Source organism: Pagrus major, chromosome 9, assembly GCF_040436345.1.
Source record: "Pagrus major chromosome 9, Pma_NU_1.0".
Classification (NCBI taxonomy): Eukaryota; Metazoa; Chordata; class Actinopteri; order Spariformes; family Sparidae; genus Pagrus; species Pagrus major.
In genome coordinates, this window is record NC_133223.1 from 594,906 (window position 1) to 666,994 (window position 72,089).

General features: G+C 39.2%; 1 protein-coding gene and 3 long non-coding RNA genes across 5 annotated transcripts in view; 3 read left to right on the plus strand and 1 right to left on the minus strand.

Moving 5' to 3' along the window:
- Positions 1-4,816: 4,816 nt before the first annotated feature.
- Positions 4,817-51,603, plus strand: itgb2 (integrin, beta 2). Of its 2 annotated transcripts, none has more exons than XM_073474098.1 (16): positions 4,817-4,844; positions 9,522-9,573; positions 12,353-12,450; positions 21,456-21,657; positions 21,876-22,046; positions 23,187-23,428; positions 26,537-26,695; positions 26,967-27,062; positions 27,172-27,261; positions 27,424-27,561; positions 28,776-28,966; positions 32,091-32,323; positions 38,348-38,567; positions 38,703-38,917; positions 48,697-48,863; positions 50,893-51,603. In XM_073474098.1, exons 2-16 carry the CDS (start codon positions 9,525-9,527, stop codon positions 50,956-50,958), a joined length of 2,337 nt encoding a protein of 778 aa, XP_073330199.1. In that variant the 5' UTR covers positions 4,817-4,844; positions 9,522-9,524; the 3' UTR covers positions 50,959-51,603. The 2 variants fall into 2 exon arrangements, with proteins under 2 accessions (XP_073330199.1, XP_073330200.1); XM_073474099.1 differs by lacking the exon at positions 4,817-4,844 and adding an exon at positions 4,852-4,937.
- LOC141002715 (uncharacterized) lies at positions 16,741-55,531 on the minus strand. The gene is made up of 4 exons (XR_012179646.1): positions 55,422-55,531; positions 28,297-28,404; positions 20,571-20,651; positions 16,741-17,003 (listed from the first exon to the last, which is right to left on the minus strand). It is a non-coding gene; the product is annotated as an uncharacterized lncRNA (long non-coding RNA).
- LOC141002714 (uncharacterized) lies at positions 32,332-36,654 on the plus strand. The gene is made up of 2 exons (XR_012179645.1): positions 32,332-35,329; positions 36,266-36,654. It is a non-coding gene; the product is annotated as an uncharacterized lncRNA (long non-coding RNA).
- Positions 55,532-70,285: 14,754 nt separating the features above from the next.
- LOC141002728 (uncharacterized) overlaps positions 70,286-72,089 on the plus strand; it is a 5,272-nt gene continuing 3,468 nt past the window's right edge. Inside the window, exon 1 of the long non-coding RNA XR_012179647.1 lies at positions 70,286-70,491. This is a non-coding gene — a long non-coding RNA (uncharacterized lncRNA). The remainder of the gene's footprint in view (positions 70,492-72,089) is intronic.

A 72,089-nucleotide genomic window follows, 5' to 3' on the forward strand; every position in this document is an offset into this window, starting at 1 on the left:
TTGTCGGGTGTGTAAGAGGAGGGGGAGTACAGGACACTGGTAGACAACTTTGTTGAGTGGTCCGAACAGAATCACCTGAGGCTGAATGTCAATAGGACCAGAGAGATGGTGACTGACTTCAGGAGGAAGAAGATGCCTTCACAGCCACTGCGGATCAGGGGGGAGGTGGTGGAAGAGGTGGATGACTACAAGTACCTGGGAGTGGTGATTGACAACAGACTGGACTGGAAAACTAATACCGAGGCTGTGTACAAGAAGGGGATGAGCAGACTCTATTTCCTGAGGAAGCTGAGAGCCTTCAACGTGTGCAGCAAGATGTTGGAGATCTTCTACCAGTCTGTTGTTGCCGGAGCAATTTTCTTTGCTGCTGTGTGTTGGGGCAGCAGCATCAGAGCCAGCGACACTAACAGACTTGATAAAATCATCAAGAAGGCTGGCTCCGTACTTGGTCTCAGGTTGGACTCTTTTTAGACTGTGGTGGAGAGGAGAACGCTGAAGAAACTTTTATCCATCATGGACAATGATCAGCACCCTCTCCACCACACAGTAGACAGACAGCAGAGTACCTTCTCTCACAGGCTGCTTCAGCTCCGCTGTCGAAGGGACAGATACAGGAAATCTTTCCTGCCACATGCCATCACACTGTATAATAACAGCTAAAACTCTGGTCATAACATACAGTCTCTACGCACTTTATATGTTTTTACACAGTTCTGCACCTCATCTGTTCACTGCACCTTATATTTTATTTTGCACTACAATTAATACTGCTTGTGTATACATCAACACTGCTCATTTATACATTTTTATACATATTTTTTGTATATATACATTTTTTATATTACATTTTATATCGCTATGTTAATATGTCTAGGTTGTTCTTTTTATTTTTACATTTTATATTGCTATGTTAATATGTCTAGGTTGTTCTTTTTATTTCACTGTGTTGTCATTTGTCATTCGTCTCTGTGTGTAATGCTGCTGCTACACCTTAATTTCACAGCTTGGGGTCAATAAAGTATATCTATTCTATTCTATTCTATTTTAGCAGCATTACACTAATGTGTTTTCCCCTCTACCCTGACAAACAAATCTCATATAGCACCATATTGAGACCTGCCCAGAAGTGACAGTGCATTGGGTTACCTGAACACAAAAGTGGTTCAGGAAAAATTTAAAGCTATACTCAAGATGGGAGTAATAGAAGAGTCCAACAGTGCATGGTAAAGCCCCATCCTTCATGCGGAAGAGGGATGTGTCTATTCAGTTCTGCGTGGACCATCGAAAGATGAATGACATTTTCACAGTCTGATGCAGTCTCATATATAAATATGAGAGAGCTCCTGGATTGGTTAGCGACTGCTTGTTAATTTACTGCACTGGATTTGATCAAGGGCTACCATCAGATTCCCTTGTATAAATTCATTATGCTTCATTTCGGGTTTTTCCATGCCCCAGCCGCTTTCTAACATCTTATGGACCATTCCATTATGTTTTAGTGCAATTTTAGTTTTAATTCTAAATTTCAAGAATATTTGATGATTATCAGGATAATATCGTGAATCACAATTATGTTGGACAGGATAATCATGACAAAAATTTTATATTTCCTATTGTAGATGCATTTTTGATGAATGATTGCAGTAAATGCTGAACTCACTGAACAATGCAATTCCAGTGACCACCTTACTTCAAAATAAAAGTCAACTCGCATTTTGCCAGTCCAGTACTTTTATTGTGAAGCTGCAGCAGAAGGAAATGTTCAGTTTGCATTGGCATTAAATTGTCACAGCACTGGACAGGTAGTGAGCATCTTTTCTTCTGAAAAGCTCAGTCTATCAGTTACCCCAGTGTTGTCACAAGCTTATTAGTCGGTGGGATAACTATCAACCCTTGCATTAGAATCTGGAATATGTTCCTGTCTTAGTGAAACACATTATACTGCATTCCTGATATTCCCACTGTGTCCTAGTCAGCGCTCTGAGCTCATCCATTTTATTTGCTAGGCAACTCAAATTCACCATGAAAATGAAGAGAATAAATGGTTTACGTTTCCTCCTTACTCTCCATTTGGGAGCAGCATCCCCAGTGCCTCCTTTTCAACTCATCTGGGGTCTAGCTGTATTGTAGGTTTTAAGAGTGCAGTCGCCTGGCCCCAGAGGTAAACAATACCCCAATACCCAGTGCCATAGTGACTCGGCACAACAAAAGATAAAATCGCCAGAAGTCTCACAGCATCCTTGATAAAGTGAAATATCCTTCAGTTTACAATGTTTTGACAGGAAAACGCCCAATTAAAACAGGTGAGGATACAAGAAGAAAACATATGACACAATTGTCACATCTCAACTTCTGGCTAGAAGTGTAATGTGCAATATATTTTTAACATCGTGATGTGTGGCCTATTCTATACAAAAACCCTTGCTGTTCTCTTGAAAGAATGTCCTGCCATGTAGGTGGAGTCTCTTCATCAAGATAGTGAACAAGAAACTGTCAACCTCAGACCAGCGCTGCCTCTTCCTGTTTCTGGTAAGCTTCTTTTATTGTTTTAATAGTAATTTATTTTTGGTAAAGTAAATAGAATAAAAGAAAACATACTGAAACTTTGTAGTGGCAACTGTGCTTAAAAGTAAAGTCCACCGATGTGCAAATGTTTATTTTTTTGTGTGTGGTGATTAAACACATATTTAAAGTAGGCAGGATATTTTACAGTTTAATAATAAACATTATTGTCCAAATTTGACATCAGCTCATATTGGATAACATATAGTATATCGATACTGATATATCTTTGATAGGCCAATATTGGCAGGTAATATCGGCCAATATATATAAATCGGCTCTACTACAAAGCATCAAAGACATGAAGATAGCTGCTCAGGCAGAAGATAATTCATCACTACGAGCGACTACCTTTCAGAGATGTGGACTCGAGTCATTGTGACATGGACTCAAGTGACTTGCATCTTGACTTGGCAGAAAATAAATAAGTGGACTTGGACGTCGAAGTTTAAGACTCGTGACTTGATTTGACTCGAGACATGACCTAAAAGACTTGTTTGTGTTAATTTTATGTTTTCAGTTTAAGTATTAAATATAAAATTAAAAGTATGTTGACAATGTTCACATTAAAAGTGTCTCTTACTCACTAAGCTAGCGCATACTGGGAATGGCATTGTCATCATGATTGGATGACTACCCTGTCAATCAAGCTCCTCGCTCCCACTCTAGACGACACACACCGGTACTAACCATGTCATGGTAGCTTGGGGGATAAGGGGGATAAATAACGCTCCAAAATTAGGCTAAGTTGTGGTGAGGGAAAAACTGGCATGGCCAAAAAATAAAGCAGATGAGCAGATGATGTGCATGGCCATCATCTTAAGATCTGAATGAACCCCTTTACAAAAAGGCTGAATTTATGCTAATCCATGTAGTTTTGTTTGCAGTATAACGGTGATATTTTCACCTATTCTAAAAATTGTGTATTTTCATATTTCTGCATATGGGGTCACTAAACAGCCTTGTAATGGATAAAATGGGTATGACTGGAAAGATGAGACTCTTGTGGATACAATGAACCCAAATATATGCATGTGTGATGATGTTAGTCTCCATAGTAGCCATTTCATTGTAGTGACACCACTTTCTGAATTTTGACCTCTCTGTATACAATTACCTATTGTGACCTCTAGGATAATCAGAGCCTCATGAAACTTTACAACCACAAACTACAGACCTGGGTATTCAGAGGATGTATGGTTTTCCTGGTATATTGACAGTAAGGGTTTCTGAGCAATTTCCAGAATAAAATAAAAAGTTATTTGCTTTTTGTTTGATTACATTTATTTCACTGAATATCAGTAATAGAAATTAAATTCATTGTCATACTTGAACAGGTTAGATAAATTGACCAGTTAAAAAGTGACTTAAGGACTCGACTTGACCAAGAAAAAAATACTTTGGATTTACTTAAGACTTGGACCAATGATGAGTCACATGTCTGCTACCTTTACATACAAGGTGTCATATGATCTGTTAAAGCTGATTAAATTTAGTCATGTAATCATCTGAAAATGATTACATGACTGATGTTCAACACGGAAGTCACATGATGACAACTGAGCCAGCTCCATTTGCTGAAGAAGTGTGGTTGAATGCTTCCAAAAGCTTTTGAATTTATTTTTGAGCTTTAAGGATTTTTAATGTTTTACAAATTATCTATAAGGTCCTGGGTATGCATCTCCATTGGGCCGGGCAGGGCCTGTCCGTGTGGAGTTTGCGTGTTCTTCCCCAAAACATGAATACAGGGTTGTTTTTCCAGTCAGTGCCCTTGACACCGGCCAAGACCTGGAGTTGGTCCCCTGTGCCCATTACTTCCTAGGTTAAATGCAGAGTACCAGTTGTACATTAAAAAGCATATAAAGATTCCTCTAATTGAAAACCTTGAGTAATTAATGATTCAAGCTGAGTGGCATTTATGGACAGCCTCTGTCAATGTCTCATTGTTAGAAATTATCTTCTATTATTTTATATGTTGAAAAACTTAAATGTTGTTGCTTTAAAATTTCAGGTAAGGAATGAAGTCACAGGAAAGTCAAGTCTGTGAGCAAGTCTGTGCAGCACAAGTCTCACATCTCCACTTCTGGCTAGACGTGTAATGTGCAATTAATTTTTAACATCATGATGTGTGGCCTGTTTCTTTGACACAACCCTTGCTGTTCTCTTGAACACACCCTGTGGTTGCTTCAGACTTCCTGTCATGTAGGTGGAGTCTCTTTATCCAGATAGGGTTCAACAAAAAACTGTCAACCACAGACTAGAGCTGCATCTTCCTGTTACTGGTAAGCTTCTTTTATCTTCATCTTTGTCTTCATCCAGGGTTGAGTCGCGCTGGTGTTCATTTATTGTTTTATTAATACTTTATTTTTGATAAGGTAAGTAGTTAATAGTTTTTAACTCTTTCAACCCTCTTAACTTTTATTTTTTGTTGTTTTTACATGAATGTGTTTAAAAAGATGTCTGACAAAGGACACAATAAACTGTACTTGACATAATCAACAATTTGTGAAGAACCATAATTTATTTCATAGTCATATAAAGTACAAAAAGTCAGACTACTATAATTTGAAAAAATGTCTACATAGTCACACCACTTGTTTGTGGCAGTCTTGTAATTCATATTGAGCCAAATGAGGAAGTCAAGCTTCTTGTTTTCTGGGAGGAAGTTGACTGAACTAACTGAAGTTGACTGACACATATTTTGCAAAAACGAACCAAGAATTGCATTTCAATTTGGTTTCTGAACCCAGAACAGTTTAATTACTTTGTATTAATTCAATTTACGTACATACATACATACATACAAACATAACTTAATCAACAAGCATTACTCATGTTTATCTATATCGCAAGCAGGATTATCTATGGTGGAGTTTGTGTAGGTTCAATCTAAATATATCTAATATCTAAATTGTCTGACATGTTTTATACATTTAGTCACCTGCATTAACGAAGCACTCAAATGGTAATCAGACAGCAGAAACAGCAGAATGTCTCCTTTCAGAGTGTTGCCTTTTTTTTAATTTAAGGTATAGTGTTAGTGGTACATTATTCATATTGCTCTAACTTTTGGATTTTATGTGGAAGAATGTATTTGTAGATTTGTAAGTTACATAGTTTCATATTAATGTGTCTTTTCATTTAGTTCAGCACTGTAGCTACATTTTATGTGCCAATGGTGTCTGAAAATGTATCATTCATATTCATAGTCAAGAGAGCTTTATTATGGATATTGTCTCCAGATTGTTTCTTGTGAATTGTACAAAAACTGTGCATTGTATTCATTGCTGGACAAAGTAACTGAACTAAATGAAACTGTAGACAGGCTGCTTCACATATGTGCTGACTCAAATCTCTGGTCATTTCTGAGGTCATAGTCGACAGGGTTAGGGTTATTGGACTAAATTTTGGACTGTAAAGGATTAAGTACTATTCACAATAATCCAGCAAATCCTACCTCAACATCTGTCCATCTAAAATCTAATTTAAAAATGTATTTTTGGCTAGTATTATATACTGTACTTTGTGAAGTCTGCTTATCATTTTAACCAAAAGAAATAGCAGTGGAACCTTACAAAAAGAATAACTTTTTCAGCCTGAGTCAAAAAGAGGAAATGTAATGATGATACAACACTTCACTGTAAGTTTTTCGATACCATAAAAGGAACAAGACTTCCTTTTACGGTAGCGAATAGCATTGACAGAAAAAGCAACATAAGGCCCTGTGTCTACGAAACCTTGTATTCATATCAGATATGTACACTTGACAGCTGATGGATTTCATATCCACAGAGTGACAGTTATTCTCAAATGTAGTCCCACTAATTTCACGATGCTCCAAGGTCCTTTGACATTTTAACATCAAATGTTATTTAACTGCAGTAGTGTTAGGTAAGGTAACCCTAACAATATCCCCCTAACCCTAATCCCCTAATCCTAAAGTTTTTGCTTTTTTTATTAAATCAGTGTATTTATTGTCAGTTGTCAGTGTGCACCCATTTTAATTCATATTATAAATTTTAAATTTTAAACAACTCATAACCAACTATTCTAGCAAATTTTCCAGTCATAGTTCTGCTGGTTAGCATTCTAAAATTTATGACTGAGCCGTTTATACCTATCAGTACTCTGTCCAAATGTATCTAAGTAATGATCACTTTCTTGGTCAAGACAAGTTATGGAAGCAACTTGTGCATGAAAAGACAACATTTTCTTGAGTTGTGTCTACCCCTAAATGGAGTAGCCAGCCAGTGGCAAAAAGTGAAAAAAGTAGCCAGCTAGGCACATTCTAATGCTACTATTCCATCATTTCCACTGATGTATGTATTAGTAGTTAGTGTATTAGTTTTGAATAAAATGATTTATTAAACAAACCTATGCCAGTAATAACTTTAAAATACCTGAGCATGTCAATCATTTGACACAAATCATGTGAATCCGCTAAATTAACACTTTTAAACATCTGCAGGGCTTGACACAAAAGCTTGCCAGGGCAAATGTACTCTGTGCTTGGACAAGTGAAATGTCTCATGCATGAGTATGGAGGACTAAAACTGCCAAAATAAATAAATAATAAGTTAAAATATCAATTTATGTTAAATTCAAATAATTCATTCATTCATGCTTACATTTACACATTCGTGCTTACACTTGCAATTTTCATTTAAAATTTTGGTGCATTTTATGGCATATTAAATTATTTATTGAGCTTTATATATTTTACTCTAGCTCGGATCCTCAGAACTGTCTCACCACCCTCATGCATGAGGCATTTCACTTGAACAGACACACAGTTTATTTGCCCAGCATTAGTGCCCATTTTGCCCATTGATAAAATAGCAGACAGAGCCACCCATGAATTTTTGAAGAGCCAGAATGAAGCTCAAAGGCTGCATCCTAGCACAGAGCAGACAGGAAGTCACACACCAAAACAACAACATAACATCCGGTTAATTTTCAAAATAAAACGTGTTGACACCAGCACAAAAATCTCAAAAAAGAGACAAATACAAGCACTTCTTCTAATCCTTCAGTTGGGAACACTTGGTGTTGTTGTGTTTATAACACATGTATTTGATGAGTGAAGGATCTGTTTAGCTGTCAGACTGTGAATACTGTCAGATCGACACGCCCCCGCTCCGTGCCTCCGACACAGACTCGCCTCTGCTGCAGCTTGGAGGCGGATCAGAGCTGCAGCGAAACTGTCCCCCCTCTCTGCATCTTAAACTTTCACACAGAACAATGCGAAGAATTGGCATGTTTCCCGCACTCAAAGGGCAGTGTGAATGGGGCTAGTGTTTGTGCAAGACCCAGGACAGGAAGAATCTACAGTGGGTGATAAAAAGATAACACCCACCACAGCCACACCCTGCTGTCATCTGGCAAAAGATACAGAAGTATCCACTGTCATACCACCAGACTAAGGAACAGCTATTCCTCAAGCAGTAGAATCCGCAATTCATCCTCAACACTCTGTTTTCTAAAATAGATGTAGCACAAAGGACTCAAACATAGTTTTGCTTTTTAAACCACTGTGTTTTAAAAAATGACAATAAATGTACCTTGTAACTTTGTACGTAGATGGATTATTTTGCTCCTCTTTACTCATTGGGTGCAAGTGCTGTATATCAGGGATAGATCGCACCATTAAAATGTCATGCAAGTCAAATGATGATTGTCACAAAAAGCTTACTTCCCTTTGCCAGTTGGCACAATGACTATAATTCTTAACTGCAATTTTAGAGCTGGGACTCTTATCGAATGTGGAATTTGGGGAACATTACACCATTTACCAGACACCACCATCAAGTTCTTCAGGCTTTTCTGACCAAATTTGAGGTGGATCTGGTCAATCAGCTGGGAGGATTACATCGAAGGATCGTAAATGTCATTCCCAACAGCTGGAAATGGCAAAAACAGTGCAAAAATGTCAAGCTATTTCACCACACCCATCGCCAATACCCATATCAGATGTATATTGTCACCACTTCTGCAATTGTAACAAGTTTGATGAGGTTTTTTTAAGCAAGTTTGAGCCCTCAAAAAAGATGTTTACTTTGGCATAGAAAGCCTAATAATTTCTTGTATTACTATGGGGCCTTTGCAATGGTTGGAAAGCTTTGAGGTACTTTATGTTTTACTCCTGTGAGGTGGGGACAGTGCATTTAACTGCACATTCCCTCAAAACTTCTGACATACAGCATTGTGTTATTTGATAAAACTGTGCCTTTGAGAATAGCCTTTTATAGCAATAATAAGTGCACCAATCATGCTCTTTGATCAGCATCCTGATATTCCACACTTGTCAGATGGATTGATTATTTTGGCAAAAGTGAAGTGCTCTACTCACTAACACAGATTTTACCAAATTGTTGCTCAAACTTTGAGAGAAATTAGTTTTTGTGTGCAAGTTTTGGGTCTTTTAGTTCAATTTGTGAAAAATGAGGGCAAAAACGTGTTGCGTGTTTGTAAGAAATGTACTTCCTGTACAGTCTTTGCTAGGGTTTTCTTCTATCCATGTGAACACAAGCCTTATGGAATGTAAGTGTTTTTGTCCCTCTATATGTTATCCCTCCTTTGGGGATGGTTGATTAATTAGCAGGTACACATTTCTTATGGCTTTTATGCCACTATGCATTGATCTTCAATGTAAAAGTGACAAAATTGACAAAATAATGAGAAATCAGATTATCAATTGTTTAACTAAATACAGGATAGAATAAGATAAGATAACCCTCCATAGGAATATAATATACCATTTTTGAAATACCAAACAAACTTAAGGGATTTGATTCATTTTCATTGGTAAATTAAGCATTTATGTTTTAAGGGATTGTTTCTTCACAGTAATAGTCTGGATTATGCTGTACGCGATGTAAATGTCATGATTTTAATTCTGATCAATTGACTGCTGCTCTAAGAAAAAAAAAAAAAAGCCTGTATTTGTTTTTTGTCATCAGGACATGGAGCTGTGTTTACCGTTTCTTCTGCTTTTGCTGATGGGTATAAATGGTAAGTCTTAAAACATTAATATTACATTATTTGTTTGCATTTTTTTATCCTTTGTTATCATGAGAGGCACTTTGCATGTACAAAATGTGTGTAACACCATGTTGTCATTGGGTAGCGAGGGGCTCAATGACAACAAAAGTTCAGACAAAGTAGTCATTCTGATTGACTTGCAGTAGTCGATAAAGTAGCAAAAGCTGGTAACAGAAAATTATTCAGGCATTCTTAGACAAAGTCAAAGCCTTCATTTAATCAGATTTGAAATAATTATTTATAATTATTAATTATAACTATTAATAATAATAGTTTGAAATGTCAAAGAGTTTAACCTCTCAGGATCTTCATAATAGCAGGATTATAAGAAACACATCAATTGTTTTTACATAGAACATAGCAAGATACATCTAAAGGACAGAATGAACAAATGAACAACCATAAACATCAGAACCAGCTGGATTAATGAGGCAGAGGGACACACGCTAGTTGCCACCAGTGTGACCCCAAATAAGAGGCTGTCGTGTCTGGGCAGATACTAGATATTGTAAGCATGGGCTTAAGCTGCATTTGTTGTGATTTTTTGAGACTGCCGAGTGCTATTTGCTGCTTGTTTCTAGAGTAAAGTATTTGTGATTACTAGGGGTGTAACGGTACACACAAGTCACGGTTCGGTACGTACCTTGGTATGGGGGTCACGGTTCGGTACGGGTTCGGTACGGGTTCGGTACAACGGGAAAAAAAAATAAATAAATCACATGTAAAAGACTAGCTTTTTTCATTTTGAACAGACACCAATTGACTGCAAAATAAAAAAAAATGTCTCCTGTTATAAAAGTAAAAAATAAATAGAATAAAACATAAAACAAAGTTATTAGGAGGGTTCTCATGATGCGCTGATGTGCGCACGGGATGGGACACTGTAGCGTGGCTCAAGCACCTTTAATAAATACTTGAAGCCGGGGTCCTCTACTACGGCATATGGGCGCATAGATGTTGATATGTAGCTATATGCCAATTGCTTCTGTGATGTTTTTGGCCCTGTCAGTGTTAATGTCAAGAGGTGGCTTAAAAGCAGCGGGGATAAGTTGTTGCACCAAAGACGTTTTTTTCCTCGCACCAGTGACAGGTATGTCGGGGTGATGCCGTCTTATGTGGGTTAGCATGTTTGAGGTGTTGCCAGCGATATACCACACCTTCGTGAAACATCGCCGGCAGACAGTCTTTGTCCGGTCCTCCACTCGCGTGCCATCACCATTATACTGGGAAGCCAAAGTGCTCCCAAACAGCTGATTTAAATGAAGCCAGCGGCTCCTCCAACTCTAGAGCTTTTAGGCTCATTACCGCCACCTGTAGTAAAGTGAGGACTCGACTTTTTTTTAAACTCACTCAGACGTATTCTTCATGACTGCGTGCACCGAACCGTGACGCCCGTACCGTGACGGGTCGGGACGAATACAAATACTGTTACATCCCTAGTGGTTACTGATCGCCTTTGTGCTCTTGACGGGCTGAATTGAGCTTTTCCACTTAGTGAGTTGACGTGTTAATTGTGCTGCCGTGTGAGTGCAAATTTCCATCTGTAACAAAGACCAGGAAGGTTATCCAGCCCAAGTTTGTCAACCGGCCTCTAAGTGATAGAAAAGCTGGTATTGTGTCTCTCCATGGTTGTTACTTCCTTGCTATGCTCAAAGTATTAGCTCTCGTTTTCCTTCTTTCTCTCTCCTCTCTACTAACCCACATGTACACAAACACATCCACGGACACCCTCATTTGAACAGATTGTTTAGAGTTAAATTTGCCTCCATTGTGGAAACAAGACGAGCGTGACACACACATAACTTGGAACTTGGCAGGGTTCAGCTCTGATGCCACATTTATTAATGCGTTGCGTAACCGTTGTCACGTTCTAGTCCCTACCTCCACTGACCAGCCCCTGGCATGACCTCTACACTGATAAGCTCATGTCAGTCAGTCAGTCAGTCTCTCTCTCTCTACAAAATGGAGGACCCAAGCGCAGACACACAGGAACACACACAGGAGGCAGGATAATGGGAACGAAAAGTGAGCTTTATTTAAATAAAGCTAAAAGTACAAAACACAAGAAAACTAGACAAACCAAAAAAGATCACAAGGACCAAAAACAAAGTAGCAACTAAAAGCTTAAACAAAGTGCAACAGAAAAGCAAAGTTCAAATCAAATGAAAAAACAAGGAACCAAAATCCAAACATATCAAATGGGGGAAGACAGGGGGAGACACTGGAGGTGACACTGGAGGAGACACTGGAGGAACGACAGAGTAACACAGAACATTGAGTACAGGAGACGACAGGGAACATCACAGAGGAATGACTGAACGAACTGACAAACACGAGGGAGAACAAAGACTATATACACAGACACTAACGAGGGGATCAGGAACAGGTGGAGTGAGGAGAGAAGAGGAACAGGTGAGGAAGCGAGTGGAAAAGCACTGGGAGGGAAAAACACACAGGAGGAACTGAAAAGCAGGATGCGACATACAAGGGTAAAACTTCAAAGTAAAACAGGGAACAGAAAAAAAATAGACACAGAACCATGACAGTCAGGTGATAGGTTTATTGTTTAACGTATCAATGATTACTGTTCAATACTGTCAATGATAAATAAAAGGAACTTTTATACTGTACAGAGGAGTTGTCCGTGTTTATTTGTGCATATGTGTTGTGGTAACAGCTGGTTGTGACGGTCACAAAGATTGATGTCTCTGGTATGTTCAACGCTTTTAATATTGTTTTTTCTTTCCAGGCTTGTGTCAACAAGAGGAAGTTTGCTCAAAGTCTGTGATCAACTCTTGTCGGGACTGTATCAGATCTGGGCCATACTGCGTGTGGTGCAAACAGCTGGTGAGAGATAAAGTTTATTTAACACCCTCACACTGTCCCTGCTCAGGTGTTAACATGCCTACATGCCTACAAACCAGGAGCGGTCCTGGCTAGATTTACGCCCTGGGCGAACCATCCCTTGACACACACACACACACACACACACACACACACACACACACACACACACACACACACACACCACCCCCACACCCCCCCCCAAAAAAAGAAAAAAATATATTATTTGTATTATTTTATTATATATAATCTTAAATACAAAAAGGTAACAAGAACAGAGAAAAACACAAGATAAATACATGAAATACAGTATATAAACACCAATGTAAATTGCACAAATCCTTCATCACAGGATCTAATAACCATGCTTGAAAAATCCCTGAAGAAAGCTAAAAAAAATATTGTATTGTCATTAGTATACATGTTATTCACAGCATTTATAGCGTTTACAAAAGTAAAAAAAAATGCAAAAACACACACATACACCCTCCCACACACACTCATGCACACTTTGCCCTGGGCGGTCGACCGCATTGCCCATAGCAAAAACCGGCCCTGCCACAAACAGTAGAATGTATCAACATAAAACCATGGCTCAACTTTTTGTAGACAGCTATTATATTAACAACCTGCTGAATAAACACCCTGTTTCTCAGCAGGTTGCTGAGGTAATAAATTACAATTACATTATGAGACAATGGCCCCTTGGCACAGACATGAAAACGTCCTAGAAATAGGCTCAAAGATGATCACTGGCGAGGTGCAGAGTCTGGTACAAAGGAATTTATTGGGTTCTACAAGGCAGCAACACCAACAAATAGTGAGTTCGGTCCCAGCAGCGAACTAAACAAGTTCCCTCTGGGTCTCCAACTATTTCTTAAACACCCGCCCCTAAGGGCCAACTCTAATGGTGGATAGTGTGATCATCCCGATGATGCCTACTGCATCAATTCATATTTGCTGGCTTAAAATACACTTGTGGCACAATGTTTTGACTTTTTTAAGAGCAATATTTTGGCAATTGTAATTATTTATTTCAAAATTATTTCATAAGCAAGAACCACACCATTAAATGTACATGATAGTTTATTGAGGTGGAATCTGAGTACGATGTTGAAGAAGGCAATTGAGTGTGACTGTGATGTTGAAGAATTGTTTAGTGGCTGTGGTGTGGGGAAGGCTTCGTTACGTTAGGGATCAGCTGCAGCTCTAGCTTCGAGATTTTCTGAATTGCATATGATGTGCGAATGACTCGGATGGGCTTAGGTGCGTCTCTACTTTGAAGTACATTATGGGAATTGGATTGCCAGTTTGGTTGTTTTTTCTTCATTTGAGCGTGTAGACCAGGCAGTCTTCTGAGATGCAGTGAAGGTCAGACACAGGGATTTGGAGATGAGGATTGAATTTAGCAGATGTTGTGGTGAACTCTGAGCAACTCTGAGAAGGAAACAAAAGAAGGCAGATGGGAACATTGATTCAAGAGTATTAGCTAGATGGTGAGGTAGGAGGCTAGAACGTAGGGTCAAGAGATCAGGAATCGATGGAAGACAGCAAGGAATTGAAGTTGGCGACTGGTGCTGGAGGCATTCAAAGTGTGATGACAATAGAATGAGAATGGGGGTACCTTTCATACTGGACTGAAAGGAGCACCAAGCGGTCCAGTGAGAGGAGAGAGTGCTGGTGATGCTGTAAGATTTTTTAGATTAGATTCAACTTTATTGTCATTGTGCACAGTACAAGTATAGAGGCAACAAAATGCAGTTAGCATCTAACCAGAAGTGCAAAAAGCAGTAAAGTGCAAAGTATGTACAGTATAAATAGTGCAGCAGACAGATAATAATTAATGATGGCTTCCTTTGAGATGCTGATAAGTTTGACGATGGCCGGGTTAATGCGTTGAATGTCGTGGTAGAAATTGGAGGTACCTAGGTAGGATGTATCTCTACATATGAAGCCAAGGTTGCGAAAGTAGCCACGTGAGGCAATGAATGAAAGGCATGATTGTGGGAGAGTTGCCTCAACCTTTACTTATGATGTCAACAGCTGCGACATTATCGAAGTGAACAGGAATGGATTTTCTTGACCATTCATGTCCCCGCAGGAAAGTGCTATTTACGATGGAGGTCGATTTTGAAAGCTGCAGAAGATGGTTGAAGAGGTTTTTTGAAAGAACTCAAGAACTTGCATGCCCGTGTGGCTTAGAACCACCATTGACTCTAGAAACCCCAAAACCGTCAAAAGGGGCAGCATCAGTTAAGAGCTGAATGTTGGGTGGGTTTATCCAGTTGGTCTTCATAGAAGAAGGTGATGCCATTCCAGTTTGCGAGAAGGCATTTCCAGAGGCTTGTTTCAGCTTTGGAGTAGCTGTCGAGGTTGACTGTGTTGGAAGTGATGGTATGTGGATCCAGTGACAGCAGGTGAGGAAAGTCTGACCGACCTTGAGGAATTATGTGCAAAGTTCATGTGACCTAGAAGGAAGGGTGGTTGTAATTTTTTGTAGCGGGTAGGTAAGGAGAAGCTGTTAATGGGAAGATTTATGTTATCAAATTTATCAATGCTGGGATGTTCGTGGTCATTGAAGCGGACGTGGTTAACTATTGATTGGTTGGGTTGTGAAGACAGGCAAGTCAAGCGGCCACAGCCTCAGGAGAAGAGCTGGGGGCAAGGTTCAGTGGGAGCAGAACTGGAGAAGAGCTCTGGAGAGCAAAGAGGTGGAGAATAGAGAGAACAAAGGAAGGAGCTGGAGTTTTGACTACCTGGTCAGTGGGGGGTCTGTCACACTGACCAATAGTAGCTCAAAGCTGGGTCTCGTGGCAGTCCTTGCACCTAGGTGTAAAGACTGGGGAATTCTGGGGAACTGAGTTCAAGTTCAGAGTCCCTTTTGACATCCACAATGAACAACTTCATCTGTGGGTCCCAACAAGGAGAATGATCAAAAGAGTTTGCATACAGCTGTGGAGAGTGAAGAGAGGAATTACGGAGGAATGGATGCTGCTGACCGTATGGTTGGATGCTGGTATTCAGGAGTCCTATTTTCTGGGCCGGAGGACACGGTGAGCGGGGATTCTGGAGTGACCGTGATACCATTGACTTCTGGTCCTGCTCCTAAACTTCAGCTAAAACTTTATTTTCATTTATTTAGTCAAGCACTAATGCTTAACAAATTACTTCCAAAGTGTAATGTATAAGGGATTATCAGTTTATTTTATTCGGAAGTAATAAATTACCTTGCGGTAATACTGTGTAGAGTTAAGTGTTACTGATTACACTACTTTTGCATTACTTTCACCAAATTAATCCCAGAAGTAGGCATTAAAAAATGGAAGTGGGTGATATTGTTTCATTGCAGGTAATGAAAGCACAGAAGCTCAAGTTTATTGCAGTGCATTACAAATCCACTGGGGTGCGATACTGTATAGCCCAACCAAATTATAACCTCCGGCGCTGAAAATTGAAGGCAAAAACTGCATTTGCTCAAATGGCCACTTGAGGGTGGCTCCAAAAGCAAGACCCTTTAAGACTTTGTGTTAAAATGGCCAACTTTACAGCAGAAATAAAGATGTTTACAGCCTGAAACTAAAAACATTTCTGGTCTCTATAGCTAATTCCCCCGTTAATGAGAAATGTAAAATTTTATTTAATGAGTAATAATTTGTCAATTAATGTACAATATTTGGCATTGTAGGTTCCAGTGATGGCCAAAGATCGTTAAACAGTTTTGCCGGTAGGGGGTCGAGGAGGCAGGTAGTTGGTTTTGAGGTTGAAACCAACTTAGACAATGTCTCAAGAGAGATTCTTTCAAACCTGTTAAGAGCCAACTAACTGGAAATCAGCATAAGGATGGTTTACAATCAACTTTTCAGAGGAAGTCAGAGATGAGATATAATTTTGATTCTAATCTCAAAATTTAATTTAATTTTATTGCAAACGAAATCTAAGAAATCATTTGCAGTAACGGGCAACAGCTCACTGACTGTGGTTTTTGAGTAAGAGTAATGCGCACCGTTCAGTGACTGCCGAATACCGCCAACGGAGTTCCAAGTCCTCACGAGCAGCGGGAAGGAGTGTATCGATGCATCGTTTTCATCACAACATCTAACTACAAGTAGCTACCCCATGTCCCAGTTGCCTGTAAGTAAACACCTTATATTATTATATTGAACGTAAACAACCAACATAGTAATTGCTAGCACTGATAGCTGTCAAGCTAGCTATTGCTGGTTAGCTAGCAGCAGCTGGGTATGGTAAAGTTAGACATGGCAAAGCTTAAACATCAAGATTAGTGGTGGGCCTGCTACACATTTTTCTTTTTGTTACCCTCAGTGATTCACAGACAAGCGTGAATATTGTATATATATATTAGTATCATGTTAACACAATGTTTTGAATGTTAGTTTCTACGATGAGAGCATTGTTGACTCTGATGATGAGTACACGCCAGAGCAAAGCACATCATGACGTCAGAGAGGGCGACAGGAGGGCAACCAGCAGTGTCTGAGGAAGTGGAGGCAGAGGACGTGGACGTGGGAGTGGAGACGGGTCAAGGAGCAGATAATCTCGGAAAAGATGACATACGTCAAGTTTAAGATTTTCAAGCTCAAAGGATTGCACATGCACAGGTATGTTAAGTAGAACATAACTTTTGCTATTTTTTTTTTTAATAAACATCATCTACAATGAAACTATTTGTTTTTGTAAAGTATATTGACCAGGCATGTAACAATTTGAATTTGTGTTTTGGTGCATAACAATAAACACAGTAAGTAGAAAAATGTAAAGAAAGATAAAGGGCTGGTGCTTCAAGTCAGCAGTCCAGGAACGTCTAAAGTATTCACCATTGAAAGTGTATATGTTCACAGTATGCTGAGGACAGTCAAGCTCTGTTCCGTTTAAATATCTAATCATGTTGCTCATCTATTGCTTTAAAGGCCAGAATTCAAGGACTACGTTTGGAGCAATCACATCAAGTGCTGAACTCTGCCTGACACCTTTTTATTTCTTGTATTGAATTTATTCCTTGTTTTGCATGATCTCTAACTTGTTTGAATAAAGTCTTGAAAATGATGAATGCCTTTTCTTTACACTTCCAGCATAAACAACCATCTCATTACAGTTCTTACACTTTTCATGGAGCACTGATAATAACAACTGAATTAGATAAGACTCTTGTTTATTGAATCTTGTGGAACAAATGTAAATAACACTACAAAAATAGTAAACCTTTTATTATTTACACAATATACAGTATAATTAGTGCTGGCCAACAGGTTAGATGGTTGAAGTTGCTGCTGTCGCATCCTTATTTTCAGTTTATTGTAACACCACACCTTTGGATGCATTTTATGCAGTGACAAATATTTTGGAATATTCCGAAAATCAACCAGAAATAGCCTCTATTACATCAGAATCCGCCATTGTCAGTCATTTCATATCTACCCATTCTACTTTGTTGGGGGGGTTAGCAAAATTTCACTTTCAGAGTAATTTACATGGTTTTACGTTTTCACTATGCATTTTGACAGTAGTGTTTAAGAGCTCTACTATCTGGCGTTTTTGTTGTACACCTTGGAGTACCTGGTGTAAGAGAAAGGAGTTCCAGCTCAGTGAAACTTTCATATTACTTTACAACTTTACTTGTCCAACTCCTCAACTCCTCAACTCCTGTGACTGAAAAGTCATCATCTCTGCAAAAATTATAATAACTACAGAAAAGTTATTATAAAAGGCATACAAATTTTATTGATTTTCTCAAAGACAACACAGGACTGTTGCTATGTAAAACATTTTTAAAAATAGATGTCTGGGGTTAGATGGTTGATGGGTGGCAAGCAATTATTTGAAGGGGTTGGTAGGAGCATTGTGTGCAGCAATTATGGTCAGTGTTTCCAACAATTCTACTGTGGTCAGCTTACAGTCAGATCAAGAATTGAAATGCGAAGTCTATTTTCTTTAAAAATGGCTTATTGATATGTAATAGTCTCAAGTGTAAGGCTGACGTGACTGTTCCTTCGGGCCGTTAAAATTGATTGGATGAAGTTATTAAAGCCCTGTTGCAGCCACAGACCATGGATTTTTTTCCAAATCATTTTATATTTTGATTGCTGTCTGGATGTTTAGAGGTTTTCTGCAAATATAATAAAAAATGCTTCTGAACAGAATTACCAACCCCAGCTTTAAGAGCACTCTTATAATTAAATACACTATCACGCCATGCAAGATTTGATTTTAGAGCCAGAGCCTCAAATGACGTTAATTTAGTATGCTGGTTGGAGGTTAAACTAAAAAGAGATTTATAGATAAGAGCAACACTTCGACCCTGTTTTGTGGCTTGAGAAACATGGCATAGTTACAGTCAGGTGGGGAGGCTTCATTTAATGGTAGAAAAATATTTGGTTTCAGCCATGTTTCACATGGGATGGTCATGTCCAGATTATGCTCAATAATCAAATCATTAATCAGTAAGGCTCTGGTGGACAATGATCTTTGAGGGTTTTAAGCATATTGGACCTGCAGTTGTCAGTTATATGTTGTTCAGTGGAGCTAATGGTAGATAATGTATTAATTGGAATAAGGTACCTTTTAGTAATAGTATGTTTTGGTTGCCTATGCAGGTAGGGATGATGGGAAGCAGTAGTGATTAACTTTGGTATTTCGTTTTGTAAAACTGTGAAAGGCTCTTGCTCAGATATTTCCCCATGGTCAGAGGTGGAGATCATACTTAGATTATTGTGTTTTACACATTTAAAGGGTAATTCAGTGAACGAGTGACGAGGGAAGGAAACATTGAGATGTTGTAAAGTAAGCTACTGTATCAATCTGGTATTCTGCACTATTTTCCTGACTGGCCATATTAACTAGGCTAGTAGACTCCACAACAGCACTAACTGTATCCCTAACAGGCTCTCTATTCACCTGTGACCTGCCGAGTGCTACATCCCTAGTGTCAAACCTGCTTCAAACACCTGTCTATATTGCTAGATAAAATAGCAGTGCCGACTCCAGTAGAAGGCCATCCACTCTAGCAGGTGGAGGCGAAATAATGAGGGCCAGTCATCCATGACCAACAGAGAAAACAAACTTTTTATGTCATTATCATGAAATAACTAGTGTTTTTAGTTCTGCAATTCAAGTAATCCATTATTTAGTTACTTTTTCTTAAAATTAGAGAGAAAAAGAAATAGAAAATCCCGAAGCATTTACTGTTTCTGTTTCTCTGCTGCTGCTGAGCAGGTGGCTGTGTGCCAGCGGAAAGCAAACCTACAGTTGTGTCAGTGCGCATGCATTACTAGCTAATTCAATGTAGTGAGAGGACAGCATTGACTTTGTAGAAATATTCCCATTATTTAGAATCTTTGAGCAAAAAGGGCAAGTACAACATCCCTGTGAAATACAAGTTGTGCCGAGAAGTACTAGTTGTATTGTTTTCAGTGAAAGAACTTTGCCTGATAACGTATGCTTCTGGCGAGTTTGCTGTCAGACAGTTAGTAAAAGAAAGAGCTGTAAATGTTATATTGCATTCGTCATTCCTATTATTAGACTGCAGAGTTATTGATTGTGGGCCATGAAGAAGGCTACAAAATGACACGTACATGTACTGCTGGCTACACGCCGCCTGACAATACAACCCACATGCGTAACGAGTTGCACATGGCATTTACTGTCATTTTTGGTAACGCTAAAGTACTCTAACGTCTTACTTTTCTTGGTAGATAACGTAGTAACATAACGTGTGGCATGATGGCTGTATTATTATGCTGTGGCTGTTTTGCAGCCAGTGGATCTGGTGCTCTCAAGAAAGTAAACCGAATAATGAAGAAGGAGGATTATCTCCAAATTTTTCAGGAAAACAAAAATGGTAAAAGAACGGCTAAGTCTATTTAGAATTGAGTTTTTGGAATAGCCTTCCCAAAGTCCTGACGTCACCCCATCAATACAATGTGGACTGTGCTGAAGAAACAAGTCCAGGCCAGGAAGCTAACAAATTTAGTTGAACTTCACCGATTCGATGTCAAGAGTGGTTAAAAATTTAGCCAGAGGACTACCAGAAGCTTTTGAATGGCTATCAAAAGCACCTAACTGATGTGAAAATGGCCAAGGAACATTTAACCAAATATTAGACTTACTGTATGTATATTTTTGACCCAGCAGATATTGGCACATTTTCAGAAGACCGTCTAGCCGGAGAAGGAAAATTGTCTCTGGCTCTGGGAAACACAAACACAAAAATGTCCACAGGATTAAAAACAAAAACTAGACACATCACATTAATAAAACAACGATCTAACAAACTATTTTCTTCCCTGCTGTCTTAACAATCCTATTTAGCTTGTTTGTATTTACTAAGATCAGGTGCCAGTGCCAAACAGAAGTATTAAAAACAAGAACACTCGCTATCAGACTGACATACACCTTTTCCAGGATGTCAATACTGACCTGAAACCCCTTCTAAAAACATTTTCTTGCATCAAAAATTCATTATTGAACCAAACTTTATGACAAAGTAGTGTGTGCTCTGTGCCAAGACTTTGCTGCTGGCCTCACTGCTGCATAGAGTAGAACACGGGGAGTAGTTTATAATGGTACATCAGCGTCTGTCGTGTAACTGTATTGATTTCCATCAAACAAAAGGATGGTGGGGCCAGTGGCCAAGTAATGTAATGGGTATATGCCCGATCAACAATAGGAACACAAACTACCATAGCAATCCTGTCAGCTGTGTAAACAACAGACAACACAAGCTTACGTCACTTCAGAGCTCCTACTGGTGGTACAAATGCCAACAAAAAAAAAGCCCTCGAAAGAAGTTGACGGGTAACTCCCACGTGGGCAGTTCCTCTCATCTATTCCTTAGAACTGTTTGGTTCGAAAACACCTAATGTTTCCTTTGTCAGTTTGTGTTGTTCTCAGTTTTACTCAAGTGTTATAGTCCCAAATGAACGCAGCATATGTTTAGTATGAAAGACAATTCTTATCTCTTTTATTGTCTTTTTTCCTCCTCTTTTTTACAGAATTTCACCAAAGCAGGTGAGCAGGAAGCAGCACGCTGTGATACCCGAGCTCAGTTAATAGAGAGAGGCTGCAAGTTGGATGAAATCATCTCCCCTAAGAACAATCTGACAATTGTCAAGGAAGATTCTCTGTCACCGCCATTCAACCAGCAAGAACCTGTCCAGCTGAGTCCACAGAAGATTAGCCTGAAACTGCGACCCGGTTAGTGGAATCGGTTAATGCTGTTTTGATAATTGAAGAATTGCAGTGTTTGGTGTCTGGAGTAAAGCCAGAGAAGTTAGCTGTGTGCTCCAAGGTCATTATTTTGATTTGTGAAGGAATGGGCAGGGCAAAATAAATTCTGAAAATCCGACTGTGTTTGGAACACCATCATCATCACATTGAATTTTCAATGGTTTGGTTCTCTTCTATGTTTACAGGGCTTTCTACTACCTTCAATGTTTCTTTTAAAAGATCTCAGGGTTATCCAGTTGATCTCTATTACCTGATGGACCTGTCTTACTCCATGAAAGATGACTTGGAAAATGTCAAAGAACTGGGACAAGATCTTTTCGCAGCTCTGAAAAAGTTCACTGAACATGCACAAATAGGTAATAATATTGCAGTCTTAGTCTGATAATCTTTGCCAATATTGATTAATTTGAATATACAGCCACAACTTGGTGTAATTATCTTGCACATATCATTTATCAGTGAATACTTACTTGTTACCAATACCATGACATAGAGGCTACTTTAAGCAGTTAAAAGGAAAGAAGAGGTTTGTTTATAAGAGGGACTTTAAATAGATTACACTGTTATTGGATTTTAAACTAACTCTCAATGTAATAATCATGGGCTAGTACTAGTTTTACCCACCACCACCCAATACATTTTTACATATGCAGTTATTGTATAGGTCAAACAAAACATTAGTCTAACCCTAAGGCCTGAGATATACTGCGTATGATCTCTGCCCCTGTATTTTGCATCCATTTGGAATGTTGACTGTGCACATCCTCAGAAATAAACACCACATGTACAAAAGATGCAATACTCTAATAAACAGCAGGAACAGTGTAGTGGCAGTATGGGGAAGGAAATACCCTTTTTTCTAAAGCAGTGGGTGACAGCAAGCCACCAAACTGACTGATAGCTGTTTGTGTTTTGTGGCCTATTTTTGAAAAAAAAAGTTTTTTCTCATCATCAATTTCTCACATTGGCAGGACGAGGAAAACATACTCACCTTGATACAATGGCTAGAAATTTGCCTTGGAGTCTATTGAAATATAGCTTCTGTTCTTCAGCAGCCACATTTTTCCTATAGTTTAGAGTTGTGTTTTACAATCATAAATAGGCCTACATGTTTGCAGCTAATTCAGTCTGATAAAGTTGTGATCTTAAAATAATGATTTAAACTGCATCCCGGCAGCTTGGTAATAACAGCTGATCAACATAGTAATGACAGAAGCAATCAGATTTCATACTGGTTTAGTATGCCAACTGAAACAAAAAAATACGTAATGGAAAGAAATATATGGAAAATTATTAAGTATTAAAAACTATTCAGGTGACCACAGACAATCAGACCCAGTGTAAATTGAACATTATTCCCTATTATTTCAGTTTCCATATAATCACTTCTGTATACATCTCAATGGTCTAAAATGTTTGATAAACTTTTCATGAAGAGCTACCTCAAAGAAAACAAAACAGGAAATACGAACTAATAACCATTTCTACAACTATAGGGTTTGGTGCCTTTGTTGATAAGACGGTCTTACCTTACACTAACACCAACGAGAAGAAACTCCAGAAGCCATGTGATGAGAATTACCAACAGTGTCAGGCTGCCTTTGGCTACAGACATGTGCTTAGTATGACACCAACAGAGGAGAAGTTCAAGAAAAAAGTGACTGAGCAGTCAATTTCTGGGAACTTGGACTCTCCTGAAGGAAGTCTTGATGCCATGATGCAGGCTGCTGTATGTGGGGTAAGGACTAAACCACAGAGAATTCTACATATTGTGAGTAACACATCCAGTATGGGTTTATTAGTAGAAAACAATGAAACTAAAATACTCTGTTTGGGTCCATTCACCAGCATTACCATTGACACTAACACTCATGCAAAATTAACAAAGGCTATGCATTTTAACAGGCTGTCTAAGCTTAGCACAATGGCTGTGCCAGCTGTGAGCCCGAACTTACTGTAGTATGTACAGAAAACTTGACCAAATGACACTGTCAAGACTCAGTAAGGCTGGTTTCAGGGGATGATTTAAAATGTACACCACACCATGACCAAATAATAATAAATATAATATTAGTGTTTTTACATCGAATCTTTTACAATAAGAAATGCCTCTGTTACCTGCCACTGTTTATGATAAAGATATGCACCACTCCTTTAATAAGATATAATAACAATAATAACAATAATATTTATATATAAACAAGAACAACAAAAACAAAACAAAAATACAAGAAATGTACACTTCACTAGAATAAATATACATATATACAGAGCAATAATAATGCCAAAGTTGAAAAACTTTGTGTCTAACACTCAGAGCAAGGAATTGAACAGTTTGATGGCCACAGGCAGGAATGATTTCCTGTGGCGTTCTGTGGTGCATCTTGGTGGGATTAGTCTAGTGCAGAATGTATTCCCTGTGGCTGACCACCACGTCATGGAGTGGATGGGAGCCATTGTCCAAGATGACATGTAATTTGGACAGCATCCTCTCTGACACCACCGTCAGACAGTCCAGCTCCACTCCCACAACGTCACTGGCCTTGCGGATCAGTCTGTTCAGTCTTTTTGCGTCCACTACCCTCAGCCTGCTGCCCCAGCACACAACAGCATAGAGGATAGCACTGGCCACCAGTTACACAGTTTGTGTGAGAAGGAACCCCCTGGGGAACCCCCCACCTCAGCCATGTCGTCAGCACTATGTTGATCAACCCGACAGAGAGGCCCAGGCAATCAGGGATGCCCTTGTCTGTCATGTGGCAAACCGACTTAACCTGGTAGCTCCCTAGAGCCATAAGGACAGGAAAAATCCAGCCATTCATCAGGACTACTTGATTACTATGTGGAAATGGACTGCATAGTCGCTCGGTCTTTCTCTGCTTGCTCCTGGTGTTGTCTCAGGAGGGCATCAAAGATGGTTGTCATGTCCTCTGCTCTTGAAGTAGGCCTTGTGTGTGCACGTGTTCAGAATCGTTGCCTCCTTGGCGGTGCCGCTGATCTCTTGGGCTGGGATATGTCTGATCCAGATCTGTCAACATCTGCTTCCAATGAGCCCACGGAGTCAAGTCTATCTGGTGACTCTTGTTCTAACTAAAAGGAAAAAATTGCCAGTATATTATTAACGGCTAAATTCCACCAGATACGTGTCCGGTCTGGCTCCACTCCGTCACCGATAGGTTTCACTCTAGTCAATGTGTTTACTTCCACTGGCTCCGCTGCATTGCATATCTGCTCCGTCCCAGCTCTGGCAGTCCGGAGCCTTCTGGAGCAGATACGCAGGGCTTCTATTTCTGCCAGATGCCAGAGCACGACACTACAATTCAGCCGAATTTAGGACAGAGCAGACAGGAAGTCAGACACCGAAACAACAACATAACATCCGGTTAATCTTCATAATAAAACACTCTGTGTTGATGCCAGCACAAAAAATCTCAAAAAAGAAACAAATCCAAGCACTTTTTCTAATCCTTCGGTTGGGAACACTTCTTGTTGTTGTGTTTATAACACAAACATATAACTGCGGTAGCACGTGATTATGTAATTATCACGGGAACTCCTCGGTCTCGCAACTCCAGCTGTCCGGCAGTGCTGCGCCATGCTGGAGTCAAAACGCAGCCAGTGGAGGTTGCCAGGCGAGGGACGACAGAGCAAAACCATACCGGAGCCAATCCGCAACAGACATGCATCCAGTGGAATTCTAGAGTAATTTATTTCTAAAAGTTCCATTCCCCTCCTAATAGTGGTTCTAGGAGTCATATGAACACGTTCTCAACCTAGACCTGCAAATGTATAGCAGTGTACATCCTGTAGTGTTCCAAAAACAGGACAGGCTTTTAGTAGCCTACAACATTTTTTAACAGTAAGCACATACAGGAGCTATACCTGTCAACAAGCTGTGAAAAAGGGCTATAGAGTACCGTCAGAATCAGTGTTGTCCATATCAAAACCACCTCCATCGTGCCGGTGCCAAAACACTCCACTGCAGCAAGCCTTTATGACTTCCGCCCAGTTGCACTCACCCCTATCATCACAAAGTGCTTCGAGAGGCTGGTCCTGACTCACCTCAAAACCAGTTTACCACCCACACTGGACCCCTTCCAATTCATCTACCGCCAGAACAGGAGTACAGAAGAGAATGCTGTTCATCGACTTCAGTTCAGCATTCAACACCATCATCCCCTCCAAACTGATCACCAAACTCAGTGACCTGCAACTGGATTCTGGACTTGCTAACCAACAGACCACAGTCTGTTAGGTTAGATAACCACACCTCCTCTGCCCTCACCCTGAGCACTGGCGTTCCACAAGGATGTGTGCTGAGCCCCCTCCTTTACTCCCTCTTCACCTACGACTGCACACCTGCACAAGGTTCAAACACCATCATTAAGTTTGCAGACGACACAACAGTGATTGGTCACATCAGCAATAACAATGAGTCGGCCTACAGGGAGGAGGTCCAGCACCTAACAGTGTGGTGCCACTGCTGCTTCAGACTCTTCCACTTGTTAAGCAATATGGGCCAGGATTTCTCAAATCCTTTGGCAAGCATTCCCATTCTTAAGTCCTGGTAGATTGTGGCATTTCTTTGCTGATTGCCATCTAAAATGGCTGTGATATTCCTTTTGTGAATGAGGCAGAGGAATTGTTTGGTCTCCTCTTCGGTCCACACGTGCCTACTGCTTCCAGACATATTTTCGCAGACACAGCTGATCAGTCATTTAATTTATTTATTTATTTATTTATTTTTGGGGAGGTAGAGAAGTGTTTTATGAAATAAAACTTTCCTTTTAATTTTGCCTTTGAAGTCTTCTTGCTTACATGGCCCCTATCACATATTGTTGTTTAGGACAAAATAGGTTGGAGAAACAGCAGCACTAGGCTGATTGTGCTGACCACTGATGCTGGATTCCATATGGCTGGGGATGGAAAACTGGCTGGCATATTGGAACCCAATGATGAACATTGCCACATGGAAAACAACCTTTATACCAAGAGCACTGAGATGGTATGTATGGAATCACATGAGGTAATCTTAATTGTCTTTTGATTGCCATGCTATTATAAGTGATGGGGAGAAGTAAGACAATAAGACCAAGGTTGTCTTAAATTGAAACTACATCCATTATCGCTACACTGATTTCAAAAAATATTTTTTTCTTCAAAACACACCATTAGTAAGTTTTGTTCAGTGTATGGCCAGTCGTAGTTATTTAAAAGATATAACATGAGCATGAGGTTTCAAAACTTTCTCTGATTTCAATGATTGTTGTTTGCAGGACTACCCCTCTGTTGGACAACTAGCTGTGCAGTTAACAAAAAACAATATTCAGCCGATATTTGCAGTAACACAAAACGTTGAGATGGTTTACAAGGTAAATGAGATGTACTTTTCATTTCTGTTTATTTATCTGTTTTTATTTGTTTATGGAGAACACATTATATTCTTAGTCTGATCGTCATGTTGCGTTATTTTTATTTCAGCAACTTCAGCAAATGATTCCAAACTCAGAGGTGGGAGTTCTGTCAAAAAACTCAGATAATGTTGTTAAACTGATTCAAGACGCCTACCAAGTACGTTGTCAATTCACTACTGGCAAATTTTGCTACCTTTCTCCTTTTATGTATGCACGTGTTTCTTTAAAACTACCTTTTGTTACCAATACATTTTTTCTCATTATTTTGTGCTATTTTGTCTATGTCTGACAACATTCTCAAATATGTAATCCATGACAGAATCTGTCCTCAAAAGTAATTTTGACCCATGACAATCTCCCTGACAATGTAAGAGTTGTCTACACCCCTAAATGTGATCATGCAGGACCAGCAATGGGCAGTGAAGGGGTTTGTGACAAAGTAGGAGCAGGAGAGATGGTAAGTTATTTATGCAGTTTTTTTGTTTGTTTGTTTTTTAATTTTAATTCTAATGTTAATGTATAAAGTGCATGCAGTCCTTGTGAGATCAATTTCTGGTTTTAACATTGAAATGGGTGCGCCCCATAGCCTGTATAAATATTTGGCTATAGTTTTAAAATCAGTTAAATCTGAATTTGTAAAACTAAACATAAATATATAGGCATCAATAAGTCATGTATTGATTATTGCTATTTATTAGCAAATGTTCAGAGAAGTTGTTGAATGCTATTTTAGAAGTCATCTGGCAAACTGAGTACACCTGCTTGGTGCAAAACCCTCACCTGAACAGTTTCTGGAAGGCAGGTGTCTGACTGATGGACACAGTATATAAAGCCCATGCCAAACTTCTTGCAAATAGAAAATGCATAGTCGGGTATTTTTCAGTGGCAATTTTTGCCCGCATGTGATTCATATTTTGTTATAATATTGTATCAAATGTACATTGTCATTTAGTTTGACAGGATGAATCCTGCATTTGGCTGAATCCACTCAAAATCCAGAATGCAGCACCTGTCTGCAGGGTGTGTGTGGAGGTTCGGGTGTATTTATATGAGCTTTGAAAAGGAAAAACAGCTCTAACCTCTGGCTATACACAAACCAAATTGCCTGTAGTAATCTGATTTTAGACAAGACATGGATACATAAAGGGCATGGTTTCAAGACTCCTGCAACTCGAGAAAACACATGACCCACCGACATACTCTTCTCTTTTCTTGCAATTAGTTAAGAGCTGGTCCACCGTTCCACAAGCAGCACTGCATCCATGTTGATTCTTATGAATAAGAGGTTCAGCAAAGGTCTCTGAGGAAGACAAAAAACTCGGTGTTAAGGCACCAGAGATGCAGATACTGAAATCTCTGGACATATTTGGGCTGTTGTGATAGACACACCTCTTCAATGTTGCATGCAGGTTAAAAGCAATGTCTGTATGTTTATACGTGTATTCCCATGATTGCATACTGAAATAAGTGCAGAAAAATGACGATGCCCGTGCAGACTGGGTTTGGTGCAACTAAGATTACAAGATTCTGTAAAATATGATTCAGTAAGATCTAGAAAGGCATTGAATATTCATATTTAGGAGGGAGAACAAGCATATGAATATTTTGACCACTGAATTTGAATTTGAAGTATTTTGGTTGTACATCTAAAACCTTAATTGCCCTCTCCAGATTTCCTTTGAAGTCACTGTGACGGTGGACTCATGTATGGAGAACAAATCTTTCACTATCAGACCACTGGGCATCAAAGATACGTTGACAGTGACTTTATCTACAAACTGTGAGTGTGAATGTGAAGACCCCAAAAGCAGTAACCACCCACACTGCAAGGGCAAGGGAAGAGTTAGTTGTGGTATTTGCAGGTAAGCTCTACACCTCCTACAGAATGACTTTGTCATAGAGTTGGCATGTACTTGAAGTTCTATTTATTTCTTAAGTTACAATACGTGTTGGGTATATTTGATACATTCATGTGTGTTTCTTGGCCTTGCATGCATATATAAAATAAACATGGTTATTCTAGCTGCCTGTGTCTTCAACACATACAATCCTAGCATCAGTCATTTGTTCAAGAATGTAAAATGACCAATGTTTATTGCTGTCCCTTGTAAAGAGGAAGGAAGGACTTAGCTGGATGTTGTCGTGCAGTAAAACCATTTACCCCCAATTGATGCAAACATGCTAAAACACTTGAGGCACAACGGCACTGCCATCCATTTATTCTGGGCCTGGTGCCACCTTGTGGGATTAAAGACTCATGTCAAGTCTTTATGCAAAGTACAACCGATACAACCACTCACATTTGTTTGATTCTCTCAGGGATAGTCAGCCATAGGTGTTTTCTGTCCCAACACAATTATGTAAAAGCTCTTCAAGAAATGTAAAAAAGGCTGATTGTAGCGTTCAATGCTACCCTATTAATATGATATCACTGGAATGCTACCAAGACTGCAAAGGAAATTAATGCTTGGGAACCTGGTGGATATACAGTTTTTGGGATAATAACTGTTAGCTATACATCAATATTATGGCAACCTGAGAAATAACTATCCAATCAGTACTGATTATGGAAATGATGTGCTTATTGTTAAGCACGACCGCAAAACTGAGACCCATAAGAGGGAAGAGAGAGCCAGCTTAATTTAAGGCTGTAGCTTTAAATAGGCTGTTCAAAAGAGTGTCTTGGGGGATGGGTGACTTTGACACAAGACACCACAATCCTTAATCCATGTTCTACCAACAGACAATGTTCATTTCTTCTAACCGTGCATATGATTTTTTTATTACCTTAAATAGACAAAGTTCCAGGCACCCATATTAAAGCTAGGGTTGGTTAGTTTTTGTGGATGCATGTTTTGATATATTTGTAGAACATCTCTCAACTGTGGTAGAAATTCTTATAATTTCCTGGTGAGAGAATAAACATGCTCAATTGACCAAGCTTTGAGTATCTTAATATAAGGAAATCATTGAATATTACATTACAAATTATACTAAGCAATAGACAGTCAGTAAACAATATCAGCAAACTCAGACAGCAAACCAGTCACATCAACTATCCTGCTGAATAGGGACAGAGCTCTTTCCCCCGAGTGGGTTAGAGAAGTCTGACATTTTCTCTGTGTTAAAGCACAGGCTTTTATGCATCAGGTTTACATAAGTTGAAGGTCTCTAGCTAAGCAGTTCTCTTGTTTGTTGTTTGCCAGGCATCGGACCTTGTACCTCCTGTCCCTAGAGCATGAGGCTTTAATGTTTGTTAAGACAGTTCATATGTGGTCGTTCTCCTCTCCTGGACAGAGAAACAGGTTTCATCAGCATTTATACAAGAAGAATTACTTTAGGTTATTCAGTTCAGGTCATTCAGTTCAGATTTCTCTTACATCAACATCCAGACACTAATCAATAAATGAAATGCTCTGACAAATAAAATTTAAAAAATCACGTTACTGTGGCTTCTGCAGGCCTCTAATAAGCCCATCCAATTTTCATTTGGTCCGAAAAGATTAGACAGGCTACCTGTCTGTCTTTCTAAACAGATGCCCGAGTCTAAGAGCTCCAGCTAACACACGGGTGTATTCAAATCTGGGGAAGAGCAGCTGGCACCCAAAGACCACACAGACTGTCAGTAAGTTAAAACAATGCTTTTATCGAAAGGGTTGTTTAAAAATAAACAACAATAATTTTGAAAGAATTTAAAAATTTAAATGTTGTCTGGGCAATTGCTTGACTTTAATAAAGGTCTACCGCAACAACAACATGAAAAGAGTCTTAAAAGTCTTCATAAAACAAGAAGGTTCAGCTGGTCAGGTCCTCTCTGTCTTACTCTCCCAATGGATTGCTGCTTTCCATTGTTAAACAAAAAGGGCCATAATCTTGCTGTTAACAATTTATTTGCACAGGCAGATCAACCCAAAATCCATACGAAGAACATGCTTGTCAAACCAACATACAAAGCAAAACTACAAAAAAACAAAAGAGATAAATTGAGATAAGCTCAGTCTCATCAGCCTAGTGCCCATGGCACATAATCATTCTCCAACAGCAGGGAACATTCTAAAGTTGGCAGTTGAATTGCTTTTAAAACTATAAAAAAGGTACAAGGTAATTTAATGAGCATTATACAACACAGGGTTGCAGATATACAGTTATTAATAAACATATATTGATTTATTCCTATTGCATGTTTTGAATTTGCTTCGCAATAACTGTAAACAGCAGCAAAATGACGGTGATAATATTGTCAGCATCTTCACTTCTAAAGTTCGACATCAGAGAAACAATGTCCATCCACCTTGACTGTGTGTGAACACCACCTCTCCTCGTCCAGCTGTAGTCCTGCATCTCTGTGGGAACAAGAGTATCTGATTTCACTTTCCCAGCCTGAGTCCCATTTGTCCATTTCCTTTTCCTGTGTTGGGACATTAGCCAGAGGCATGCTAGATTAGCATGGCTCTTATTCCGATTCTCTTCCTGCCTGGGGCAGTCAGTCTGGTCAGGATGGTTGTAAGACACCGCATGGCGTGATGGTCTGAAAGTCTGCTGCTCTTAATCAGAAACACCCACTCCAATGCTGATGACAGTATTTCTGCCCTAAGCGTGTTTCAACAATAAAGCCAAAAAAATGACATCTTAAAAAACAAAACTAGTGTAATTTGAAGGAGCTACCAGCCGCTGCATCTCCATGTGCCGCCGTTGCCATAGCAAAGTGCACACTGATCATGCAAATCCAAAAATACAGTAGACCAAACTTAACAGGGCAAAATAGTTGAATATGCCATACCAATCACTCTAAGAAAGAGGATTAGTGTATACAACAACACAAATAGGAAATGAAAGGACAAAAATTTACTTAATGGACAATCAAAACTGATTATGGAAAATATTATAAAATGCATTATAGAGGGAGGGATGCTAGCGAAAAAAGAGGAAAGCCCTTTGTTTGCCAATTTTAGATTTGATTGCTCTCTCTAACTTGTCCTTATTCAGCTGCAGTGGAGGCTTCGTCGGTCAATTCTGCGAGTGCTCCATTGGCGATAAAGATGAGCACTCCCTGCGAGCATCTTGTCGGAGGCACAATGGCACCGAGTGTGAGGGTCAAGGAGATTGTGTGTGTGGCAGGTGCCAGTGCCATACCACAGAGAGTGGAAGCAGTTACCATGGTGACTTCTGCGAGTGCGACGATGAACATTGCGAGAAGTCCCACAATAAACTATGTGGAGGTAGAGTTTCAGTCATTCTCATTTAATCTGCATTTTAAAGTGTCAAAGCAAAAGTATATCATCAATGAAGGCAGGACTTTAAAATGTTTTTTTAAAAGTCTCAAGGGCTTTCTGCTAGAAAGCCATTTCTAACATCCCTTTGAAAGGGTCTATTTTAACCCTGATCTTTTCCTAAACCTTACCAAGTAGTTTTTTGCCTGAATGTATCCAAGTAGGTTTGTAGTCTAAACCTAACCAAATTGCACAGACAAATGAAAAAAGAAAAAGGAAATTAAAAGTGATTTAAGTCTAAAAATATGTCTATGTACTATTAGTATATCAGTTCATTCCATACAGGACAGTAACCCACTCTCATGGGTGAATATACCGTTTTCAACCCATTCATCAACCAAGACCTGCTCCCTATGTTGAATTTGTCACAAATTATGCTATGCCCCGACTTCATAAGGCTGAGCACAAACAACAGGAGTTTATGGCCGTTTTAAACCTGATTCATCCCTCCCGACAACTGGATTATATGGTGATGCCTACTGAACTGCTTGCAGACTCATTGGGGCCATCTTGTTTAATATCAAATGAACACCCTGAAAAAAGGGACATGGTGGGTTTACGAACATGCATTTAGTGATTACTAGACAATTCATTTACAGTGGCTTGCAAAAGTATTCATACCCCTTAAACTTTTCCACATTTTGTCACATTACAACCACAAACGTAATGTACTCTATTGGGATTTTATGTGATAGATCAACACAAACTGGTGCATAATTGTGAAGTGGAAGGAAAATGATACATGGTTTTCAATTTTTTTTTACAAATAAAAAACCAGAAAAGTGTGGCGTGCAAAAGTATTCAGCCCCTCTGAGTCAATACTTTGTAGAACCACCTTTTGCTGCTATGACAGCTGCAGGTATTTTAGGGTATGTCTCTACCAGCTTTGCACATCTAGAGACTGAAATTTTTGCCCATTCTTCCTTGCAAAATAGCTCAAGCTCAGTCAGATTGGATGGTGAACAGCAATTTTTCAAGCCAGAGATTCTCAATTGGATTTAGGTCTGGACTTTGACTGGGCCATTCTAACACATGAATATGCTTTGATCTAAACCATTCCATTGTAGCTCTGGCTGTATGTTTAGGGTCATCATCCTGCTGGAAGGTGAACCTCTTCCCCAGTCTCAAGTCTTTTGCAGACTCTCACAGGTTTTCTTCCAAGACTGCCCTGTATTTGGCTCAATCCATCTTCCCATCAACTCTGACCAGCTTCCCTGTCCCTGCTGATCCCCACAGCATGATGCTGCCACTACCATGTTTCATGGTTCATGGTGGGGATGGTGTGTTCAGGGTGATGTGCAGTGTTAGTTTTCCGCCACACATAGCGTTTTGCATTTAGGCCAAAAACTTCAATTTTGGTCTCATCTGACCAGAGCACCTTCCTCCACATGTTTGCCATGTCCCCCACATGGCTTGTGGCAAACTGCAAACGGGACTTCTTATGGCTTTGTTTCAACAATGGCTTTCTTCTTGCCACTCTTCCATAAAGGCCCAATTTGTGGAGTGCACAACTATTAGTTGTCAGAGTAGACAGACTCTCCCACCTGAGCTGTGGATCTCTGCAGCTCCTCCAGAGTTACCATGGCCCTCTTGGCTGCTTCTCTGATAAATGCTCTCCTTGCCCAGCCTGTCAGTTTAGGTGGACGGCCATGTCTTGGTAGGTTTGCAGTTGTGCCATACTCTTTCCATTTTCGGATGATGGATTGAACAGTGCTCTGTGAGATGTTCAAAGCTTTGGATATTTTTTCATAACCTAACCCTGCTTTGAACTTCTCCACAACTTTATCCCTGACCTGTCTGGTGTGTTCCTTGGGCTTCATGATGCTGTTTGTTCACTAATGTTCTCTGACAAACCTCTGAGGCCTTCACAGAACAGCTGTATTTATACTGAGATCAGATTACACACAGGTGGACTCCATTTACTAATTAGGTGACTTCTGAAAGCATTTGGTTGCACTGGATTTTATTTAGGGATATTAGAGTAAAGGGGGCTGAATACTTTTGCATGCCACACTTTTCAGTTTTTTATTTGTAAAAAAAATTGAAAACCATGTATCATTTTCCTATTGTAACGTGACAAAATGTGGAAAATTTCAAGGGGTATGAATACTTTTGCAAGCCAGTGTATGTTTCTCTCTCAGACATGTTTTAATTTTGTAGAACTAGTTTAATCTTGAGGGATATACAGTCTACTAGTCTCAATCATGTTGAAATGACTCAAAGGAGTTATGTTTCATTTAAAATGGAAATCCCCGCCTCCTGAAAACAGAGACAATAACAGCCAAGGACCTGTACAGGCTGCACCATTTTCTCTCTTGTGTCAGAGGATTTGTTGTGGACCTCCAGGACTTTCTACACAGTGAAGGTAATTAAAACCTATCAAATCAGTAAGAGTTAGAGATGGTCTGTTAATATGCGTTATTTTTACTGAGCTATCACCCAGTTTATCTGCCAGTAAGCAACTTGAGCCAATTAATGTTAATGCAGATGTGAGCTAGCTACTATTCACTAGTCAAACTCTCTTAAATAGCTTTTAAAACCTTATCTGTAACACGTGTTTCATGAAATGTGTGCAAAAGATGTGCTGTTGAGTTCATGCAACAGTGTCAAACTACTCCTTTTCTCTTCTTTTGATTTATGACTGCATTTAATTCATTAGATGGTAATCTTCACCAAGCAGTTGGGAAAAATAAAAATTTGAAAATAACTTATTTTAGTTGTTGTCCATCAGTCATACCTTAATTGTATTAAATGATTGCAAGTTTAATGTCTTACTAAATCTCAGCTGTATGTATTTTTATGTTATTATTCTTTTTTTTTTTAGATACATGCTGAATTTGTGTATTACCACCATCCACTGCATTCCAGATGTACAACCTCACAAGCTGCTGAAGATATTTGTAAAGAGAGGACAGAGCCAAAACACTGGCGATCATTTTGGTAGCCATGGCCATGGTACGAGTGCATTCTGAAAAAACAACAACAACACTGTTCTGTTGCTGCACAAATCGCTGCAAATATGAATGAGGAATAAGAATTCTAACCTGCTGGGGTTTTTTTTTTGCTGATCTCTGTCTTGACCAGGATGACAATGTTTTGGACGAGAGGCATGGGACTCAGTACTGTCTTTACTATATCTACTATGTATACTACAAGTACTACATGTTTTACGCAGTTAGTTATTTTATCAAGGTTCAGTATTTTAAGATTTTATGTGTCCTCTCTTCTCAAGCTCTAAATATTACAATAGTCACCAGTTGAATGCCTTTTCACCGTTAGTACAACACTCAAAGGCCACATTTAGGTTGAAGGAGTTGTTGGTGCCTCTAATCATTCCTCCTTTCCACACTGGCTTCCTCTGACCATAATGAAATGTAGAGATGGGAGACAAAATACAAAGTCCTTGTTCTTCGCAAAAAATACATTCTTAGCTTCAGCTCAATGAAATAGACAGAGTATATTAAGTATATTACTGAGCCCTCAGCAGTCTGACTCAGACAAAATAGTGGCTATTTTCATCCTGACAGTCATTCTATTTTTATAGGTTTGCTGTCACTGTCAAAAAGATGATTTGGAACTAAAAACTTCAAATGAATTTCTAACTTAGATTGTTGAAGCCTTTTATTAACTTGATCTTAATTTCAGAACAAGGTCTGAGGATATTTTCCTCAATGTCAGTCAGTGTGGTCATGTCATGAAGTCATCACTTCACAGACTATGGATAGAGGGAATGATTACACACACCAAGATCTCTTTCAGCCTGTATATGGCCTGTGAGTGTAGTTCATGTTATGTTTATGTCTGTGCACATTCCTGACTCTAACAGACTTAACTGTTTAATGTCGACATTTAATCTCATCTTGTTTTATTTTGGGAATTTGGATTCTACAGGTCACAGATCATGAAGCTCTCATCCAGGGATCGATTGAGCAGCCCACAGTGGGGATACATGTTATGAAAGACAAAGATACCAGTCTCTACCTCAACGAGGAGCCCGATGATCTGGTGCAAGAGTGCATGTTACATTTAACAACACTGACTGTTGGCATCTGAAAAAGTTTGAAGTACAAATTGTATTCCTTATGAGACAGCATTGGTTGATATCGGTGTATGATGGAAACGTTTGGTGATGTAGAGAATTGATGTCACCAGGTTGAAACACTTGCATCTGAAGTGTAGTATTTTTCCCAGCCGAGAATATTCGACATTTTATGTGATTTTTTTTATCTTTGCACATTTAATGTTGCGAATATTTACTGTAATAAAGGTTGTAACTGTTCCATGATTTGCAAACTGTTCCATCATTTTCAACAGGGAAAAAGTGTTAGTTAAAAATGTAAAATCTAATTGAAAAATATTTGACATCAACATTATTAGATAAATAATTATTGATTAATTAAATTGTTTTAATATTAATTTAATTTAATTTTCTTTCTTGTATTTATATTCAAACAAATATTTAGACTAAATACTGTGTATAAACAAAATTAATTAATTGTAATTTAACTATTATATCTATTAAAATGTAATTAACATCAGAATATTTAAATAACAAATAGTGTTGCAATAAAAGGGATTAATTGTGTTGGAATAAAGTGATGAAATTGTATGGGAGTAAAATGATAAAGGAGTACATATATAATTTACTTTATCGAAACACATTTCAATCACTTCTTATCAACAATTATGATTACTTGTGTTGATTGAACACACATAGTTTGTATTGCTTTCACCCAATTTTGTGAGTTTCTGCCAAAGCAAATGTCTGTGTGCAACCAGTGTCCACTATTGAATTGTGTAAGTCCAATGCATTATTTTTTTCAGTGTATGATTTAAAATCTAGATGACTATGACTGTCATCAAGTCAGTACTTTCACAGTAGCCAGTGAGATGTCCAGGAGGCTAACATTACTACTACTTAGTACTGTTCATTTTTTTAAACTGACATGAAAACTCAGTCCAAGTATTATGTGGCTTGTTACACATATACTGTACATACAATAACAGATGACAATAGCGCCAAACAACACAGGGCATCAAATCCATTGACATATACACGTAGACAGCACATCGGCTCATTGCCACTATGTGTCTAAATCGCCACCATATCAGATATTCAAGGGTTTAGGACATAGCTATGTGGAGAAAAAAGTTCTGTCTCCAGTGACATTAATCTTAATAGTTAGGCAGTAATCACTGCGAGATGCTCTACTGAGGGTTGTGTATCAATGTTATAGGCTGACCGAATCAGCCTTCTAAAGATGTAGAAAATAATTTTAATAATAGGGGAGAATTTACAACAAATGTACAGAAAGCTAGGGATATTGCTTTTTCTGTCTATGTCCCTGTCATTATCTTTCTTGTGCTCAAGGTCATAACACAACACCTAGATTTTCTTAGAGGTTCATTTGAAACACATAACAGGTATACTGCACCACAAAATAAAAAGACCACCATCTTTATATCTTTCTTAGAGGATAATTTGTGACACATTACAACACACAACAATTAACAGTCCACAAACCTGCTGCCACCAGTGTAACACGTTAACTATAAACTTGATTCTTACTTAATTGAACTATTTTACGCTGTGGGTAAAGCAAGAGCAGGAGGACACCTTTGTCTGTGTAACTTGTTTGACTTGGCGATAGCTCTGCTGTGGGGTTAGCTGACAGCCATGGTGGGGTCTCTGCTGTGGGGTTAGCTGGTGGCCCTAGCGTTGGCTCTGCTGTGGTGTTAGCTAATGGCCCTAGCAGTGGCTCTGCTGTGGGGTTATTTGGGCTTTCTATTCCAGAGTTGCTCATGGTTGTTTGCATGATCAAGTCTAAACATTCTATTAGCTGCTGGCTGGTGGGCTGAAGCTGCTTTTGTGTTACTGTTGATCTTGATGCTTTACTTGATTTTTGACATTGTCAAATGTCCATAAAAGTATATCAGCACTCTAACTCTCCTCTCCTCCTGTACAACTTGTAGGAAATGGTAAGTGCAACTGTGGCAAATGTGAATGCTTTCAAGGCTATGAGGGTTCAGCCTGTCAGTGCAGGACATCTATCGAGGGCTGTCGAACACCTAACAGCACTGTGTGCTATGGCAGAGGGACCTGCACGTGTAATCAGTGTGAGTGTAACGAGGGATACCAGCGTCCATGGTGCCATGAATGCCTTGGCTGCCCTGACCCTTGCCAGACCAAATTGTAAGGAGTCCAAATTCATACTCAGTGTTTACACTCAAATTATTTTTAAACATTTGGTTTAGTATTTGGTCATGATTTACTACTATTGCTGTAGTAATGTAGTAATGCTATTGTTGCTATCAATATTTCTTTCAGGAACTGCATTGAATGCCTTGGCTTTGACTCAGGTCCCTTTAAAAAAAACTGCAGTGCGGCTTGCAGCAAGAGCATCTATCATGAGATGGTGGATCAGTTACCCATACCAAGCAAGTGGTGCAAGCAGAAGGACACAGAGGGCTGCTGGATCAATTTTAAGCTGGACCAGTTGGTCGGAGAGGATAACTATAAAGCAGAAATTCTGAAACAGAGAGGTAAGCTGCTGATGAACTTGAAAGACTCTTCATATGTGACAAAAGACCAAAAGAAAAATGTATTTGTTAGAATGCAGTTTTCAGTGGTTGTGCTATTTGAAAACATTAAAGAAGACCAGGAGTCTGCTAGCAGTTCTGTGAAGTTGTACTAAGGAACAGCGGCACTTTGAGCTAAATGCTAATGCTAGCATGGTGTCGTGTCTATGCGACTACATATTACTAAAATAATCAAGCTTACTCGGAGGTAGAGTTCACACATGAAAACATAACTTGGTTTACTTTTGTTTTTTGCACACAATGTTTTACATGCGCATGGCGAATAACCAATAGGAGAACAGTGCATAGGGGAGTGCTTCCACATAAAGAAATAGATCCTTATTAAACATTACACTCCTCCCCTTTTAGATTAACACTACACAACTAAATATGCAAACTCATTAATTTTCTGCAACAGTCGAATACAAAAAAACATTCTGCTTTACAGATCCTGTTTGAAATGATACAGTGTTTGTTTTAGTACAGTTTCTTTTCTCATTTTTTTTTTTTTGTTTTTTTGTTTTTTAGAGAACAGTCCATAACTTTGTTACAGCCACCTGTACATAAGACAGTTCATTACAACTCCAGTCTTTCGGGTGGTGCCCTGATTCTTTCTGGGTAACGCCTTGGACCCTGTGGTGTCTTCTCTGGGGACACACTTTCCTTTGCAGGTGTCGTGGTTTTTGGGGTCTCGTGAATAGGACTGAGCAGTGGGTCTGGTGGTGAATCTGGTTTTGAGTCTTGTTGGTTGGATGCAGGCAGCTCAGAGGTGCTGTTTGGCTGCACATTCAGTAACTATCTACATGACGTCTCCATGTCTGCTCTCCAACATCCACCTCATACATCAGTGGCCCATTTCTTGTAACGATCCGTCCCGGTGTCCACTTGTTTTCTCGATAGTCACATGCCAGAACTCGCTGTCCAACATCAAAACTCCTTGCTGCCTCACTGGGCAATGTAGTGAATTGCTTGTTCTGCACTTCCCTCTGCAAGTTGGGTTTTAAGAGGTCAATGCGAGATCTCAAAGACCTCATAAACAGCATTGCTGGAGTTTGATTTGTTGTTGAATGTACAGAGTTCCGATACACAAAAAGAAAATTGTCCACTTTATGCTGAAGGGTGACGTTTTCCTTTCCCATGGCTTTGATTGACTTCTTAAAGGTTTGAACGAACCGTTCTGCCAACCCATTCGTTGCAGGGTGGTGTGGAGCTGACTTGAAGTGCTTGATGCCATTTTTGCTCAGGCAGGCCATTTCTGGAGAAGATGTTACTGAGCACAGAAATGGTCCTTTCTGAGGTTGTGGATTCCATTTGTATCGCCTCTGGCCATTTTGAGTGGGCATCCACAGCTATTAAGAACATGGAGTTAATGAATGAAAATTCATGAACTCAATAAACTCCATTCCCACTTCCTTTATTAAAACATTTTATAGCTCTTTTAAGAATGATTTACTTAACATTGTAAATTATTCTCTTCAGATGGGTGTTTTTCCTAAGCTCTTAAGACTGCCACAGTCAAACCCTTTCTGAAGAGAAGCAATTTCGATCCCTCCATACTTAATAATTACAGACCAGTATCCAATCTACCATTTTTAAGCAAAATTTTAGAGAAACTTGTTTTTGAAATGTATCAATCAGGTTTTAGGATAAACCATAGCACTGAGACTGCACTAGTAAAAATTGTAAACGATCTCAGGTTAAATTTGGACAGGACGGACTTCCGGTCAGGGCGGATGCGGAGTAAACGCTTCACCCCCGCTCTCCCACACTCTTTTTCAATTTTTATTTTTCAAGTCCTCTCTCCGCCTCTTACTGCCCGAAGCAGCACCGCAGTGAGACTACAACACCACGACACGCTTTAAAATGGCAAGTAAGAACGCAAAACAAAACAAAAAAGACTCTATGCCCCCCCAACGCTGCAGCTGCTGACGAGCTTAGCATGGCCGCGCTAACAAGCCTCTTAAATCATCACAAGGCCGACCTAGCTTCGGAGTTTAAGATATCCTTCTCAGCGCTGGAGGCCAAAATAGACCTTGTCCAAACAACTGTGTCCAGCCACGGCCAACGCATCGCCTCTCTGGAGACTAACGCGGACTCGGTAGATGGTTGCCTGCTTAGCCTTAAGGCAACGTGTGCTGAGCTAACCGTGGTTAGCGAGAAGCTAAAAGCTAAGACAGCTGACCTAGAGGCTCGTAGCCGCCACAATAATGTCCGTATTATAGGACTTTCTGAGTCGATTGAAGGCCCACGACCAACCGATTTTTTTTCTGCACTGCTGTTCCAACTTCTGGGCGAGGAAATACTACCGACGCCACCTGTGCTGGATCGAGCACACAGGTCCCTGGCCCAAAAACCTAAACAAGGCGAGAGACCACGGCCCATCATCGTCCGGTTCCACGACTACCAAACTAAGGAAAAGGTTATCCGTGAAGCCCGCAAGAGGAGGTCCGACCTACAATATCTGGGGAAACCTGTGGCTATCTTTGAGGACTTCTCCCCCGAGGTGATGGCACAACGGGCTACGTATCAAGAAGTCATGGCCCTCCTCTACAAACGCGGGTTGAAACCCAGTCTCCGCAACCGGCGAAGCTGTATCACCGCGAGCAACGGGGAAAAAAATCCTACTTTCGTCGGTTGTAAAGGCTAAAGAATACCTTTCCAGTGGAAACACTTAAAATGACCCTCGATCACACGGTAACAGTGACCTGCTAACTGGCCGCTTGTCATTTTGCTATCAGTGAACATTAAAAAATGTGGACTGTATAATGCTAACGGCATGAATACTTCACAAGCAACGGGTAGCTTGTTCTGCCTAAGGGCTGAATGTTTACGTATAGTTAACCCCCTTTCAACTGAACATCTTTATACTGTGTAAGAGGCACCAGTTGTATTCCATGTCCAGGTCTGTTCATGTTGATTTTTACATGGAAGCTAATAACAGTAGATATTCGTGGATGCACAAATTTCACTCCTTGATCCTAACTTCTACTGTAAGGTTAATGTTCCTTTTTTAGGGCCTGAGAGGCCTACTTTTCAGCGTTACCTTTGGTGCTAAATGGTTCTTCATGTGTAAAGATTCTTGTTTTACAATTACACTGCAATTATCATTAGAGAGAGATTACTAGGCAATGGTGTAACACAACACCTCTTTCCTTTATTTGTTTATCTCTCTTTACATTTTGGGTTAATTTTGGTTTGTGTAGCCTTTCCACTATATACTGTGTGTATGTATATCATTATCCAGTGGGGCTGTTTTGCAAGAAGGCGTTATAAGTCCTCCTGGTTTATGGCCTGGATAATTAGGCCTAAGTTTGGACAAAATGTTTTATGTTCTGTCTCTGTTGAGGCTCTCTTATTCTCATAATTTGGAGAGAGGTTGGGCAGTGTTTCTCTGCAATGGGAATGGGGTAGTTTGAAAGCAAGATCTGCATTGTATCTAGGGAGATACTCAGTGTTTGTGTGTGTGTGTGTGTGTGTGTGTGTGTTTCTTTCTTTGTTTTTTTTTTTTCTTTTTCTTCTTGCTTTTGAACCTTCCTCTGTTGTTTCTGACCCAAATTGGCGGTATGTCATGGTACTGGACAAATTGCAGAACACTCCTGTGGTCCTGGCCTCAATATATGCTCCAACTTGGGACGATGATAAATTTATGTCCAAAATTTTTTCTAGCATCCCAAACGCTGCAGATCATCACATAATAATTGGAGGTGATTTTAACCAGGTCCAGGACCCTGATCTTGATAGATCATTCACCAAACAATCTAGTCTGTCTAAGGCGGCCAACATGTTAAAGTTTCATGCAGACCAATTAGGCCCATCTGATCCGTGGAGAACTATGCATCCTTATACGAAAGCTTTCTCTTTTTTTTCACATGTCCATAGGTCTTACTCTCAGATCGACTTCTTCCTACTCGATAATAGATTGTTAGACAGCATACAGTCGTGTGAGTACCACAGCATAGTAATTTCCGATCACTCTCCTGTCTCTTTAAACATTAACCTTTCCCAGGGCAAATTGCCTACCAAACCCTGGAGATTCAATTCCCACTTATTATCTGAACTGAAATTCAAGGACTTTCTAATCAATCAGATCCAGTTCTTCTTCGACACAAATGACACACCGGATATTGGTAGCGACGTACTTTGGGAGTCCCTCAAAGCTTACTTGCGTGGTCACATTATTTCTTTCATCTCTAGCTTTAGGAAGTCGGAGCACTCTAAATTGAAACAAATATCAGACGAAATACTAAGGTTAGACACCCAATATTTTGTCGACCCCTCAGATGCACTGTATAAAAATCGAGTACAGCTCCAATCACAGTATAACTTATTAACCTCCGGCCAGATTGAGAAACAACTTTTACACACCAAGCAACGCTTTTTCGAGCAGGGTGATAAAGCAGGCAGACTCCTAGCATACCAAGCACGAACTGAGGCTGCATCCAGACTTATACCTAGGATTAGGTTAGCTTCTGATGACACCACATCCAATCCTACCACTATTAACAATGCGTTTGTTGACTATTACTCTAAACTGTATTCCTCCGAAACCTCTCCGTGTGATTGGGATGGCCCAAACCCCCTTGACCTGCTCACGTACCCTCAAATCGACCCAACGGTTGCTACTGAGCTAGGTGCACCAATCACGATCTCTGAGGTTAAAGATGCAATAAGTTCTTTACAGAGTAATACATCGCCAGGACCTGATGGTTTTACCACAGAATTTTACAAGACCTATTCCGCAACTCTTGCCCCGATACTAGTTAAGGTTTTCAATGATGCTTGGGTAAAAGGTCTGTTACCACCCACAATGTCAGAGGCTTCAATTACACTGTTATTAAAAAAGGACAAAGATCCGCTTCTCTGTAGTAGCTATAGGCCGATTTCCCTCCTGAACGTAGATTTTAAAATACTAGCGAAAGTTCTAGCTGGCCGTCTCCAGAGAGTCATATCGTCCTTAGTCAATCCTGACCAAACTGGCTTCATTTCAGGAAGGCATTCATCTTCAAACACACGTAGGTTACTTAATATTCTCTATTCTCCCTCTACTGATTCTCCCAAACTTGTTTTGTCCTTAGACGCTGAAAAAGCGTTCGACCGTGTAGAGTGGAGATACCTTTTTTACGTTCTTAATAAATTTTGCCACAGCCCTGACTTTGTGGATTGGATAAAACTTCTCTATGCTTCTCCCTTAGCCTCTGTCAGCACTAATGGTATTAAATCACGCCTATTCTCCCTGCATAGAGGCACTCGACAGGGTTGTCCCCTCTCCCCGCTATTGTTTGCCTTGGCAGTCGAACCCCTGGCCATTTGGTTGCGGAGTGAGAACGGGTTCGAAGGTATCACACCATGGACAGCTTCACAAAATTTATTTTTATGCTGACGATCTTTTATTATACATATCCAACCCTGCCTCCAGTCTCCCTATAATTTTAGATATTTTTGAGAAGTTTGGGAAGTACTAATACGTACTGGTTACAAACTTAATTTGGGAAAAAGTGATTACATACCAATTAATCCTGCCGCTGACCTTCTCCCGCATGGTCTCCCTCCCTTTAGGAAGGCCACAGATGGTCTTAAGTACCTCGAAATCTTAGTGACAAGATCATTTTCTGAACTGTTTGCCAAAAATTACAACCCATTACTCGAACGTTGTAAATTAGATCTTGCCAGATGGTCCTCTCTCCCCCTCTCTTTGATTGGGCGGGTCAACTTGATAAAAATGTCACTACTCCCACAATTTCTTTACCTTTTTCTAACATATACCTGTCTTCATAAGGAAATCTTTCTTTCCAATCCAATCTTGATCAGCTGATTAGCTCCTTTCTTTGGAGCAATAAACGGGCACGAATTGGTCGAACAGCTCTCTGGCTTCCTAAATCCCTAGGAGGATTAGCGCTCCCAGATTTCTGCTACTATTACTGGGCCTGTAATATCAACAAACTTCTCTTCTGGAACACTGGTAAAGCAGTACCCGAATGTCCGCAGTGGGCTCTGCTTGAAATTTCCTCCTCACGTTTTTTGCCTTTGGTCTGTGGTGTGCTCCCAACTTCCATTGTTAGTTAAACAGGTTAGCCCTAATCCAATTGTAACGAACACGCTGATGATTTGGAATCAGTTCAGAAAAGCTTTTGGCCTCTACATTCAGTCAGGTCATTCCCCAATTTTTCGTAATCACCGTTTTGCTCCTTCATGCTCTGATCTAGCCTTTCGTTCCTGGTCTGAGAAGGGCCTTGCGACGCTTAATGACCTTTTTATTAATCGTGTTTTCTCCTCATTCACTGACTTGGCAGCAAAGTTTAACCTACCAAACACTCACCTTTTTCGGTTCTTTCAAGTGAGACATTTTGTGAAATCTTGCTTCCCCCAAACTCTCTTATTGACCAATTCTTAACCCTCAATCCCAGGAAGAAAGGACTCATAGGGATCACATACAAACAAATTTACACACTGTCCCCAAATCAACTAATCTCTCTAAGAGCTGCTTGGGGTCAGGACCTTGGAGCTCCCTTATCCGATGAGCAATGGGAGGAGATATTAGGCGAGGCATAGCCTTCTTCAATGTAAAATTCTGCATAGAGCCTATCTTACTAATGCCAAGCTGGCCAAAATCTATCCTGACAGAGCAGACACATGCAACAGATGTGGACAGGCTCCTGCTGATCTTGTTCACATGTTTTTGTCTTGCCCTAAATTATCTGAATTTTGGGCAGCAATATTTGAAACGCTTAGTAAAACAACAGGCCAAATCATACTGTTTGAACCCCCCACTGCCCTCTTTGGATTGTACTCTCCACGCAATGTGCCTAAGTCCACACGAAAAATCATTGCATTCACCACATTACTTGCTCGAAGACTCATTCTTTTAAAATGGTCTCACTCTTCCCCCCCAACTCATAATAAATGGATTCAGGACGTACTGCAGTGCATTACACTAGAGAAAATTAGGCTTTCCTTAAAAGGGTCCTCAAGCAGTTTCTATAAGATGTGGCAGCCCTTCATCACATACATTGACTCTCTGACTATTGTAGCAGAAACCAACTGAGCCCTCCCCTTTTTAATTTTTTTATACATATTTTTATTATTATTATTATTATTATTAATTAATTAATTAATTTTATTTTTATTTTTTTTACTTGTTTGTAACCATGTTCCATTATGCAATTACTATGTATCTATATTTTTCTTTAGTATCGTGTCTATTTACTTTCTGCCTTGCACATGTATGTCGTGAGAGTGAATGGATGGTGGTAGTGGCTGTTCTGTGAAAAAAACCAATAAAGAAAGTTTGAATAAAATTTGGACAGGATGAAACCATCTATTTTAGTACTACTTGATTCAAGTGTAGCCTTTGATACAGTAGACCATTCAATTCTTTTAGACAGACTTCACAACCAGGTTGGAATCTCTGGTACTGTTTTTAACTGGTTTAAATCTTATCTCACTAACAGAACATTTTTCGTGAGTATGGGGGGATACTCATCAAAGAGCTACAAAATTACCTGTGGTGTCCCCCAAGGCTCAATTTTAGGTCCCACACTTTTTAACCTATACATGCTGCCACTTGGGAACGTCATCAGGAAGCACGGCATCAGCTTCCACAGTTATGCTGATGACACACAGCTGTATATCGCCGTGTCTCCTGATGACCCAGGGCCAATCGATGCCCTTTTTAACTGTATTTTAGATATCAAGTCATGGATGGCAAAAAATTTTCTTCAGCTCAACCAGGACAAAACCGAGGTCTTATTTATTGGTTCTGAAGCTCAAAGACAGAGGATTAATATAAAATTGAACGCCACGGCATTAAACCCGACTAACCAAGTAAAAAACCTTGGTGTCATTTTCGATTCAGACCTCAGTTTTAACCCACACATCAGAAACATAACTAAGACAGCTTTTTATCATCTAAAAAAACATTGCCAGAGTGCGACCGTTCCTTTCCAAAGCCAGTACAGAGACACTAATGCATGCTTTTATCACCTGCCACATTGATTATTGCGCTATTGCAATTATTAACGCTCTACTTTCTGGTCTCCCAAAAAAGAACATAGCTCGTTACAACTACTCCAAAACTCTGCAGCATGGGTATTGACTAAGACCAGAGAGAGAGCACACATCACACCAATTTTAAAGTCTCTGCACTGGCTACCTGTCTGCTTCAGGATTGATTTTAAGATCCTTTTATTAGTTTTTAAAGCTCTTAATGACCTTTGCCCAACTTATTTATCAGATTTGCTTTTATCGTATGAACCCTCCAGAACCCTCAGGTCCTCTGGTCATGGCCTTTTAACTATTCCAACAGTGAGAACAAAAACTCAAGGTGAGGCCACCTTTCAATACCGCGGTCCACGTTTGTGGAACAGCCTCCCAGAGGACCCGAGGGCACTGGAGAACGTTGATACTTTTAAGAGCAACCTTCAGACCTTCCTTTTTAGGCTGGCTTTTAGCTGAATTCTATTTATTTATTGGTTTTTATCCTGCTTAAACCTGGCTTTATTCTATTTATCCAGTCAATTTCTATTCATTTATTTATTTTAATTATCCTGTTTTATCTTTTTTTACTTTATTTATGATTTATTTACCTATTTTATTTTATCGATTAAAAAGCGGTTATTCAATTCAATTCAAAACACTTTATTTGACCCCGAGGGGCAATTTAAAAGGCATAAAGAGCAGCATCATTAAAAAAGGACAAACAGAATATCAACAACATAAAATCATATAAAGTGCTATAGTCAGTATTTTCAGTGACCGTCACAATCAAAGTGCTCTGTGCTTCATGGTAAAGTGGTGTGCGCGCAGGTGCAAAGATGCATTCTGGGTGGGGCATGAGTGACCGGAGCGAAATTGGAGCGAGAGATAAGGCTCCGCTCCACCTTTTAAAAAAAATAGCCGCTCCTCGCTCAACACAAAATCCTTCCGCTCCCCACTCCACTTCGCTCATATGCTCTGTTCGGCCATGTAATCCGAAATGCTTTCATCCTTTGTTTGATTTCTTGGAACACACATGGGATCACACCAAGCTGTCAACACGTGTTCTGATCCATGATGACTCATGATTATTACACTATTACATGAGACCACACCCATCCTCAAACTCTGCCTTCATTTTTATTTCACCTAAATACCTGTGTGGGACCACTGGCCCCTTTCCTAACTCCTGCCTCCCTAGTTTTGGCACCTTTACTAACTTTACTATCTACAAACTCAGCCTTCATTTTGATCTCAAGTATAAACAAGTATAGTTTCATCACTGTACCTGCACAGTTGTAACTCCATCGTGCTGACAAAAATCTGTCCAAAAACAGACAGATGTATAAACAGACAGACAGATGTATAAACACCTGGCAAAATACTCAAAATCGCTTCAATGTTCGTTCCCATTACAAAAGGAATCTCCAGGACCACATTTTGTCATGACACACACACGTACACACTCACAAACTGAAAACATTACCAGCTGGTCAACGCTTTGTTGATAAAAATGTAGTCACAACAACAAATGTCAATTTCATGATGGCACTATAGGAAAAGTCAGAGGATCTCTAAAGTCACTAGGATTCGTCCTCTTGGGACAATTAACATGAACATACAAAATTCTATGGCAATTTATCGAATACTTGAGACATTTCAGTCTGGACCAAAGTGGTGGACTGAAAGACATACACTTTTATTTCAATAGTGTTACAGCTTATCAATTTGGATATGTGTTAAACCTTTGTAATTTGTTCCTCTTCCTCCAGACTGTCCTGAACCACCTAGCGTCACAGCTATCATCGGAGGCTCTATTGCATCTGTGGCTGTCATTGGCATCCTGCTGCTGATGCTCATCAAGTTACTCATCTACATGAAGGACCTGAAAGCGTTCAGAGAATTTGAAAATGAAAAGAAGAGATCCAAGTGGGCAGAGGTGAGCTAATTTATTTGAATGTAGTTTTTTCCTATCACTTCCTACAAAAATAAAAACTAGAAATAATCACAATTAAGGTGTTGTTTGGTTGCAGTTTCTTTTTTTTCTTGCTAAGTGTCGTGCAGTGAAGCATGCTTCCCTTCAGGCTTGAATAGTAAGTCATATGACCAACTCTCGAGAAATATTCAAATTGGAGCATTATGCAACAGTGTAAGTACAAGGCTGATTTTCAGTGCTGTTACCAACAAGTAGCATGCTGTTTGCATAATATGTGTTATGAAAAAACAGAAGTTGTGGAGGTTGGGATGAGTCTTATATTCATCATTTATCATTCAGTCCCTTGTTGAGGTCAAGACAATATCTAGCAGGTGGCGTGATCTGACACTTCTCTCCTCCCCTCTTTTACCCATCCTTTACCAAACTTTAATTTATCCTAATTCTTATTAAATCATTAAAAAAAAATCGGTTTAGTTTACAGATTTGAAAAGGCCAGCTTCTCAACAATACTAATATCAACATTGATGAATTAACAAGATATCTCACATTTACAACTGAGTTAGTGATATACATTATTTATCTTGGTCTGTAATGTTATAAATGGCATTTCGCATTACATACATCCATGTGTTGATACATTGATATCTTTAAAAGGGCACAGCAGAACAAAACAGAAAGTTAAAATCAATACACTGTCCAAGAATTGTTCCTGCTTCTCTTCTTGGATAAGAAGGTATGTGATGTGAGTAAACAGACAGGCATGTAGATTAGCATTACACAGGCCACAGCACCCTAGGGTCTGAGGTCCTGTAATCCTGTGAGAACAGTTGAGACTGCTTCGTAAACTTTAGGCCATGTCTGAATATGTGTAATTGATTACAGTTTCTGGTGGCTTCATCCTGCCATAAAACATTCTGCAAGTTTTATGGCTCTCTGGGTTAAGTCCTCATGTTCTCATTGAAGATGTTCTGCTGTGGGGGTGTCCTGATGTCACCAGGCTGGTCGAGAGGTTTCTCAGTTGGAATTCAAATTAGTACATGGTCGATAATACTACATTGATGAGACACGCATTATACTGCCCAGAGCAGTTTTAGAACCCCTTCCAATGATGGATGGGTTTTGACTTGACTTTGGACGTGAATGTGGATTTCACGATATCACGGTATATGGTATAACAATTTGTTATTAATTATTATTGAAACCCATATATTGCTACAACCCTAGCTGTAACAGATCTTGGTCTGCCAATTGGACTGGTCTGCGAGTACTCAATGTAAAGTGGAAATGACGGATGGTGGCCCCCTTCATGGAGTTCAACTTTTCACAGAAGAGCGACAGGATTAAATTAGGTACATGGCAGTGAAAGAGAACAGGACCACTGAACTGAATAAATAATAGATGGAAAATTTACTTCCACAGAGTGCAGCCTCAGATCCTCAGGGTTCTTTTGGCTGTTCCTACATCCTGGTTAAGAACAAAAGGAGACCTGGTTTAAAAGTAATGGCTCCTCGCCTCAGAACTCCCTGCCAAAAGAACTTCATTTACAGTACCATATAATACTGATTCATTACTATCCATATTTATCATATAGGCCTTGAAGCACATTTATGGACAAAAAAAGTATTTTTGTTCTGGTCAGGTTTCAAGCTGTTGGAATGGGCCACTGACTGTAGCCGTATACTGATGGCAGAGTAGAAGTGATTATAATAAACTTGTAAGTAAGTGAGAACAATTTGCATAGATATACTGATGGAATGCTGTGGAAATACACATTATTCTTCAGTTTGCATGTGGCCATTATAATACAGGCAATTCACTTTCTACGCTTTATGACAGACCAGCCTCTGTGCCAGGCACTGGCTGCTATTATTTGAGATTTGCCATTACTTCAATTTCTGGCATTTGTAAGAGAATTTACAGTCTGCCTTCTACATCGTGGAGATTTACACATGTGCAGACTCTCCGGACCTGTCAAGATAAAAAAACGGGGTAGATGAAAATAACCTTATAATCTGGCTTTCTCTTTTGCCAGGCTGACAACCCGCTGTTCCAAAATGCCACCACCACTGTGGAAAATCCAACCTTCACTGGAGAGTGATGGCTTCCCCTTCAGCACAGGGTTTCCAGTACATCAGTGTTGTGTTGGAGTTATGTCTTTATGTGAACAGAGTATTATTTGTAATGGTCATATATGATACGTACAAATGTCCAGATTCAAAGATGTATTTTCTGGCTTTCATATTGACTTGCTTTTTTCCATTAATGAAATACTGCCATTTACTGTCTATACAATTATAGTTGCGTTGTATTTGTTTACTTATTATGCCAAAAGATATTTCTTTTTTCATCACTTATATTACTTTGATTTTAGATATAATGTAGTGTAGCTTATAGTGTATACAGTAGGGGAGTTGGTCGTGTTATAGTATGTATAGGATGGGCAGAATATAACCATGTAAAAACATACATATACTAGATGTATTATTTTTGGACAGAGATGCTCATTTGATAGCTCAAAACACTGTTTTTCTGTTCATGTGGTACATACTTTTAGTGATTGCTTAAATGATTCCTTTTATGTGAGGTTTTGAACAAAAATGGGTTTTGAATATGTTGTAAAACCAAAACAGTGAGCCAAGAGACTAATAAAGACAGTCCTTATGCCTCTTTACACATTCAAAATTGCATCCAACCTCTCATCTTTTCTGTATGCCTCAAGTACAGTAAAGGCTGTTCGTTGATATGTCTTGATGTCCCTATTGTTTTTAACACACACACACACACACACACACACACACACACACAAACACACACACTTTCAATGCAAATGCTGTTTAAATTAAATAAAAGTGAAATCTAGATTTGCCTCAATGATTTTTCTCCCATAAGTATCTTGCAGAATATTTTATTTAAAATGTGTTCTACATTCAACTGATTGATTAAAACTGACAAACTGATTAAAAGTGGTCAGCTGGAAATTGACCAATTTATGAAACTCTAAGCTAGAACACTAGAATGATCAACACAAGACTGGTGGTGGTAAAATCTGGTTAAAATACTGTAAACTGAGAAATTTAAGAGACTAAATTGAACAAAAGGAAGAATAAAGAAAGATATTATCGGCAAGAAATTGATAAACATGATGATAACAACTGACTGATCATTCATTAAGGGAGATTGGTAACTCAAAAATAGTAGGTCTGTTAAAAACTGGAATATTTTACCACTTAATATCCCTCTAATGAAAAAATAAAGTATCCCGTTAAGAAAAATGTGCAGAAGTATTTATTAAGATAACAGACTGAATAGGAGGAGATATAACTGTCCTGGTTGGTTGTGATTGCTGGAGGCATTCACAACATATGTTCTTCTATGGACAGAATTCTTTATTGGGTTGGGTGGGTTATTTGACCCACTGACTCAAAATAAATGACAAAATGTCTTCCTACACTGGTTGAATGAGGCACACCTGTTTTTATTGGATTTTAGTGGAATTTATCTTTTTCATGAATATTTTAATGAAAAGTCACCATTTTTCTTGAAAACATTCGATGTTTTTTTCAATAGCTTCCAGGTGGTTTGACCCATTGCAGGTCAGTGAAATACAGCTTCATGTACTTCACAGTGCAAAAAGACACTTTTCCCGCTTAGAAACGCTCAAAATTGCGAGTGAGTGAAAAGTGAGTTTTGACGAAAAATGAATTAAATAATTAAAACTGCAAGCAGTGATGAACGGGCCCTCGCAGTCCTCGCGCGTCGGGGCTTTTTCATGCAACAACTTCCGTTGAGGAATCAAAAGTGAAGGCAGTCAAGTTGTTATTTCCTCATTTAGCAATAAAAGCGCCACCTATTGGCCGATTTGCACCGAGTTTTGCACAAACCGTCATGGGGCCATGGAACACAATTAGCAAAAGTTTTGTGTTAATCTGTCTGACCACAATGTGCACAAAATTGTAGTTCTATATTTTGGGCATTTTTTGGACTATCAAAATTTTTTTAATAACTTTTTGTCAGGATGGTCAACTGCCTTGTGCAAATCGGTGAAATTGGCTGGGAGGAGTTCGAAAAAGTATGTTTTTCATTTTTCGCGATTTCTGCAAATAGAAATTTAGCGCGGCAGTGGGTGTGGACTACATCACACAATTCAGCTGAATTCAGTGCGACATATTATGTTGGAGTTATTGGCAAAAAACGCTTTTATCTTGATAATAGCTCCACCTGCTGGTAATTTTTGGTGTGTGAGTTACAGGGGCCAGTCTATACCACCCCTTTGAATTTTGTTGACATAATTCTTATGGTGTGGGCACAGTGCCAAATATAAAATTAGATTGCCACCAGAGCGCCACCTAGTGTCGGATCCGTAAAACCTTTGTCAGCTATCCTCAGGAGGGTATTGGCAATTGGCAATTGGCAAAGTTTTGTGTTAATCCGACTAACCGATGTCGAGATATAAAATACTTGAATTTAAAAAGCGGCACCTAGTGGTCATCAGTCAAAATTTTGCACAGAGCCTTAGCGGCTTATGGGGAAGTAGTAACCTGAGTTTCATGTCATTCGGACTCACCAATCTGGAGATATGCAACACTTCCTATTTGGAAGAAAATGTACAGGAAGTTGTTATTTAATAAGTTGAGTATTCTTTGGAATATCAAAATTCTTTTAATAACTTTTTGTCAGGAGGGTCCACAGATGCTGTGTGCAAAGTTTGGTGCAAATCGGTGAAATTGCCTGGGAGGAGTTCGAAAAAGTAGGTTTGTGACATTTTGCAAATTTGCGGGAAAAAAACCTGGGCGCAAATGGGCGTGGCCTATATCAGGAGATTCAACACAGTTCAGGGAACGCGTAGATGTGCGCGACCAACTATATGGGAGTTATAAGCCAAAACGCAATTCCCTTAATTGTAGCGCCACCTAGTGGTGGATGTTCACAACGACCATAGATTCAAAAAAATTTTGCCAAGACTAATGTGTTTGCCAAATAAAGGGAGATAATACATCAGGTAGTGGTGGATTTTAGCTGTACACGGTTAATAATCCACTGGAACTTATTTCCACCAGGGGCTTTGATGGAGGCATCATGGGTGGATATTAGATGTTTGCATGGGTATGTTTAGATTAGACATAAGGGCAAAAAGCATAGTGCTGTGGTTAGCAGATTGGCCTGGTTTTAATAGGTTAGTGGGGCTTGTGTGCTGTGCAGAATGATTTCTATTGTTCTTTTGTAAAAGTTAACCAGAATTTGGTGCCAGAATTTAGCCTTCCTAAGTTTCCTTAGAAAGCAGAACCTTTGTGTGCTTTTTTTTTTTTTTTACCAGGGTAGTGATTTGTGATGATAGGTTCTCTGTGATGGAGGAACGTAAAACTGTTCACCAATTCCACTTTAGCTCCACTGATTTAGAAAGGGGTGTGAGTCTTTGCCTCCTTTCTTTAAAAAAAAAATCAGCATTCAGCTCCTTGATTCTGGTGACGCTGAGCAGTGGATTGTTCTCTGTGTGTTGATTTCCCCCCTTTATGAACTCTTATGTTGTTTCCTTCACATTTGAATTTTCCAATACATTTTCACACTGTCCCAGAGAGCAGATGTTGGAAGGTTGTAGCAGCGTTACACTAATGTGTTCTCCCCTCTACCCTGACAAAAAAATCTCATACAGCACCATATTGAGACATGCCCAGAAGTAACAGTGCATTGGGTTACCTGAACACAAAAGAAAAGTGGTTCAGGAAAAATTGAAAGCTCTCTCAGGGAGAAAATCCAATCTCTGTTTTCCCAAATCCAAGGGAGTTTCAGGTGGTATCGAAAACCTAGCCTGCATAACAATATAAAACCCTTATTGTATACGGTCATAAAATTATGATCACTTATGGCCGTATCTCAGATTAAATCTAAGAAAACTAACAAAAATCTCAGAAAACATATTCTATCTTTATCATATAGTTCTGTGATACTAGTAGCTTCAACCCACATAATTTTATGGAATGCTTTTAATCCATGTTATATAAATTATGAATTGTTTTTAACTTTTAACAATGAAATTATGATTACTAATGTTAACCATGAATTTCTTTATGTGCTTGTTTTTTTTTTTCATCATGAACCGAAATGCAACTCAATATAACATTTCTCAAACCTTAAAGTCTTGCTTACGGTCATAGTTTTACCTTAACACATTTTAAACCTTTTCTCATACTCTTAATGCACTCTATTTTTAACAAATCCTTGTTTTACAGGATATTAATGATATTAAATGTACTCAAAAATACCAAACGGTTTACAAATTAAACAAAAAAGCTGTGGTTCACATTAATTTCCTTCATATTAACACTGAAATATGTGCCCTTTAATGAAACATAAAGCTTTTACCAAATCATGCAGGAACCATCACATTTTACATGTAGCACATTAGCTAGAAAGCCGACACACGCACACGCACACACACGCGCGCGCGCACACACACACACACACACACACACACACACACACACACACACACTAGTACGTAGCATGACGGAGCGGCACAGGTTACCATCATTAGCAACATTAGCTTCGCTAAAATTGACTCACCAAGACGGTCCGCATACAGTAAAACCCACATCCACAGGCTTCGGGTCGTCTCAGTCACCTCTGGCATCACTTTCAAACACTTTTAAACGGTTACAGCCAACTTGTGTTAAAAAAAAGACAGATACTTATTCCTCATTTCTCATTCGTTCGCATGTGCGTCTTTCTCTCGCTGCTCCGGTGTGTCTGCGTTCAACCTCACTGCCACCCGGAAGAGGGTGGGGCTTGCTTCCTCCCTCCTATAGCAATTGATTACTGCATGATTTGACCAATAATAATAAAATAAACTTGACAGGCACCTAAATCAATTTTTTCCCTTGTATAAATTCATTATGCTTCATTTCATTTCACTTCTAACATCTTATGGGCCATTGCCTTATGTTTTAGTGCAAATTTAGTTTTAAATCTAAATTTTAAGAATATTTGATGATTATCAGGATAATATCATGAATCACAGTTATGTTGGACAGGATAATTATAACATAAAAAATGTATATTTCCTATTGTAGATGCATTTTTGATGAATGATTGCAGTAAGTGCTGAACTCACTGAACAATGCAATACCAGTGACCAGCTTACTTCAAATTGTCACAGCGCTGGACAGGTAGTGAGCATCTTTTCTTAGGAAAAGTTCAGAGTATCAGTTACCCCAGTGTTGTCGATGGGAAAACTATCAACCCTTGCATTAGAATCTGGAATATGTTCCTGTTTTGGTGAAACACATTATACTGCATTCCTGATATTCCCACTGTGTTCTAGTCAGTGCTCTGAGCTCATCCATTTTATTTTCTAGCCAACTCAAATTCACCATGAAAATGAAGAGAAGAAATGCATCCCCAGTGCCTCTTTTTCAACTCATCTGCGACTTGTGGTCTAGCTGTAGTGCAGGTTTTTCAGAGTGCAGTCACCTGGCCCCAGAGGTAAACAATACCCCAATACAATGTTTTGACAGGAAAAAGCCCAATTAAAACATGTGAGGATACAAGAAGAAAACATATGACACAATTGTCACATCTCAACTTCTGGCTAGAAGTGTAACGCAATTTATTTCTAACATCATAATGAAAATAAAATAGAAAAAAAATAGGAAAAAAAATAAGAAATTTACAAAAAACAATAAGATATTTACAAAAAACAAACAAGTGAGTGGAAAGTGATTGTTCAGATAGTGCTTGAGTTAAACAGTCTGATGGCTGTGGGGATGAATGATCTGCAGTAGCACTCCTTACACAGTGGGCGTAAGAGTCTGCTGCTCCAAGAGCTGCTCAAGGCTTCCACAGTCTGGTGCAGGGGGTGAGAGGTGTTGTCCATGATTGACGTCAGCTTGGCTAACCTCCTCCTCTTACCCACCACCTCTATGGAATCCAGCGGACAGTCCAGGACAGAGCTGGCCCTCCTAACCAGTTTGTTTAGTCTAGTAGGTGGAGTCACTTCATCCAGATAGTGTTCAACGAAAAACTCAACCACAGATGAGAGCTGCATCTTCCTGTTACTGGTAAGCTTCTTTTATCTTCATCTTCATCTTCATCCAGGGTTGGGTCGCACTGGTGTTCATTTATTGTTTATTAATAGTTTATTTTTGGTAAGGTAAGTAGTTAATAGTTTTTAACTCTTTCAACCCTCTTCACTTTTAATTTTTGTTGATTTTACATGAATGTGTTTAAAAAGATGTCTGACAAAGGACACAATGAATTGTACTTGAAATAAACAACAATTTGTGAAGAACCATAATTTATTTCATAGTCATAGAAAGTCCAAAATGTCAGACTACTATAATTTGAAATAATGTCTACATAGTCACACCACTGGTTTGTGGCAGTCTTGTAATTCATATTGAGCCAAATGAGGAGGTGCTTCTTGTTTTCTGGAAGTTGACTGACACATATTTCGCGAAAACGATCCAAGAATTGCATTTGAATTTGGTTTCTGAACCCAGAATAGTTTAATTACTTTGTATTAATTCACTTTACTTACATACGTACATACATACATACATACAAACAGAACTTAATCAACAAGCATTACTCATGTTTATCTATATCTCAAGCATGATTATCTATGGTGGTGTTTGTGTAGGTTCAATCTAAATATATCTAATATCTAAATTGTCTGACATGTTTTATACATATAGTCACCTGTATTAATGAAGCACTCAAATGGAGTTTATGAGTGCTTTAAATTGAATTGAAGAAAAATTATTTCAGCTGAATATATTAAGATACTATTCTAACCTCCTCTATTTAGTAGGTTTACATGTTTCCATTCCAAGTGAAAGACCTGCATGCAAAATTTTACCGAATATATATGAAATATGAAAACATTGTCAGCCAATGTATGCAAATGAGTAATCAGACAGCAGAAACAGCAGAATGTCTCCTTTCAGAGTGTTGCCTTTTTTTAATTTAAGGTATAGTGTTAGTGTTTCATTATTCATATTGCTCAGAAATCTAACTTTTGGATTTTATGTGGAAGAATGTATTTGTACATTTGTAAGTTACATAGATTCATACATTCATATTAATGTGTCTTTTCATTTAGTTCAGCACTGCAGCTACATTTTATGTGCCAATGGTGTCTGACAGACAAAATGTATCATTCATATTCATAGTCAAGAGAGCTTTATTATGGATATTGTCTCCGGATTGTTTCTTGTGAATTGTACAAAAACTGTGCATTGTATTCATTGCTGGACAAAGTAACTGGACTAAATGAAACTGTAGACAGGCTGCTTCACATATGTGCTGACTCAAATCTCTGGTCATTTCTGAGGCCATAGTCCACAGGGTTAGGCAGTCCTTCCAGAAAAATGCGGAGTTTTTTTGTGATTGTTGCAGGCAAAAATCCTTGATTATGCGGCACGTTTTCTTAAAAAATGCGATGGAATATACAGGATATTTATGCAATTGTATGCTATGAAATTGCGGGAATTTGCAAAAATTGCGGGAACTTGCAAAAACTGCGGTTTGATGAATAGGATAAAAAAAAGTGATTCCCCCAACACTCTGTTGCTAGGCTCACTAGGCTACTACCTTAATGTAAAGAGTCATTTCTAATGACTTCCTATGATAAGCAAGCATACTACATCACAGAAAGTGCTGGGAATAATTAAGTTCTCATCTTGTTTTATTTCAGACCTTAATAAACACATGGCTCAAACTTACAAAATGTTGACGTCAACGTCGGCGATGATGACGTCACTTCATAATGTTCCCAAGGCAACAGGAGGAAAATGGTTGCTCTTGTGTGAAGTAAACACAACATTTTTCAACTTTCTGCAAAGATATATGTGACTTTTTTGCAAATAAAATGCTAAAATCAGGATTATGAAATCATGCAAGCCCCGCCTATTTCGCGCATTTTGCCTGGCTCCAGAAATTTGCAGCCACCTCAATCCCTTGAGATTAACGTTGTCCGCGTGTCTATGATGTCAGAGCAAGTCGGGATCAAGTCAGACACAAATCTATCTTCGGGCAAAAATGGGCTAATGGCGTCATCTGGTGGAAAACAGTAAAAAATACACATTTCAAGCGGGGACTACAGAATGTAAGCATACTTGCACATAATGCATAATTTTACGCAGTAATCAAAGTGGGATTCAAAAATGCAGTTTTAATGGGTTAAAGCTGGCAACAGTTCCTGCAGGGGATTTGAGAGTTAGAGTGGGATGTACACAGTGTATTATAGACATATTAAAAGAGCTGAAGTTGAAGAAAAAAATTAAACAAATAGAGTCATTTTGTGAAAATGCATTCCATTCACATCAACACAGCATTTTTGCTTCATTCTAAAACATTTTTTTTTTATCATTTTTGATTAAAAATTTTTTTTAGAAATGGTATGACGATCCAGATCTGTCAATATGTGAGGAAGCAGGAGCCAGGAGAGAGATGTTCCCAGGGGCCTGTGGTCCATCAGAAGGGAGCCTGAATGAAAAGAGAGCAAAAGGAGGAGAATGCTTGAGAGAGGACAGTGAGAGAGGAGCACATCTGTTGTCTGCTTGAGGGAACAGAAAACAAGAAAAACTCTGAGAACATCAGAGGTGTCAAAAGTGTTCACATTCATTAATCAGGTAGAAGTATAGATACTAGGGTTTAAAAATACTTCTGTAGAAGTTGAAGTATCAACTCAAGCTTTTTACTCAAGTAAAAGTGTAAAAATACTGGTTTCAAAACTACTTAAAGTATAAAAGTAAAAGTAATGTAAGGGGAAAAAATGCCATTAAGGACAAAAGCTTAGGCCGCGCCACAGGGGCCTATAGTGCACTGCCCCACCTCCCCAAAAAAACATTTTTCTAAAGGCCATAATGACTATAATGTTATATTAAAATATTAATGTTGAAAAATTTGGGATGCACTAGGCTACCTGTTTCAGCCTCATCTATGCCCATTGTAAATGAACGCATTTTAGTACAATGCAAATACATTAAAGAACCATATATGTGTATTACTGAAGTATTTGTACTTCGTTACTTGACACCTCTGGAGAACATAATGCACAAGGTGGAATGTATGGTTTAATGAGGTTGGACAGGTATGACGGGGCAAGGCCGTGTACAGTTTTGTATGTCACCAGCAGCACCTTAAAGTCTGATCTGACATGAATTGGGAGCCAATGCTAGGATTGGTGATCAAAGTTTGTATACATGTGAAGTGGTATTCTGAACCATTTGAAGACTTTTGGCACTGTCACGCGGCAGACACAAAAGTAAGGCATTGCAGTAATCCAGTCTAGATGAAACAAAATCATGGATCTCTGCATCAGCCATGGACAGGAAAGCCATAATTTTAGCTATGTTGCACACGTGGTAAAAAGCAACCTTGGTCATTTCTTTAATGTGCTGATCGAAAGAGAGGGTAAAATCAAATGAAACACCAGGATTCTTGACAGTTGAACTTTGAACCAGTTGAAGTTTTCTGAAATCCATTTCTTTACAGCAGACAAGCAGGTCTCTAATTTTGTATTTGGAGATTTATCATGATGTTTTATAGGAAAATACAGCTAAGTATCATCCACATAGCAGTGGAAATGTATTCCATAACTGCGAATAATTTAGAGACATAAATATTTGAAATATATAAAAACAAGAACAGAGCCCTTTGGAACTCCAAACTTCACAAAAGTAAATATTGAAGTAATATTATTGTAAAGAACATATTGTGTTCTTTCCGATAGGCAAGACTTTAGCCAAGCAAAAGCCAGGCCAGAGATGTCAAATTGACTTTCAAGTTGGTCTGAAAGTATGCCATGATCTATGGTATCAAATGCAGCGCTGAGATCCAGTAACAGAAGCACCAAGGTAGAGTTTGAGTGGAATGACAGGCTCTGAAAGCTGCTTGAAATGGTTCAAGAAGATTACTATTAAGCAGGTAGCCTGAAAGTTGCTGGGACACAACTCTTTCCAAGACTTTAGAGAAGAAGAGAAGGTTGGATACTGGTTTATAATTATTTAGAGATCCTGGGTCAAGATGTGATTTCTTAAGTAGCAGCTTAACCACAACAGACCTAAAACTAGCAGGGACAGCACCAGTCATGAGTGAAATTTACAATATTTGGCATTGTAGGTTCCAGTGATGGCCAAAGATCCTTAAACAGTTTTGCCGGTAGGGGGTCAAGGAGGCAGGTAGTTGGTTTTGATGTTAGACCAGTTTAGACAATGTCTCAAGAGAGATACTTTCAAACCTGTTCAGAGCCAGCTAACTGGGAATCAGCATACGGATGTTTTACAATCAACTTTAGGAGATGAAGAGATAATTTTGATTCTAATCTCGTCAATTTTATTGCAAAAGAAATCTAAGAAATCATTTGCAGTAACGGGTGCACAGCTCACCGACTGTGGTTTTTGAGTAAGAGTAACACGCACTGTCCAGTGACTGCCGAATACCGCCGGGGGAGTTCCAAGTCCTCACGAGCAGCGAGAAGGAGTGTATCGGTGCATCGTTTTCATCACAACATCTAACTACAAGTAGCTACCTCATGTCTCAGTCACCTGTAAGTAAACACCTAATATTATCATATTGAACGTAAACAACCAACATAGCCATTGCTAGCACTGATAGCTGTCAAGCTAGCTTTGTTAGTACTCAGAAATTGTTTTGAAAGTGTATTTTTATATTGTTACTTATTGCTGGTTAGCTAGCAGCAGCTGGCTATGGTAGTTAGATATGGCAAAGCTAAAACATCAAGATTAATGGTGGGCCTGCTACACGTTTTTTTTTGGTACCCTCAGTGAATCACAGACAAACCTGAATATTGTATTGGACTCATGATAATACAATGTTTTGAATGATTGTTTCTACGATGAGAGCATCGTTGACTTTGATGATGAGTACACGCCAGAGCAAAGCACATCATGACGTCAGAGAGGACGACGGGAGGGCAACCAGCAGTGTCTGAGGAAGTGGAGGCAGAGGATGTGGACATGGGAGTGGAGACAGGTCAAGGAGCGGATATTCTTGGAAAAGATGACATACGCCGAGTTTAGATTTTCATGCTCAAAGGATTGCACATGCACAGGTATGTTAAGTACACTCTAACAAATTATGTGCTGGCTCAACGTAAAAAATTGATATAACAATTTGAATGGATATTTTTAAGTTATTTCAACTAGCTAGTATTGAGTACATGCCACAAGAATTCTCTAGTTAGGCCAGCTCAATTACTTTAGTACAATCAACATGATTTGCCTTGTCCTCTACAAGCTTATTTAAGTTGAACCAACTTAATTTTAGTTGTGCTAAAATTAGTCCTTTTGGTTATTCTAACTTATTTCTTTTCTTTCATTTTACTCAGTAATGTCCATGCAAATTGTTACCTTATTTTTTTTTAGTACAAGAACTTATTTATCTAAGTCAAAATAAATCACACATTGAAATTCCAGTTTTATGATCTAACTGTTTATTCAAACACCAGTCAGCATCTCACTTACAGTAACAGTACAGTATATTGACATTTTAATAGTACACAAAAATGTAGCCTTCATAAAATAAATCAGGAAAATTACAACATAAAATAGCCCAATTTAAGGGGCAGGTGGGCTACATGTTTTTCTATTAAATTAGGCAATTCTCTCATTTCATTATCTTCAGCATCTTCACTCACTGCACCCTCAGTATCACCCTCATCCACAGGATTGCCCCCTGCATTTAGGGGATTGACATACCTCTTCAAAAGCTCAGGCTTGAAGTCATCAATAGCGTGAGGAGTGTGTTTCCGGCTCCTATGAGAAGCAAATGTTCCATAAATGTTTGTTTTGAAAGGACAATTTTCAAAAACACAACACACAGTTTCCTGTTTCTTTAAATGACGGCCAATATGCTCAAAGTATTCTCTTTCTGTGGAGATAGTGTTTAAGTGGCAACATGGACATTTAAATGACAGTACAGTGGACAATGTCACTGTCTCACGGGTGGAGTGACTTCTTGACAGGTGGGTTCGCAGGCTGCCCCATGTTTTAAATGAGCAATAGCACTCCCAATAAAGACAAGGGAGAGATTCTCCCCATGACCATGTCTAAGTCTATAATGCTTTAACAGATCTGTCTTTCTTGGTGTTTCAAATTTGCAAATTTTACAGGCCCACTTCATTTTAAAAACTAGCGGTTCTGTTTAAATTACGTGAATTTAGGTCATTCAGAAGGCTGTGGTGCCTACAACTTGTGCAACTTAAGTACAGTAAATTTTATGTAACTGTTTTTCACTATTCAAGCTGAAAAACAAGCGAAAATGCACGCAAACTACTGCAAAGAAATGGGCAGTGGGTAATTGCACACTCATGCTGTTATAACAACTAGCTTAATAATGGTATGACCACTCCTGTGGCGCTTCGTCGACGCAGTTTTTAGACTGCACTTGCTGCTGCAATGGCTGACAAACAAACTGAATGTGTGCTCAGTCACCTACAACGGCCTAGCCATGAAGCTATTGCTGCTCAAACCTTCAACACTACTACAAATTTTAAATAAATTTGAAAGAAACAAAGTTAAAACTGCTAAAAAACCAGTGCCAATTAACACCTGCCACCGTAAAACAAAACTTAACAAACACTAATGTTAGACCGAATTACTACCATTACTGCTAGCTTACACATTACCACTGCTGACCGAGAAAAAGCATCTAGGTGTTGTGTAAAACGATTTCTTGTACTGTCTGCTGATGCAGTTATTAGCTGTTGTGAATAAAACAAGTCAAAATTGTACTCACCAAGCCGTAAATTTTGCAAACCGCGTTTCTCCAACTCTGTGCTCTGCTCAGTTGTGTCTTCCAACCTTATGCTTCCAACAGGCATGACACATGGTCTGTTCATGCTAAACATGTCCAAGCAGGTCAGCCTTGTACTCAGCTTTTAACAAACACGGACAAGGATTTTTAAGTTGTCCTAACTGAATACACCTCTATATTAAGTTAAGGCAGAAATATCTGTTGAAAATGCATGTATTATTGAGTTAAGACTATTTTATTTATTTTCATTTAGACCAGCCTATTAAATTAAGTTATAAACTCATTATATTTTTTTTTTTTTAATGCAGGATAAGCTCTTGATTTTGAGCTATACTTACTAACCCCATGAATCATTTCTTAGAGTGTAGAACATAACTTGTGCTATTTTTTTTAATGAGAAGTCTTGAAAATGATTAATGCCTTTTCTTTACACTTCCAGCATAAACAAACATCCCATTACATTTCTTACACTTTACATGATGCAATAATAATAATAATAATAATAATAATAATAATAATAACAATAATAATAACAACAACAACAACAACTGAATTAGATAAGACTCTTGTTTATTGAATCTTGTGGAACACATGTAAATAACACTACAAATGTTAAGGTTTGTATGGCGTCTGGACCCAAATGCACGACTCAAACAACAGGTTTAAACAGAAAATAACAAGTCTTTAATGTTCAAATGTTCAAAACAAGTGCAAGGGGGAGGGGTGGTGCGTAGTCCCAGGATCCAACTGTGGCTCGTGAAGTCTCCAGTGAGGGTGAGAGTGTCTAGATGTAGCGTCTGCCACGGGGTAATGGCAGCGCTGCGGCACGGCACAGTGAGGTCCGTCTCTCGAGCGTACTCACACTGAGGGGAAACACAGGAGAGCAGGCAGCAGGCAGGCAGGTCCACAGGCAGGCAGGGCAGAAGCAAACAGGTGAACACGAGGCAAGCACAGCAATCTGAGGTGAGGTGGGAAAAACACAGCAGTATTAGCCACACAAGCTAACTACAGGACACAAAGGCAAAAACACAGAGGAGCCAGGATGCAAACAACCACGTGGACTGATGAAACAATCTGGCGACAAGTAGGAGGGAATCCAGAGGCTTTATAGAAGGGTTGATTACTGGAGTGGATTCACCTGGCGCTGCCTGTGGAAAGAGACCACGCCCACCTGCACACACAGAACAGACAGGGGGAGAGACACAGGAGGAATAATGCAGACAGGGAATGACAACACACACACACATAAAGGGAGGGCTGCCATGATGAGGATCATGACAACAAAAATAGTATACCGTTTATCATTTGTTTTATCAATAACAATATACAGTACAATTAGCATAAAAAACTATATACAGGAAGGACATCCAGAGATTTCTTGACTGATTATAAACACAATTCAGTGTTGGCCAACAGGTTAGGTGGTTGATGTCGGTGCGGTGCTGTTTCGGCAGTGATTGTCCTGTAGAAACAATCGCACAATTACTTATTTGATGCTAAATACAGATTTCAAGGACCTTGCAATTATTTTCAATATATTATAACACCACACCTTTGGATGCATTTTATGCAGTGACAAATATTCCGGAAATTAACTAGAAATAGCCTCTATTACATCGGAATCGGCCATTGTCAGTCATTTCATATCTACCAATTATACTTTTTTGGGGGGGTTAGCAAAATTTCACTTTCAGAGTAATTTACATTGTTTCACGTTTTCACTATACATTTTGACAGTAGTGTTTAAGAGCTCTACTTTCTGGAGTTTTTGTTGTACACCTTGGAGTACCTGGTGTAAGAGAAAGGAGTTCCAGCTCAGTGAAACTTTCATATTACTTACTTTTACTTCATATTACTCCTGTGACTGAAAAGTCCTCATCTTCATTTTATTGATTTTCTCAAAGACAACACAGGACTGTTGCTATGTAAAACATTTTAAAAAATAGATGTCTGGGGTTGGATGAGTGATGGGTGGCAAGCAATTATTTGAAGGGGTTGGTAGGAGCATTGTGTGCAGCAATTATGGTCAGTGTTTCCAACAATTCTACTGTGGTCAGCTTACAGTCAGATCAAGGATTAAAAAATGGCTTATTGGCTGATATGTAATAGTCTCAAGTGTAAGGCTAACATGTGACTGTTCCTTCGGGCCGTTAAAATTGATTGGATGAAGTTATTAAAGCCCTGTTGCAGCCACAGACAATGAATTTTTTTCCAAATCATTTTATATTTTGATTGCTGTCTGGATGTTTAGAGGTTTTCTGCAAATATAATAAAAAATGCTTCTGAACAGAATTACCAACCCCAGCTTTAAGAGCACTCGTATAATTAAATACACTATCACGCCATGCAAGATTTGATTTTAGAGCCAGAGCCACAAATGAAGTTAATTTAGTATCCTGGTTGGAGGTTAAACTAAAAATAGTTTTATAGATAAGAGCAACACTTCAACCCTGTTTTGTGGCTTGAGAAACATGGGCATAGTTATAGTCAGGTGGGGAGGCTTCATTTAATGGTAGAAAAATATTTGGTTTCAGCCATGTTTCACATGGGATGGTCATGTCCAGATTATGCTCAATAATCAAATCATTAATCAGTAAGGCTCTGGTGGACAATGATCTTATATTACTGAAGCCAAATTTGAGGGTTTTAAGCATATTGGACCTGCAGTTGTCAGTTATATGTTGTTCAGTGGAGCTAATGGTAGATAATGTATTAATTGGAATGAGGTACCTTTTAGTAATAGTATGTTTTGGTTGCCTATGCAGGTAGGGATAATGGGAAGCAGTAGTGATTAACTTTGTTATTTCGTTTTGTAAAACTGTGAAAGGCTCTTGCTCAGATATTTCCCCACGGTCAGAGGTGGAGATCAAAATTAGATTATTGTGATTTACACATTTAGAGGATAATTCAGTGAACGAGTGGCGAGGGAAGGAAACGTTGAGATGTTGTAAACTAAGCTACTGTTTTCCTGACTGGCCATATTAACTAGGCAAATAGACTCCACAACAGCACCAACTGTATCCCTAACAGGATCTCTATTCACCTGTGACCTGTCGAGTGCTACATCCCTAGTGTCAAACCTGCTTCAAACACCTGTCTATATTGCTCGATAAAATAGCAGTGCCGACTCCAATAGAAGGCCATCCACTCTCAGCAGGTGGAAGCGAAAGAAAGAGGGCCAGTTATCCATGACCAGCAGAATAACAAATGTTGTTTCCCTGAGATAACAAGATAATTTTCTCGAGAAAACAAACTTTGTATGTCATTAAAATGAAATTACTAGTGTTGTTAGTTCTGCAATTCAAGTAATCCGTTATTTAGTTACTTTTTCCTAAAATTAGAGAGAAAGAAAATCATTGAAGCATTTACTGTTTCTGTTTCTCTGGTGCTGCTGAGCAGGTGGCTGTGTGCCAGCGGAAGGCAAACCTACAGTTGTGTCAGAGCACATGCATTGCTAGCTAATTCAATGTAGTGTAGACAGCATTAACTTTGTGGAAATATTCCCATTATGTAGAATCTTTGGGCAAAAAGGGTACAACATCACTGTGAAATACAAGTTGTGCCTGGAGGATAAGTACTTATTGTATTGTTTTCATTGAAACAGCTTTGCCTAATAATGTATGCCTCTGCCCAGTTTGCTGTCAGAAAGTTAGTAAAATAAAGGGCTGTAAATGTTATATTGCGTTCATCATTCCTATTATGAGACTGCAGAGTTACTGATTGTGGGCCGTGAAGAAGGCTACAAAATGATGGTAGAGTCACTAGATTCAAAGGTACATGTACAGCTGGCTACACACTGTCTGGACAATACAACCCACATGCGCAACAAGTTGCACATGGCATTTACTGTCATTTTTGGTAACGCTAAAGTACTCTAACGTCTTACTTTTCTTGGTAGATAACACATTAACGTAACGTGTGGCATGATGGCTGTAGTATTATGCTGTGGCTGTTTTGCTGCCAGTGGATCTGGTGCTCTCAAGAAAGTAAACCGAATAATGAAGAAGGAGGATTATCTCCAAATTTTTCAGGAAAACCTTCAATTATCAGCCAGAAGATTGGTTCTTGGGTGCAGTTGAGAAAACACACATCAAAAATGGTAGAAGAACGGCTAATTCAATGTAGAATTGAGTTTTTGGAATAGCCTTCCCAAAGTCCTGACTTGAACCCCATCAATAACATGTGGACTGTGCTGAAGAAACAAGTCCGGGCCAGGAAGCTAACAAATATAGTTGAACTTCACCAATTTGATGTCAAGAGGAGTGGTTAAAAATTCAGCCAGAATTTTGAATGGCTATCAAAAGCACCTAACTGAGGTGAAAATGGCCAAGGGACATTTAACCAAATATTAGACTTACCATATGTATATTTTTGACCCAGCAGATATTGGCACATTTTCAAAAGACTGTCCACCCGGAGAAGGAAAATTGTCTCTGGCTCTGGGAAACACAAACACAAAAATGTCCACAGGATTAAAAACAAAAAACTAGACACATCACATTAATAAAACAATGATCTAACAAACTATTTTCTTCCCTGCTGTCTTAACAATCCTATTTAGCTTGTTTCTATTTACTAAGATCAGGTGCCAGTGCCAAACTGAAGTATTAAAAACAAGAACACTCACTATCAGACTGACATACACCTTTTCCAGGATGGACCCGAAATCCCTTCAGTTTCCTATCTAAAAACAGTCTCTGACTGGTTTTGCATCAAAAATGAATTATTGAACCAAACTTTATGACAAAGTAGCGTGTGGTCTGTGCCAAGACTCTGCTGCTGGCCTCACTGCTGCATAGAGTAGAACACGGGGAGTAGTTTATATAAAAAAACAGGGCAGAAGCAAATGTTCAAATGTGCAAAAACAAAAGGATGGTGGGGCCAGTAATGTAATGGGTGTATGCCCGATCAACAATAGGAACACAAACTACCATAGCAATCCTACCTGTCAGCTGTGTAAACAACAGACAACACAAGCTTATGTCACTTCAGAGCTCCTACTGGTGGTACAAATGCCAACAGAAAAAAAGCCCTTGAAAGAAGTTGACGGGTAACTCCCACGTGGGCAGTTCCTCTCATCTATTCCTTAGAACTGTTTGGTTCGAAAACACCTAATGTTTCCTTTGTCAGTTTGTGTTGTTCTCAGTTTTACTCAAGTGTTATAGTCCCAAATGAACGTAGCATATGTTTAGTATGAAAGACAATTCTTATCTCTTTTATTGTCTTTTTTCCTCCTCTTTTTACAGAATTTCACCAAAGCAGGTGAGCAGGAAGCAGCATGCTGTGATACCCAAGCTCAGTTAATAGAGAGAGGCTGCAAGTTGGATGAAATCATCTCCCCTAAGAATAATCTGACAATTGTCAAGGAAGATTCTCTGTCACCGCCATTCAACCAGCAAGAACCTGTCCAGCTGAGTCCACAGGAGATTAGCCTGACACTGCGACCCGGTTAGTGGAATCGGTTAAAGCTGTTTTGATAATTGAAGAATTGCATTGTTTGGTGTCTAGAGTACAGCCAGAGCAGTTAGCTGTGTGCTCCAAGGTCATTATTTTGATTTGTGAAGGAATGGGCGGGGCAAAATACATTCTGAAAATCCTACTGTGTTTGTAACACCACCATCATCATCACGTTGAATTTTCAATGGTTTGTTTGTCTTCTGTGTTTACAGGGCTTTCTACTACCTTAAATGTTTCTTTTAAAAGATCTCAGGGTTATCCAGTTGATCTCTATTACCTGCAGGTACCACCACCCAATACATTTTTAAATATGCAATTATTGTATCTGTCAAACAAAACATTTGTCTAACCCTAATGCCTGAGATATACTGCGTATGATCTCTGCCCCTGTATTTTGCATCCATTTGGAATGTTGACTGTGCACATCCTCAGAAATTAACACCACGTGTACAAAAGATGCAATACTCTAATGAACAGCAGGAACAGTGTAGGGGCAGTGTGGGGAAGCAAATACCCTTTTTTCTAAAGCAGTGGGTGTCAGCAAGCCACCAAACTGACTGATAGCTGTTTGTGTTTTGTGGCCTATTTTTGAAAATAGTGTTTTTTCTCATCATCAATTTCTCACATTGGCAGGACGAGGAAAACATACTCACCTTGATACATTGGCTAGCAATTTGCCTTGGAGTCTATTGAAATATAGCTTCTGTTCTTCAGCAGCCCCATTTTTCCTATAGTTTAGAGTTGTGTTTTACAATCATAAATAGGCCTACATGTTTGCAGCTAATTCAGTCTGATAATGTTGTGATCAAAAAAATAATGATTTAAACTGCATCCCGGCAGCTTGGTAATAACAGCTGATCAACATAGTAATGACAGAAGCAATCAAATTTCATACTGGTTCAGTATGCCAACTGAAACAAAAAAATACGTAATGGAAAGAAATATATGGAAAATTATGAAGTATTAAAAACTATTCAGGTGAACACAGACAATCAGACCCTGTGTAAATTGAACAGTATTCCCTATTATTTCAGTTTCCATATAATCACTTCTGTATACATCTCAATGGTCTAAAATGTTTGATAAACTTTTCATGAAGTTACCTCAAAGAAAGCAAAACAGGAAATACGAACTAATAACCATTTCTACAACTATACGGTTTGGTGCCTTTGTTGATAAGACGGTCTTACCTTACACTAACACCAACGAGAGGAAACTCCAGAAGCCATGTGATGAGAATTACCAACAGTGTCAGGCTGCCTTTGGCTACAGACATGTGCTTAGTATGACACCAACAGAGGAGAAGTTCAAGAAAAAAGTGACTGAGCAGTCAATTTCTGGGAACTTGGACTCTCCTGAAGGAAGTCTTGATGCCATGATGCAGGCTGCTGTATGTGGGGTAAGGACTAAACCATAGAGAATTCTATATATTGTGAGTAACACATCCAGTATGGGTTTATTAGTAGAAAACAATGACACTAAAATACTTTGTTTGGGTCCATTCAACATCATTACCATTGATAACACTAACACTCATGCAAAATTAACAAAGGCTATGCATTTTAACAGGCTGTCTAAGCTTAGCACAATGGCTGTGCCAGCTGTGAGCCCCAACTTACTGGAGTATGTACAGAAAACTTGACCAAATGACGTTGTCAAGACTCAGTAAGGCTGGTTTCAGGCGATGATTTAAAATGTACACCACACCATGACCAAATAATAATAAATATAATACTAGACCATAGAGTGTTTTTACATCAAATCTGTTATATTACAATACGAAATGCCTCTGTTACCTGCCACTGTTTATGATAAAGATGTGCACCACTCCTTTAATAAGAAATAACAATAACAATAATAATAATAATAATAATAATAATAATAATAATAATACTAATAATAATATCTATATATAAACAAGAACAACAAAAACAAAACAAAAATACAAGAAGACTTTGTGTCTGACACTCAGAGCGAGGAATTGAACAGTTTGATGGCCACAGGCAGGAATGATTTCCTGTGGGGCTCTGTGGTGCATCTTGGTGTCTAATTAGTCTAATGCAGAATGTATTCCTGTGGCTGACCACCACGTCATGGAGTGGATGGGAGCCATTGTCCAAGATGACATGTAACTTGGACAGCATCCTCCTCTCTGACACCACCGTCAGAGAGTCCAGCTCCACTCCCACAACGTCACTGGCCTTGCCTTGGATCAGTCTATTCAGTCTTTTTGCGTCCGCTACCCTCAGCCTGCTGCCCCAGCACACAACAGCATAGAGGATAGCACTGGCCCCTAGTTACACAATTTGTGTGAGAAGGAACCCCCTGGGGAACCCCCCACCTCAGCCACATCGTCAGCACTATGTTGATCAACCCAACAGAGAGGCCCAGGCAATCAGGGATGCCCTTGTCCGTCATGTGGCAAACCGACTTAACCTGGCAGCTCCCTAGAGCCATAAGGACAGGAAAAATGCAGCCATTCATCAGGACTACTTGATTATTATGTGGAAATGGACTGCATAGTTGCTCGGTCTTTCTCTGCTTGCTCCTGGTGTTGTCTCAGGAGGGCATCAAAGATGGTTGTCATGTCATCTGCTCTTGAAGTAGGCCTTGTGTGTGCAGTGGAACGTGTCCAGAATCGTTGCCTCCTTGGCGGTGCTGCTGATCTCTTGGGCTGGGATATGGCTGATCCATATCTGTCAACATCTGCTTAATAAGCCCATGGAGTCAAGTCTATCTGGTGACTCTTGTTCTAATTAAAGGGAGTCCAGTCCGGCTCCACTCCGTCACCGATAGGTTTCACTCTAGTCAATGTGTTTACTTCCACTGGCTCCGCTGCGTTGCGTATCTGCTCCGTCCCAGCTCCAGCAGTCCGGAGCCTTCTGGAGCAGATATGCAGGGCTTCAATTTCTGCCGGATGCCGGAGCACGACACTACAATTCAGCCGAATTCAGCACAGAGCAGACAGGAAGTCAGACACCGAAACAACAACATAAC

Coding starts and splice junctions, on each gene's coding strand:
- itgb2 (XM_073474098.1), top strand. CDS start 9,525: ATGGAGCTGTGTTTACCGTTTCTTCTGCTTTTGCTGATGGGTATAAAT. Junction 9,574..12,352: donor TTTGCTGATGGGTATAAATG/GTAAGTCTTAAA, acceptor TTTTCTTTCCAG/GCTTGTGTCAACAAGAGGAA. Junction 22,047..23,186: donor CACTGAACATGCACAAATAG/GTAATAATATTG, acceptor CTACAACTATAG/GGTTTGGTGCCTTTGTTGAT.